The sequence below is a fragment of the Misgurnus anguillicaudatus genome, chromosome 23, assembly GCF_027580225.2.
Source record: "Misgurnus anguillicaudatus chromosome 23, ASM2758022v2, whole genome shotgun sequence".
Taxonomy (NCBI): Eukaryota; Metazoa; Chordata; class Actinopteri; order Cypriniformes; family Cobitidae; genus Misgurnus; species Misgurnus anguillicaudatus.
The window spans coordinates 35,678,067-35,734,769 of NC_073359.2; the positions used below are offsets into that span (position 1 = coordinate 35,678,067).

Consider the following 56,703-nt stretch of genomic DNA (forward strand, 5'->3'; position numbering starts at 1 on the left):
TTCCTGATAACTACTTTAATCTAGTTTGTGACATTTCTCGTTGTAAATAGACCTGTTTGAGTTGTGACTCACTTGGATCTTTCAGCCGGATCTTTAAATTAACTCATGAGTCACGAGTCTCTAGTGTCATTTACCCGGATCAGTTGAGTCCTACTACAATTCAATGTAAAACCATAAACAGCGCCACCACACACACAAACCTCTTTCAACATTATTGATGAGACTTCGCTCGCTCTACAGATCCACTCGTAACCGGCTGATCTGCGCGAGAACTGACCCGGGATTCTCACTCCGAGCTGGAAACATTGCAAACTCGAGAGACCTGCTGATCCACGTGAGCCGCAAATTGACACGAGATTCTCATTCACAGCCGGAAACATTGCGGACTCGAGAGACATGCGAATCTGCAATGTTTCCGGCTCTGACTGGAGAATCTCTCAACTCGCGACCGGCTGATCCGCGACCGGCTGATCCGCGACCGGCTGATCCGCGACCGGCTGATCCGCGACCGGCTGATCCGCGACCGGCTGATCCGCGACCGGCTGATCCGCGACCGGCTGATCCGCGACCGGCTGATCCGCGACCGGCTGATCCGCGACCGGCTGATCCGCGACCGGCTGATCCGCGACCGGCTGATCCGCGACCGGCTGATCCGCGACCGGCTGATCCGCGACCGGCTGATCCGCGCGAACTGTCTCTTGAGTCAGAGCCGGAAACACTGCAGATTCGCAGATCTGCCGGAAACATTGCAGACTCGAGACTCTCCTGCTCTGATCCATAACGTAGTAGGAAGACTCACTATTTCAGATGTGGTATCGAAGTTTATGAAAAATAACCCCCTTTTCAATGTTTTTAAACTTGACTTAAAAAATTCTATAGATTGTATTTCTGGATTAAAGGGTGAATCAGAATCAAAATGTATGCAATACTTAACTGATTGAACTGATAAATAAAAATAAGAAAAATATATATTTCAGATGTGGTATTTTTTAGTCTGCCATGTTGCCAGCATTTTGACAGCAGTTTTCTGCAGTGTTTCATGAGTCCCATGGTCGGCAATGTTTCCGGCTGTTTCCGAGTCGCGCGGATCAGCCAGTTACAAGTGGGTCTGTACTGAGTTTCCTCAAGTGACTCACACAACCTGGATCACTTTAGTGAGTGATTCAGAATAACCCGGATCCTTAAAAGGAATCAAGTTTGCCAGGCCTAGTTGTAAAGAGCTGAACCGTAACTTTTGTTGTGATGAGGCGCACGTCCTCACTACGACACGCCCGTCCTCACTATGACACGCCCATTACGGTATTGCAGTGTTTCCCATACATTGATTTACTCGTGGCGCACCGCTACGGAATCAACACTGGCCGCCACGAATAGATTTTTCATGATTCCCATTTACATTTATATTTTACTGTTTTAAAAATGTCTTAATTAATTGTTGCAAGCGCCCAGTGTGCCCCCTCCCTTTCTCTAATGTTGTGTGCAGCGTGCGCGTCTCTCTCTCACATAACAGTGAAAAGATGGTAGTGTTTTCAATGTCCGTTCCTCCGTGTACTTTCTTTTTTGCATAAACGTCAACAGTCACAGATTTTACTGACAGAGAAGACGGCTGATCGAGTTTATCGTGACTTGACGAAAGGTTAGCAGTAGTGTTTTGCACACACACACACACACACACACACACACACACACACACACACACACACACACACACGTTCTCTCACTCTCTATGATGCGGTATGCCTGCGCACGTGTTTTGTAGTAACTTTGTGTAACAGTACTGTGTAACCTATTGTCTCATATGTCTAAAATTTGCACCGAATTTTCTGTGCTATACGCAGTGCTGGGCAGTAGCTTCACTACAAAGTAGGGGTGTCCATGGTTAACCAATTAACCGTTAAAAATTGTTTAACCGAGTGAAACATTTTGCTCGGTTAAGAGGCATCAATGGCGTGCATTAATTTAGTTGTAATACATTTTTGCACCACCAGAGACTGCCAAAGCGCTCCCAGACATTTGTTATGTCCACAAGTAGTAGCAGTTTTCTAATATGAAGCGGGCAAAGAAAAACACAGCGTGGGAGCACTTTAAATCGAGAATGACAGGGCAAAATGCAAGTATTGCAATGCAGTGCTTATATACTTCATGTACAACCTAGGGTTGCTGCGGTGACAGAATTTTCCCACTGGTTAATGCATGCAGACGTGCGCATTTTACTTTCACTTTTGAATTACGCAATTGTTTAAATGCAGCGCTTGCGTAAGCTGCATTAAATCGCGTATGAATTAGCATGCTTATGAATAAACAGCTGGTTTAATTAAGTGTTTGAGTCAATGTGCGCAGGTAATTCTCGCAGAACTCGTCCAAGCAGTGCAACCGGCTACTCCATAAAGCGCTGCTTGAATGATGGGTTTATTATTTTTCTTGATAAAAAATAAAATAAAACAAAACTATCTCGCTTATATTAAGCATCATATGTGTGCATTATAACAAAAACGAGTAAGCACGCGGCTTCTGCTATCGTCTGGTCATTCAGCTTGTCTCGCAAACTCTGACAGAAATAAATGAAATCTGACACCTGCTGCTCTGTGACGTGACTCGCGTTCACCTCCGCTGTGAATTCATGCAGCAGACACATTCAGTTATTAGGGGTGTCACGATTCTCCAAATCCTCGATTCGATTACATTTTCGATTCTAAGGTCACGATTCGATCCGATTCTCGATTTTTACATATTTTTTATATGGCATATAATTTAGACAAAAATTATATGCCATTATTTATTATTATTATTATAATACTTTAACATTAACATGCACATTGCACAACTCGCATGGGGGTTTGTGGGCTTCACTTAACGCGAGAGCTTGTAGAGAGAGGATTCTTTCTTGCACGCACATGGACTATGCGCGGTTGGCCGTTACATGGATCGGACGGATGACGTGACGAAAAATAATATTTTAATTAAATTCGGGCGGGTGCCGGATCGACTGCTTGTTATTAGCTGTGTCCTTCTAAGCATGCGACATCTGTCTTTCATATAGTGGCAGCCTCAGAAGTTCAAGAAAAGAACTGAAATGAGACGGTCTAGCCTTCTGAGGACCCAAAATTTGCGTCACCTGCTGCACACGCCCCCAGTAGCGCCCACCGCGCCTGTCTGCAGAAAACAGCGGAGACATTTCTGACTTATTAAAATAAATATGTAATCAGAAAAATATTAATTTATTTTAGAACATATGACACATTGATGTAGATTAATCTATTCAACAGCATATCAAATAATCTTCCTAGAAATATACGCAACATAAACAGAATAATATTAACACAAAACATAACTTATAATACTAAAACAGTGACAAGAAAAAGTTTTCTAATAAATACACAATTTTATTTAATAAAGCTTTTAATTGGTTTAATTGTTAAGGATCCATTTGTTCTATCATTAACAGCGCGGAGAAATGAGGACGCATTTTGACACAGCTCTTATCAACGCTGGCGAAGGAGGAACGTGGCAAACTCAAAAAATGAGAATTAAAAACAAAGGAAATAGAATGTCAGAAAGGGTTGCCTGGAATAAGTTTTACAACGTGGTAAATCAGGATGACACCAGTGCAGGCTATGTAATTTGTGCGTTTAATTGAGGCTATTTATTTATTTATTTTTGTCCCTGTGCGCCGATCGAAGACGGAGTTCACTGCTGATATTCAAGAGGTTTCTAGTCTCGCGGCTGTCATCAGCAGCGCCTTGCATCGCCCAGATAGCGGATGGCGGGCGGGTACAGTTTTGAAAACTGGTCAGAAACGTTGGTGCGCATGGATGGTGGACGGATGATGAGTTTTGTTATGCGGTTGCGGATGAAATAATAGTCCATCCGCGCATCTCTAACATGGACTTAATGCACATGGACTTAATGCGCGTGTCTTGGACTCATAGCATCTGAAATAAATCCAGCATAATAAGCAGCTGCGCTTCTCTCTCGCCTCCCTCACTATCGCGCACGTGCAGAGAGCTGCACTCTGTCCAAAGTCAGATCATTGGTAATCCTGTTTATGATATGCATTTCAAGGAGTTGTTGCATCCCTCGTGTTTAATGATCGCGTTCCGCTGGACAGATGTTTTTAAAGGCATCTCTGAGGGTTTTTTCCTCGCTTGGCAAGCCGACCGGACGTGAAATGGGGGCGTGGCAGTATCGACGATCCCATTTTTTAATTCGAAGTTCGAAGCTGTGACTTAATTTCGATCGATTTCGATTTAAAATCGAAATCGTGACACCCTTATCAGTTATAAGTGTTTGCTCTCTCTAACGAAGCTAAATGATTTAATTACAAGAAAATATCAAAACGACGGTGAAAGACTGTGTCGGGTGGGCAAGTGATCTAACCGGTGAGAGGCTGAAGCACCGGCAATCACCGTTTCACCGACTATCGCGACAAACCCAGCCAACACCCGGGCATCATAGAGAGGTGGCCGCGGTGCCTGCGAATACCTTCGCCCAGCCTACCATCCCCGCGAACGCAAAAGTCAGTGACATACTTAAGCTGCTCTATCCTTACCACAGCATTTTATTTCTATAAATTAATTTCGTTTTAAATGTGGTCCAACCAGTTATTAAAGGTGTTAAAAATTAATAACTACCCCTTTCTCGTGTGTCTGTATCTCTGGGTTGCCTTGCGCATAATATGGTTAACCAAGTATTAACCGCTAAGGGTGTCGGTTAACGTTTAAATAAAAACTTGAAAACGTCCATCCCTACTACAAAGAGCTAGTAGTTTAACTAAATTTTTTCAGTAGCTTAGCTATAGCTTTTTAGTAGCTAAGCTCTTTTTTTGACCAAGTATTGAGGTAGTTTCCACACAAGCTGCAATTTTCCAAACATTTCTGAAGTCGTCCTGAATTTGTGAATAAGCGCTTCATTTTGAATCGACACGGGACATTGTTTTCCTGTATTTTCGAGTTGTGCAGCCTTTACTCATGCAAACATTACCACTCGCATCCTGTGAAGACTCGTGCTCTACCTCTGATTGGCTAATGTGACTGCCATCATCAGTTTGATTAGTTGTTTCATACGGTCAGGGTCAGGTCGGGGCCAATCAGGGTGAAAGGGGGGGCGGGTCTCGTTACTGTGTCTGGAGTTGATTTTAAATGATGGTAGAGGTAGCTCCAGATCCGCGTACACCTCTGAAAGTTTCGGAGCTGTGTTAAGGTATGCAGTGTTTTTAAATTAAGGCAGCACACTCATGCATTTTATTCTGGGAGTAGAATGAGACCTGTCTAGGAAACCGCCCCATAATGTGAAGTACCTACATTATGCTTTAATTGCCTATAATTATCAAAATTCTAAATGGAAACTGAATAAATAATTACATAATAAAACTGGTTAAAAATAAAAAAGTAGCTTGGATGTAGTGTTACTGGGTCGTCTTTAGTCACTACTTTATAGTCTACTCATTTTATGTCTGACAACAGAACTGATAATATGCAAAATTTGCATTCAGTTGTGTTAAAATGCAATATAATGTGACCGATCAAAGAGTAGAAGTAAAACATATTTCAGGCACCAACACTATCAAACGCAAACACGTACGTATATGCAAATATAAACATTTACATATATGCTAATTATATGACGTCATCACCGCCACAAGTCTATCAAAATCCTGTGGGAAACACTGCATTGTTTCGGCTTCTTGTTCACACAGAGGGTTTTCCGTGTATCTTCCTAGGTCCTCTTTCCGGCAACGATCTCAGAAGATTTACAGGACGTGTTTGTGTTCACAAAGACACTTGTCTGGCAATTTACAGGTATTTTCTGTGACCAAAGCTCTTTGTGAATGGGGTACAGTTTGCAGACATTTCTCGTCATGAATGTTGATTTGCATGTAAATCCCTCATTTTAAAGAGCTGAACCATAACTTCAGTCTTGCAATGATACACGCAACATGTGAATTAGGTTTTTATGTCACTCCTAATTTTTTTACCAGACATTTTTTAAACAAAGTTTTTACTGGTCTCAGTTTTTGTCATTAATAGTCAAATGCTTGTTTGCAGTATTCTGTCAGCAGCACATTTGAAATGTAAATGAAGTAGATAACATGTCCAACCAAAAAACCATTTATTTGAATGCTGCCTACTCCAGGTTTTTGCTTTCCATTTTGTACAGCTTGCCCTGTGTAAGAGAGATTGTATCTCAACAGGGACTTCCTGGTTACATAAATAAATTAAAAACACACTGAAATGTGACCTACGCAACAATCTAATATAGGGCAGCAGTGGTTCTCAAACTGTGGGTCCCAGTTTAATTACATTTTCTGAAAAATGTTAATCAAAACTTTAGAAAATGAAGGCTACCAAACAACAGAACTACAATTCATAATTTGTTATGTTTTTGTTTAAAATTGAGATGGCTTTATGTCACGACTTTTCTTTGGGGTGGAGCTGCAAAGGGAAAGTCCACGGATAGAAATTTTACCTGTTTTGGGGACAAAAATTGAAGGCTGTTTATTGTAAAACACATGAACAGGAATAATGAAGGGAGTTGGTGTATTCACATAAGGAGGAGTGCTATAGGGAACTCGACAATTCATTGGCTGTCACACACAGAGAGATGGGTTTCTTTTTTGCGGAAACACAACTAAGTTCTCTTTTATCTACTGACGCCAGCTGTCTGTAAGTCATTCTTAGATCCTGCAGAGATCTGGAATAACACCAACTGTTTCACATCAGCATTCAGGGTTTGTTTCTAAAATAAGGACCATAGCAATGTTTATTTTTTTGTGTCTGTGCTTCCTGACTGTAAATGGTAAGTTCATTTTTATAGCCTAATTATTTTATCTTACACTTGATGTAAGACTTTATTTTGAATCAAGTTAATCCAAAACAGTTCAACGATTTTTAGATTAAATTTACGGAGCCTCTAAGGGGACATGGAGCAAAAAAATCTAAAGTTTAGTTCAGGGGTGGGCAACTTTGGTCCTGGAGGGCTGGTGTCCTGCAGAGTTTAGCTCTAACTTGCCTCAGCACACCTGCCTAAAAGTTTCTAGTATGCCTAGTAAGACCTTAATTTGACTGCTTCAGGTGTGTTTAATTATGATTGGAGCTAAACTCTGCAGGACACCGACCCTCCAGGACTGAAGTTGCCCATTCCTGGTTTAGTTTCATGTACTCTTCATGTGCAGGATGTTTTTTTAAGTTTAGTTTCGTGTGAGCAAGTTTGACGTGAGCACATGAAACTAAACTTTAGTTTTTTGCTCCATGTTCCCTTAGGGCCTCCGTACCCCAGAGAAACTTTTTGCTTTTTCTCGCAAAACTTTTGCGTCCCCCTGAGAAACACCCTGGTGTTTTTGCGAGAAACTGCAGCGCTTCACAGTGTCACCTGAGGCAGTTCATTGGGCAATTAGGCGCTGTTAGTAGATATATAACTACTGTTATTAAATAATTATACCATATTCTTTGTGTTTAAGTCCACTTTCAAAATAAAACTATAAACCACTCCATTGTGAATGTATTGAGCTGTCTAAACCATTGCTGACTGGGGATAAAACAGAAGTGTTTGTCTGAACTTAAAAATGTATCCTGTTTCACAATGGAGCGGTTTGAGTTTTATTTTGAACTTGGACTTAAATACAAAGAAATACAATATAATTATTTAATAACAGTAGTTATATATCCACAAACAGCAGACATCATTAATGCCAGTGTTGGGGAAAGTTACTTTTAAAAGTAATGCATTAAAATATTAAGTTACTCCCAAAAAAAGTAACTAATTGTGTTACTTAGTTACTTTTCATAGAAAGTAATGCGTATACATTACTTTTTAGTTACTTTTGTGTTACTTTTTCTTGGCTGAGGCTTGATCTCTTTCAGGACTGGCTGGTGTTTTTATGACCAAAAAGTTCTGCATTCAGAAATTGCATATTTCATCATAAAAATGTCGAGCTCTGGGCTGCCATATCAGTTTCTGACTCAAACTGTTCCCACACAGGAGTGTATGCATAGAGTGCATAATGTGACTACAATTAGTTTAATTAATTACATAAATTATGTACTGAATATAACTAAAAAAAAGTAACTTGCATTACTTTTTTAAAAAAAGTAACTCAAATATTAATGTGTACATTTAAAAAGTAATGTTACTTTACTCGTTACTTTAGAAAAGTAATATTATTATGTAAGGCACGTTACTTGTAATGTGTACTCTCAACACTGAGTAATGCCATATGCTGTACTGCAGGCTATACGCAGCTACCCACTTCTTTGGCATGGGGTAGCATACCCACTTTTAAATTTGAAATTAATTTCATGATGATCTTTATTCTGCGAAGTCAAGCAGCAGAGTGAACTAAGACTAACGAGAGAACACAAAAGTTTTGCAAGAGAACGCAAAAAGTTTATTGGGGGAAGGCAAAGCTGTTAAAAAAAATCCTCTTATCCCAAATATTGTCCACCACAATGTCCTCTGGGGGGCACCATAGAAATGAGTTTTAAACATATTTTCTAGTTTTACTTTATATAAGTAGACTTTATTCTTGCCATGATTATAGCCTTAGAAGCTGGCATGGGGTTTAAAGGGGACAGAGAATAAAAAACCATTTTTACCTTGTCTTTGTTGAATAATGGTAGTCTACACACATTCACAAACATACAAAAAGTGCTAAACATGCTAAACATCTCAGTCTCATAGAAATTCCTCTTTTAGAAATGTCAGCCAGAAAACAGCCCAATCTGAAAAACTGATGCTTAGGACATCACAGGCATCTAAATGCCCCTTCACTTTAAAATAATTGGCTACATTTTTTGAGTGGCAGCAAAGTCAGCCAATCAGTAATGAGATTGCAAGTTAAGCCAGTAGGGGGAGTCAAATAGGTGCAAAACCACTTGTTTAAAATCCCCCACCCTAATAGAGCTATCTGAGAGAGGTTTTTAGGAAGCTTCTAAAGCATTACAGACCCAAACAATTTTTTTTGTCTACATGTCACATCACAGAACAAGGATAAATACTCCGTTCAACCATTCTATGTCACCTTTAAAGAGAAAAGAATGAATATCATTTACCGTAGTCTAAAATCAACATTTTGTTGAAGGCATAAAAAGGGGTCTTTTGTCCTCAAGTAGCACAAACTGTGTTAAAGTGTAAAATGTCAAAGCTCTGATTTCCATCTGATTAAGATGAAAATTAAGCTGTTTTCACATCCACTTACATAAAACGGTTTGGTCGGCAAAAAAAATCTCTGGCCAAAAATATATTTTAAAATATGCTAAATACATTTTCAAAAAATTAAAGCTTTATTAAATATAGTTTTGAATTTGTAAATATATTTATTTGTAACCTTCATATATCAACATATATTTGCCTAATGTCTTTTTGCAATTATAAAGTATATTTTTGAAGTGGAAAATGTATTTAATTTGAACCTTTTTACGGGTTTGTAACACTGATGATCTATATAAATGATTGGATTGCGCATGACGTCACAACTGTGAAGCCAACGCGCCGCCATATTGGTATACCCACACATCCTATTAAATCAATGGACGCGATCAGATTTTAATGATAAAACATCACTTTACTGTCTTTGTTTTTATATCTGAAGTTACCCTGTACATTATTACAACACAAACGTCCTAAGCATGTACATACTTATGTACATAGCAGACAGACAGCAACATATTTAGTATTAATGACAAACGTGCTCATTCTGAAATCGATATAAATAATCATACTTTGTACCGTATGTGCATGCAATAATTTGCTGGTTTTATGTTATCTAAACCAGTGCTTTAAGTGGCCCAAAAGAAGTGCCGGTACTCTATTTTTCTTTTTTTTTTTTTGCTGACTGGACTTCTATATTGAAGGGGTTTTATATTCAGCAGTCAACAGACGAGCTTGTAAAAAATAATAAATCCTTATATAAGTTTGTAGATTTGCTTGAGCTTAAAATAGCTATTGAACATACATAAAATGTGCAAAAGGTAGATAGCCTAAGTAAAATTTTCAGCATGGTCAAATGCTAAAACTAGTTGTTCAGATAGAAAGAGCTTAAAAACAAAAACTTTAACATGACACCAAGACCATGTCTATGGGTTCAAGAATAACAAAATACTGGCAATTTAAAACTAGAAAGTCAGCACTTTATTTTTTCCCATTGTTTTCCATTTTGCGGGTGGTAAAACTACTGTGCACGTCGTTCAAATTCATTGAATTTTCGTTGGGCAGTGTCCCAAACCAAAAAGGGCACCAAAGGGGGTGGTACTATTAGTTAAATTACTAGCATCAACTTAGACAAGTGATTATAATGGGAAATATAATAACAAGAATTAAAGTGTGACAAAAAATATTCAATATGATTTACCTGCTGGCTTGATGGATCTTTGAATCCATGTTTGCAATGTTGAACTGCCTTTAGAAGCAGCCTCCCTTTCCGTTCTCTGTCTTTATTTTGTGAAGGCATTTGTGTTTTTTGTATTTTTGCCTACAAAGTGTGCCAACAACAGCAAATTTAGTGTTTATATTAACTTAGATCTGATCGGGAACATTAAATCCATTAGACAACCGATAAGAATGTGGATATTTTGTTGTTGTTTGCTTGCTAAGTTGTTAGCACTTTTACATTTTACAAATACATAAACAAACTTCCAAAGGAGTAATTCTGCGGTTTAACAGCTGATATAATGTAATAAATCTACCTGTTAATGCAACGAACTTCAGAAACTGTCGTCCAGGCAGAGAGTGCACACAGAGATGCTGCGGGGCGGGCGGGAAAACACGAAGTGGATTAGCGGAATCAGTATCTTTAGCGATCTTTAGGATCTTTTTATAGATCACAACTTTTGCGTGCGAAATTACGGAAGATAAAATACGGGAGATTTAAGGGAAAATACTAATACAGGAGGACGGCGGGAAAGAAGGGTAAAATACGGGACTTTCCCGGCCAAAACGGGATACTTGACGGGTATGAGTCACACTTCTCCACACCACGTTGAGGCTGACGGACAGCAAAGGCGACGCATGCGCTTTTAACTTGTAAACTCAAGGGTGTATGGGTAATGTAGTCTCTGCTCTCGTTGGATGAATTAGGATTAGGAAGTGTACATTGTGAAGAGCGCTCTGAAAAGCGGCAGCGCAGCCAAAGAATTAAAACCTCTTATTTAAACAGATGTGCAAATGAGCGTTCCTGTACGCTAAAAGAACGTTCTGGGCTCAGGGAGAGGTGGTGGTACGCTCAAGAGCTATTTTTAGAAGTGGCGGTACTGAGTACCGGCGCGTTCCGGCCCACTTAAAGCACTGATCTAAACCTACAAGTTACCCAAACTTATTTAGAGAAATAACGCAGACCGTGTAGCTGAATGTCAAAAAAACCTTTATTTATACCCGTGTCAATAACAGAACGCAGCAGACACATTCATCTTAGCGGTTTTTTATAAATCCATTTTCCTGCCCGATTAAAGCATAAACATTGCAAATAACACCAGAATTAACAGTTAATTTACGTACACATATCCTAAAAATAATCTTGCGTGACTGATACGCTGTAAAGCGGGTGAATTTAAAACATGATTTTGAATGGAAGTCAATGACGCCGTCTGCCGGTTGGGTATACCAAGATGGCGGCTCGAACTCTGCGCTGGCTTCACCTCACACTGTTACATTAAGCGTTCTATGCGCAATCCAGTCATTTATATAGATCAGTGGTTTGTAAACAAAGTTTTTCTTCCAGTCCAACGTGAATGTAATTCCTTGGATTGAAATATGTGGAGAGTTAAATATATATTTTTAATGATTAAAATATATAGATTTTTAAAACATGTTTCAAAAATACAAAAATGTCCATTATTTGTGAAAATATATTTTTGTAAACGTATTCTAAAATATATAAATATAGTTTTTTTGCATTTTTGTATATTTTTAAATATTTTATTTTTTATTTTTCGTATGGGGCATGCCTAAAAAGGACACCAATCGTACCTGCCGTGTTGATTGATTGTATCTTAAAAGGGTTTATATCATTTGAATCACATGAATCTTGCTTTCCAAAGTCATGTGACATTTTGTTTTTGAGTTGTTATGTCATGAAGTTTCCGTTGAAGCACGCAATGTTCCTCCCACAGTACACTGGAACTTGTCAAGCAGGTTTATCCGGTGATTCCCAACAGCTTAGTTTTAGGGTGTGCCATGTTGTGTTAAAAATGGTAGTCAAGTATCTCAGCTGAAGTCATTGTATTGACTTATTGTTCTACTAAGAGTTTTTGTTTACTTTTAGCTAGTTAATAAAATTATATTGCCAATAGTATTGCAATTCTTATTATGGATTAATAAATGTTTTGGTAACACAACTAAAAATTCAGAAGTGACATTAACAGTAAAAAATATATATTTTCAATCCAATAACAGGCATCTGAACGATCCCACAAATGAATGTACCAGGAGATTAGTTACTAAAACTAGATATGATGATGGTTGTAATCAAATTTAAGGATTTAAAGGGGACCTATTATGCTAAATGTATGTTTATTAGGTGTTTGAAATTAATGTGTCTGCAATGTATTTGTGTTATTAACAAACAGCCTATGGTAAAAAAAACTCATTCTAACTGGATCAAATGGAATAATTAATGGAACACAGATGGAAATGAATGAACTAATTACCTGAAAAAAAGTAGGACACAAAGGGTAATCTCAAAATATGACGAAAAAACAGACAGATATGTGACACATTGCTTTTTGTTTTTAACGAGTTTTACCTGTTACAAAAACGTGAATTTATAATGTTTATTAGTGGAACTGAAGGTTGGATTAAACATGAAACGCATGTGATCGTTGTCATCAGTAAGGCGACCAAACACGAAGAACTATCATCATCAGATCTCCCTGAAGCCGCTTGGGAGAAGATGCGTCAGCTGTTCTTGAATCACTCTTGTGGTACTTTGATGCTGTCGGCGGCAGCTTAAGTCGGACAAAATTTTTAAGGGCATGCACTGCTTCAAGACAGTCGCCGATCGGTCTGTGCAGTGCCACATGAAGTCGAATACACCTACTGCGTGCTGCGCTGTAAAAGAAAGTTTGTATGCGGGTGAGTCAGTACTTCAGTCTCATTAAGATTGGTGCATTTAAAGGCGGAGTCCACGATGTTTAAAAAACGCTTTGGAAAATGAGACGGGCCGACTACCAAAACACACTTATAGCCAATCAGCAGTAAGGAGCGTGTCTACTAACCGACATCCTTGCCGGGTTGCGTATGTGTGGGGCGGGTTTATCAACAGAAGGTCCAGATTCTATTGGGGTAGAGGCGTGTTTGTTTAGGTGATTTCAAATATCAACATTGGCTTTCAAACATCGTGGACTCCGCCTTTAAGCTGTTATTTCTGCGTAAGTGTCAAAGTTTCAAAGCACTTGCGGTTTAAGTCGATGAACTGTCTTTGATATGACCTGGAGAAATAATAAAGGATGTAGCTGTCGATGTAGTACAAGAACAAACTGTGCCAGCTGGCCAATAAGAGTAGAACATACTCATGAAAAGAAAAATGTGTTTTCTGCTTCGAATTAACCATTTCGGCATCTTTGAGACATTAGGTGACACATAAATGTTTTTTTAAATAAAAAACACTTTCAACCTGCCAAAACAATATTAGGAAAGTTTAAAATAAATAAATACTAGTACTAGTACAAAAAAGTTGTATGTGTAAAATCATGATACATCTTTAGCCATCGCTAAATTATTTTGTCTAAATTAGACAATAGTGTTGTTTATAATGTTATTTATGTGTATTCATAAATTGTTTCTGTTTGTGTTGTTCAGGTGTGTTTGGTGCTGAAGTGAAGTCAGTGTCAGTGATGGAGGGAGATTCTGTTACACTACACACTGATATTTTCAAACAAAAAGATGATATGGTGGTGTGGTCTTATGGACCTGAAAACACTTTTGTTGGAAGAATCAATGGAAAGGCCAATAAGACCAAGTTTTCAGATGATGAGAAATTCAGAGATCGAGTAAACCTGAATCTTCAGACTGGAGATCTCAACATCCGTGATAGCAAAACTGAACACTCTGGAGTTTATACACTTCAGATCAGAATCAACTATAAAGTCGTAGAATGGAAATTCAATGTCATTGTATATGGTGAGTATTTTAGGTTTAATATACTCTTGTGTTTTAAAAACACTAAACATTCAGTAAGTCCCATCACTTATTTTTTCATTAGTTTGTTGAAAAACGGTGAAATTTCAATGCATATTTTGTATGCATTATACTATTTACAAGTAAAATGTACAACTGCCAAGTAATTAGTTTACTGAAAAGGCAAAGTGATTAGTTTTGGAGGAACTGGTCTTTTAATAACACTGAGAGACAGAAATGTTTAAGTGAAAATGACAACCAACACATACTCAAAATGTGACACCTGCATTTAACTCATCCTTGTGAATAGCACACACAGACGGAGCAGTAGGCAGCTATCACTTAGCGCCCGGGGAGCAATTCGAGTAAGGTGCCTTTAACCACAGTCACAACCCACCAGCTATGAGCTTCAAACTGGTATCACTCAGATTATTACCCCAACTCTCTAACCACTAGGCTACAACTGCCCCTAGTGGTTAGAGGGTTAAAAGCACAATGATGATAAACAGTCATGGATGAACAAAACTATAAAAGCCACCTTTCTTTTTGCCTATTTTCCAGCTCGTCTGCCCATTCCTGTCATCTCCACAAACTCATCACAAAGTAGTAGTTCATCATCATCATCATCAAATTGTTCATTATTGTGTTCAGTGATGAATGTGAGAGATGTGAGTCTGTCCTGGTATAAAGGAAACAGTTTATTGTCGAACATCAGTGTGTCTGATCTCAACATAAGCAACATCTCTCTACCTCTGGAGGTTGAATATCAGGATACAAACACATACAGATGTGTGGTTACTAATTCAACCAGCAATCAGACTCAACATCTCAACATCAATCATCTCTGTCAGACGTGTTCAGGTGAGTCACTTGTGATTTTAGCATTTATTGATTTACTTATCTGAGATATACAGTAATACTGCTATACAAAGCAGTCCTGTCAATAAGTTCAGAGTAATCAGGGGTGTGATTCTTCCGGATAAATCCGGAATTCCGGCTTTTCCGACCTGAAAATGAGGCTTTCGTGAATCATGCAAATCCAATTTTTTGCGTGTGTGTGGGGGGGGGGGTTGCAAGGCACCGTTATAAATAACCGCATATCACTCCGCAATAATCTATTTATTTGCCACAATGGAACTTCATTCAAAGCAGAGTTCACAGAGCCTGCAGTCCGATCTCCGGTGTGTGTTGTTGGCTGCGAATTAAAAAAAATCATGCGTTCGCCTACAAATGGTATGAGAGAAACACGTCTTTCACTCTCAACCAAACTAACAAACTAGCCAATCAGAAGTAGAATAGGGAGGGGTCTTTGAGGTGCGGCTGAGGTCCAGCTCAGCTACAGATGCCGCGCGGCCGCGGTGAAGTCATAAGTTTACGTTGAGTCAGCAGGATGAAGAGTAAGTTTATGAAGCCTAGGTAAGACAACGTAATTGATAAAGGACATAACTCAGTGGCGCTGGGCATGAATAGAAGGAATAGGCAGAGACAAACAGTATTTTAGTAGGAAGAAATTAAGAGAACCAGGTGTTTGATGCTTTGACAAAACTGTCCGTTTCAAATCAGGCTATGCCAGTAATGTAAATAACAGATTTCTCGTCGAGGTGAAATGCGGTCTCGCGATATCAATATAAAGTTGCGTTTTTGTCAAAAAGTTTGCTTGCATTATATTATACTGTAATCACATACGTTAACGCGCGCATATACGCGAATCAGATCCAATGTCATCCTGACGAACACGCATACGTTTGCTCCTCTTAATGGTTTGTAAATCTGGCAGTAACGCTTGCGATTACAGAATAATATAATGACAAGCACAAACATTCATGGATCTGGTGTGTGAAACGCGTAGCTTTGACTGTTAGATGCTTTGCCAAAAGAACTATGCAAAAGACAAATGCACTTGACTGCCTTTCCAGAAAGTCACAACATTTGAATAAAGTAACAAATGATGTAATCAATAATTAATCTGTATTAAATGCCCCCACTAATTATTCTATAAACATTAAACATGTTTTGACCAATGGCGAATCTCATTTATCATATGTTTATGTGGCTTGTGTGCCTTAATATTATTACAATATGCAACCAAAGATTTTACTAAAAGGGCACAAATTTGTTTACAAAAACATAAAAATCCTCATAGATCTATTCACTTATTTTTACTCTTACATGGATGTATTTACCTTTAAATGCACAAAATGATTTTGTTCAGTCTGATGCAGTGGCAAGGCTACATAATGATCAGGGTGGCACCTGCCCACGCAGATTGACGATTGGCCAGATCGATCAATTTTGAGCACAAATTATATTTCAACTGTATTTCATTTTATGTGTGTGTGTGCGTGCGTGCGTGTGTGCGTGTGTGTGCGTATGTGTGTGTGTGTGTGTGTGTGTGTGTGTGTGTGTGTGTGTCGCCACGTCATGGTAGGTGTGCCGTATATTTTCCTGCTTTTTTGTCCTTTGCCAATCACACCTATGAGTAATATAGAATAAATCCAAACCTAACAATTTATTAGCCAGTTAAGGAGATCATAATTCAAAAGCCAATTCACAATTCAAATCAAATGTGATAAGATGATGTAAGCATCACATACCTGGCAAAAGGACAATACACTGTAACAGTGTAGGAGATCTGACTACAGATACCCAAAGTAGACTAACAATACATTCAATTCAATTCAATTTTATTTATATAGCGCTTTTCACAAAAGTCAATTGTTTCAAAGCAGCTTTACGTTAATAGATGCAGTGAAAAGCACAGAAAAACGGCAGATAGTACAACATAATACACGATAGCATAAGCAGTTAAATTTGCTGCGGCTATGACTCAATATTATAAGTGAACGTATTACTAAAGTAACGTCTAGAAGAGGAAGCTAAGTTAAGCCCAAAAAGGCTGCCTCCCCGGGGTAAAAAAACCCCTAGGAGAAAAAAACCCCGGGCTGTTTAGCCGAGGAAGTTAAAAAAAGTCCTAGTAGGGAAAAACCCTTGGGAGATATATACATATACACACACATATAAACGGATAAGGAGATTTAGCAGAGATTAAGCGGGTTGTGCCGGTGATCGTTGGTCAGGCATCAGCTGGGCATCACATTGAAGGACTGCCAGTAGATCAGAGGTGTGCCGACTTTCACATCTACCGGAACTGGGTCTGTTTGTCTTATTGTCCTCGGGGTCGAGTACGAGACAGGTACAGAAAAACAAAATCATATTAGCGTAGGGGCCGTTCACATGTAATGATGTCCAAAGACACACAGCACCATGTGTTCAATCCTAAATATAGAAACTCCCCCTGAAGCCTTTGCAAAATTCCCTTAAATATCCGGAGAAAACAAAGCATTGTAATAATAGAAATTTGGTAGTGATTAGGCGTTGTGGACCCAGTGGGCAGCACCTCATGGGCAGGGCCAGATGGAATCAGCTGACATTTTTTGCCTTTTCTGTGGAATTTTTTTGGAAAAATCTGCAGAATGATTTTAAATGTTTTAAAAAGATATTAGAGATTTTAAGCTGTAAATATTCCAAAACTGCATGTAAAATAATTACTTTTTACAGGCTTACAATTAAATAAATACACCAAACCAATAAGTCCTCTGAATTAAACTGGACCAACATGATCCAGATAATGTGCATGTCAAGATAAAATTATATTTTGTATATAAAATGACATATATTATTGTTTATAGTGATTTATGGCAGAATAAAAAAAATCTTGTGTTAAAACGTTCTCATTATGAATTTTGCACTTATCAGGTTAAAAGGAATACTTCACCAATTTAGCATTAAGCTTTGTATCAGTAGACACCTGGCAGTATTTCTGAATGAACGTGTTTCCCTACCTCATGTCCCCGTGAGAGGAGAGATATCTGTATTGTGGTTGTCCAAAAAATCGTCATTTTGCGTCATCGGAGGAGTTTTTGGCCAGAGGCGAAGACTATAGTCTCAGCCTCAGACGTCACGCCCACAAACTGTTGGCTGAACGTCTGATGTTTTTCGTACACTTTTCTGGAAACCCTGTGAAAATGTTAAAGTCGTCTTTGATTGGTTGGAAAAAAACGGATTTCCAGGAGACGCGAGTGTCGCGATTAGTTTCAGTCCCTGGAAAACAAAGCTCTGACGTTCCATTGAGGAAGAGAATCAGTCGTGTTCACGTGGATAATAATGAGCAGTTATCATGATCAGCTAAACATTGGATTCTCAAAAATATGCATAGTTCGCGGCATCGACTCTCTAAAAGGCGTCCAAGAGTTTTCTTAAGGCAGTTAGTGGAGTTTAAAAGTTTGGTTCTCCTGAATTGCTTGTATGTGTTAAAAAGTGGAGAGATATGCTTCAAACAGACGTTTAACAGGATCGTCTCATTGGTGTGGCTGTTGATGAAGTGCACAACGTTGTTCTATGGTGAGTAATGTTGTTTATTTAGATACTATTTGGTTGCGGCTGGTTATTTCAATAACTGACTTGTTGCCAGCCGGCTCGTTATTGTGGGGAGTCCGAAACGTGACGCTAGATGAAACAAACTGTGATTGGTTGTTTGACATGTCGGTCAAACAGCTCGTGGGCGGACTTTGTCCAGAAAAAGCAACGAAAAACACCAGACCTTCAGTATTGAAGGTCTGGCTACGCGAGACTACGAAGACTACAGCCAGTATTAGGAGCTACTTCCGCATGTTTTCTCCCCGCCCATAGGGGTTGGACTGCAAGTCCATTCTGAAAAGCCCGAATCAAAACGAGAGTCAGCCATCTTTAATCTTCGCTAAGCTAAGCTAGCCTGGTCGTGCTTTGTGGAGAAAGCAGAGCAAACAAACCACAACGGCAGAGTGTAGTTTTGAAAACGGATGGCAGAAGGGGATTTTGATGACCTGTTGCTCGAATCTGATGGTCGTGGTTACCTGTACGAGCTGCAATACAACGAGGAACAGTTACGGATGATCGAGGAACAAGAGGCTGCCACCGCGGCTGCTGTAGCCGAGGTGGGGCCGGTCTGGTGGTGTAGGTGCTCTCGTTGTGCGCCTATGGACACCGAAAGATAGTCATATTGCTGTCGCGAATTTCAGTGATGGAATTTTCTTCTTGAACCCCGCAAGGAGAAACTGAGGCATGGGTATAAAGTGAGTATTTTGTTTTTCACGTCCGTCAGCTGAGCTATGGTTGTTATATTTACACCTATGTTAGCCTATTGTATGTGAAAATAGCTTGCATTGCTAAAGTCGTGCTTACTGTTTTTCCTTACATCCTATTGTCACTTCATGGAATGGGTTTTGCAAGGCGAAAGACTGGGGAAAGGACGTCAACTTGTTTTACCTGCCTGTGTTGTTCAGGACATCAGACGTAGATATCCAGCTCCTTACGGACATTATAGCGGCTATAAAGAAACGGATGAAGCTCTGGATCAGCTATGAGTGGGAGTTGTTTATGTTTTTTAATAAAAAGTTAAAACTCACATTTGTTGTGGTTCGTGTTATAGTCCTTATTGTTGCTACATTAGAGTTTATAAAGAAACAGTGACTGCAATTTGAGGAAAGCATTCTTTTTTTTTAAAGTTTAGGTCTAAATTGTGTAACGCTTTTAGCCCAAATGATTTTGTAAAGTAATGACAGCTAAATCACAGTAACAGTAATTATTGCGCCTCTACAAGTCTATAATGTATAACTTTGGTGTACAAAAGACAGGGTTAGATGAAGAAATGTATTTTTTATTATTCACAGAGGAAAAATATTGTGCCACAAGCGAAAAGAACACATTAAAATAAACAAGGACATAATTTACATCTAAAAATGTCCTGCACAAAATAAAAACAAAGCAAAAAATATATACAAAAACATTGTGTATATATACACACAGTATATAATAATATAAAAATAAAGAGTGGTGGCAGAATCTGATTAGACACAGCAATAGAACTCAGGGAAGAGGTGATTGTTATTATTATTATTATTATTATTATTATTATTAGAAAGTGTCAGTCTCAGAAGCGACTTTTGAAAGAAGTCGTGGCAGCCTCCTTTGATGGTTTAGGCACTGGTGCAATGTTGGGTGGCAGCGCAGGCTGTGGCAGGGCAAGTGAGGAGGTTGGCACGTTAAACACAATGTTTGGATTGAGTCTTGTCAATGGCCTTCTGGATGAGTTCGAAGATTTTCTTCAAGACCCACTGCTTGGATCTCTTGCAGAACATTTGGTTGAACCGTGCTTCTCCTGTAAAGGGTAGGAAATTAGATTAGATTCAACGTTACTGTCATTATGCAGAGTACAAAATTTGTGTCCAACCAGAACTGCAAAAAATATAGTGCAGTGTAGACAGTAGTGCTGTTTGTTTACAGAAGGTGGTTAGAGTAATATAAACAAAATATAAATGTGTGCAGTTTATTAGCTGTTACCTTGTAAGGGCAGAATAAATATGGATATGTAATATGAAGCATGTATGAACAACATGTACAGATATGTGCGATGTAGTAGCAGTAACCTAATAGTAGTACAAATAATATTGATTTATGCAGTGTATAAACAGAATATATTATAAGAAAAACACAATAAATATTCATATTCAGCAAGAACAATATAGATAAGATATGTACAGCTATGGGCAGTGTGGTACCATTGTAGTGCAGGAACCTTAATTGGGGAGGTATTTCAAAAGTGCGCTGTGAAAGACTTCCAGCGGCCCTGTGTGCAATTATATAAAGAGAAAGAAAGAAGGGATATAACAAAATACCGTAAAACTTCAAATAATATGCCGGGCTTTTATTTTCCCAAACCTATCATCACACCAGGCGTCTAAAAGAGACAGGCGTCTATAAGAGACAGGCTTTTAATTTAATTGTTCCAGCATGACAGCAGGAGGTTACCACATATTACGTTTTATTTTTAATTTGAATGTGTTTAACAAATTAGTTCGTGTAATAACAACAGTCTTAAATTATTGGCAGTATAAATAAAGCAAACAATGATATGTTTTTTTATTGGGTGTTGCGTGAAATCTTACCCAGATACAACAGTGCTATTTTCTGATTGGCTGTTGTGTAGCCTCTTTCTTTTTTTTGTATTGGCTCGCTCGACTAGAACTCTAGGGAAGACGGGCTTGATAGAGAGAGAGAGCAGTGCGGCCAGATACATTTTAGGCGCTGCAGCATATTAAATATGATAAATAGTGTTTCCGCGTGAGAAATACAATGTGTGGCGGGAGTGCATGCATGACAAAAGACTGAAAGCCCGGCTATTATCAGCGGCCTCAAAACACTACCGGCCCACCCGGAAAAGTCCCGACTCTCCCGATTGCCACTTCGCTACTGTCATCATCACCTCAATCCTGGCGACTAAGCTTGTTGTGTTGTCATAGTGATGAGTAACGGAACGACTGCGTCTGCCACGTGACATCTACCGGTAAGCAAAAAAAACTTTAGCGTGTTCAATCTGCACCATAGAACTGTCTTAAACAGACTATCTGACGGGTTTTAGAAGATTAAATACAACCCGAAACTAAAAAACAGACCAGGCCTTTATTTGAGACAGACGTTTATTTACCCAAACCTGTCGTCACACCAGGCGTCTAAAAGAGACAGGTGTCTATTTGGGACTCGGCTATTATTTGAAGTTTTACGGTATTTATCATATTTAATATGCTGCAGCGCCTAAAATGTATCTGGCCGCACTGCTCTCTCTCTATCAAGCCCGTCTTCCCTAGAGTTCTAGTCGAGCGAGCCAATACAAAAAAAGAAAGAGGCTACACAACAGCCAATCAGAAAATAGCACTGTTGTATCTGGGTAAGATTTTACGCAACAACCAATAAAAAAACATATTATTGTTTGCTTTATTTATACTGCCAATAATTTAAGACTGTTGTTATTACACGAACTAATTTGTTAAACACATTCAAATTAAAAATAAAACGTAATATGTGGTAACCTCCTGCTGTCATGCTGGAACAATTAAATTAAAAGCCTGTCTCTTATAGACGCCTGTCTCTTTTAGACGCCTGGTGTGATGATAGGTTTGGGAAAATAAAAGCCCGGGGGTATTATTTGAAGTTTTACGGTAAAACATGATCATTAGGATTTGGAAAAACAATCACGTGTACAACGCAACTTCTCACCAGTATGTTTGAACAGGGCCATCTTTTCCATGTCTCTCAGAAGCCTTTTATCAAGGACCAGCGATGACAGGCCTTGAAATGCCACAGTATGTCCTTCGTCATCATCTGTCCACTCATGCTCATTACACACATGGTGTAGAATGGATTTCGACCGGCCTTTCAGTACCAGCACGAAAATATGATTATTATCAATAAGTCTAGAAAAATTGTTTTTCCTAAAAATGAATCAAATTAGAATCAAATGTCTTACCTCAACGTCCCCCTTACTGGTTGCACAGGAAAACCACATATGATTTAGGACAGACCTATAAAAGATAATACAATTAGTAACTTTTAACCTTACAAACCAATGTAAAGTCTCCCACATTACAAACAAACACTGACCTGTCCATGCAAGGAGGATTTCATTGTTCTTTTTCCCCTTCTTCTGCATCTTCTTCTGGAAACCTGTGAGTAAATGCAGAACAATACTTTTGCATTACTTTCACCAAAATAACAGCGGAAGTTTGACTTTGCAGGTAGTTTTTGAATTTATCAACACCGGATCAATAAAGTCTGAATATGAATATGCAAAGTAACTAAAGCTATAAAAATGATATGCAATACAGTAATATGCAATGATAAATTGCATATTACTATATTTTACAGATAAAAGGCAATGGTATTTACTTGTAGCAAGCATAAATATGATTTAATTAATAATGTACATCTCGCAAATGTATCTGCAGTTATCTCGAATAACTTTACAGTAACAGGCTTTTGTGCTTACGCAAATCCAGAAGTAGCTCGGTAGCTAACAGTTGTTTTATTTTGAGAACACCCAACTTATGTGTCATTATCTATCTAGCGTTACTTTGCTAACAACTGTATCACTATGTAAAGGCTACTGTGTGATCAGAAACGAGTATTAGCAAGAGTCTTACCTCAAACGTAGACGAATGCGTTTGATGCCAGATGGCCCCGGCTGTTCGTCGTGTCTGTGAAGGTACATGTAGACGGAATCGCAGTGTCCTTTAGCGTGTTTCGCTTCATTCCGAGTACATTGGGTTCGATATATTCCAGCTTGAAATGGAGACTGCAAACCCTCAGGTTTTTCAATTTTACCGCATCGTTGTCTTCTCTGAACTTTGCGTGGTTGATAGCCCGCAGCCATTGTTTACACCGCTCCAAATCTTTAACCGGCAAATGATGAAAACTTACTGTTTGTCCTTTCCCGGTTTTGGTTGAACATCCCATTACAACGCAACGTATCATCATTTCGATGTTGAAACGGTAGTATTTATAATAATATATCAACTAAATCGTCGCAGACGTGTCTGTAAAAGTTGTATTTAGCCTAGTAGTTGAATCCCCCTCCCTCCTGCCGTCTGTAACTGGTAGGCGTGACTAGTGAGTGGCCTCGTAGAGCAGCGAAGCAATGCATTCTGGGACTTGGTGTTTTTCATACACATAAGCCAAAAAACTAATTTTCTTGCTTTTCTCGGCCTAGAGGGCACCAATTTCTAAAATAACTTCACACTTCTACTACATAGGTGACCCAATTTAATAATATATTCAAATTTAAATTGTCTGAAGAATTCTTTTAATTTTCTTATTTTACAACACAATGTAAACTTTATATTAAACATAACAAAAGCATTTGTCTTTAACATTGAAACCGATCTCAGCAAACAGAATGTGCAGGGTTATGTAGCCTACTCCTTGTCAAAGACAACTCACAAACCCGTGAGATTTTGTATACACTCTTTATTGGAGCTCTGATCAGATAGGACGGGGAGAAGGGAACAGATGTGGAGGTGTGGGTTTTGCAAACCAAATTTAAACTCTGTGGGAAACCCACTGCATTCTAGAAAATGTTCTGGTTCTCACGAAGAAGGGTTTTGGGGACTAAGCCCCTTGCTGTGAACCCTGTAAAGGACTTGCTGTAGTTTAGAGAGTTCTTTTCCCTGTGGAGAGATCTCCCCTTTGCACTCTTTTGGTCAGGGTCTGGCATCAGTCTTATAATATCTGATTATTCTGTTTCTCTTTAATTTTGTAGATTTTCCTCTGTGGTTGGTCATTGTTGGACTTCAAATATTTGTTCTTATGATCCTTGTGATCATCTATGTCTGCAGAAAAGACAGAGGTGAGTGGGTCATAAAGCTTCAGTTTACCTAGCAAACAAAACACTTACTATTTCTATATTTAAATCACTGCTAATGAGAAAGAAACATCAAGTATCATTCTGTTTTTCAGCAGGTTTCATGAAAGCTAAAACAAATGAGACGGATGAAGAGAGCAGCACAAACTCAAGCAGCTCGTTTGAGGATGGAGAAGCTTCAAGGTTTATGAATGGACTGAAAAAAAGTGGCATGCATGAGGGACCTGATTGAAGCTTAAGGAAATACAGGCTGTGTCTCAATCAGCTCCCTCGTTCAATAATCAGGGCACTGATCAAACATTCAGCCATATTAAGGGCTGCAAAAACCATGCAGGGAGTATCGGCGCTCCCTATGGATGCCATAGTCACACTAGACTTTGAGTATGCGAGTATTTGTCGGACATTGCTGTGGGAAGCAGCTCATCAATATGATCTTTGGCTTCGTCTGTGCTTTTCTGTAGAGAGAACGGTCACGCAGTTTGTACTAGTCACAACGCTCCACATGATACGAATGCACAGGTCAGAGTTCACCAGACTTGAACTTTGCTATGCTGCAACCTGCGAAGTGTTGCATGAGCTTGCACTTTTTGGTCTGATGCATTTGCTTGCATATGAAAGGGAGTCAGTGTGACAAAAAGTCTAGTGTTTTAGGCAGCTGACTGGCTAGTCTGTTTGAGAGCTGTGCAGTGAGTAAACCTCACTCCCCGACCTCAAGAGGTGCTGTACAGATGACAGACAGGTCCTGGTCTTAACCTCCTTAATAGGGAGCCCGGCTGCTATGCCAGACCAATCGCCTGTTAAAATTCTGCTTGGTGCGGGGGCGAGTGGGACAGGGTAAACTGTCTTATCAGGCAGTGACTTTGCAGGCAGTGTTTGCACATTTATTTATTTATTTATTTATTTATTTCAAAAGATCCAATTAAGATACAATATCTCTCCTACCATAGAGCACAAGACAAAAATTACAAAAACGATACATCACACAGTGAAAACAAATACAGATATTTAATAAATCAAACCTGAAAGAAGTACAAATACTAAAATCATACAAATTAACATTAAAACAACTGAAATAGTCTCGCTATCAGAAAATAAGTCATCAAGTGTCTTAGTGTTTAGTGAGCCAGTGCCCGAACCCATAAATGATAAACTGATTTGCCACCTAGGGAGCTAGCGAACTGATTGAGACACACCCACAGTCACACTGTCATGGTTCTGCCATCTTGTCCTTTGTTTAATCTAGTCTTGTGGCAGGATCATGACAGACCCATGTTTTGTGTGGGATCACGTGGTCTCAGTATTGATTTTACTAGACCACGTGTTCCCTGTGTCTTGTCACTTTTTCCCCTCTCCCTTGTCATTATTATCTTTATTGTTTAACCCATGTCACCTGTTGTCCTCATTAGTTCTCCCTTACTTAAGGTCCTTGTGTTTGTCACTCTGTGCTTGTTCATTGTGTTTTCCACGTCTGTGAGTATACTGTCAAGTCTGGTCTGGTTTAGTTAAGTCAAGTCATTGTATTCAGTGTTTAGTCTAGTTAATTGTTTACTGTAATCAAGTGTAGTGTTATAGTCTAGTCTTGTGTTTTGTCCCTTTAGTGTTTTGTCCCTTTATGGCGCTTTTCCATTGCATGGTGCCCCACGGTTTGGTTTGGTTTGGGTCGGGTCAGCTTACTTTTGGGAGCTTTTCCATTGGGTGCAGTACGTAGGCTAATACCCGATACTTTTTTTTGTACCACCTCGGTTGGGGTTCCAAGCGACCCGAGCTGATACCAAACGTGACGCGAAAACAGTGTAGGTCACTGATTGGTCTGAGAGAATCGTCACGTCATCGCTATAATATAAAAGATTAGCTTTACCTCAATGCTAGGATGCACTGTCTCGAGCAAACATGTTGTCATCTGCTCTGCTATAAGTTCCCAAACTCCCATTTAGAGATGAAAAACGTCTACAGGATGAGAATCAGTGACACCATAACAGTTTTTTCCAGACTTGCAGTTTGTGGTGTTACATTTGCGACGAGCACGTCAGCATTATATATGCTTAAATGCAACCTAAATGAGGCTCCGCGGAGCGCCGTCGACTCACGCCGCGGGTGTTTGTACAGAAACTGTCATGTGAGACAGAGGTATAAACGCGATGTGCAATATCTGTTTGTGGTAGTCAATTTTAACTTTGTGGCGGACTGAGAAATAAATAACTGTATGGGAAAATACAACGGCGCTCTCACTTGTATGATGTCACAGTAGGCAGCGCAAATATAACAACACGCCTATAATCCCTACCACTGCGAAGTGATACTAAACTCGATGGAAAAGCTAACCACGCCAAAGTGAGGTGAGCTGACCCGACCCAAACTAAACTGTTTCACACAACTACAGATTCTATCACAGATGTAAATTTGCATTAACCAATTCTTTATAAACAGCCCCCATAAGTAAAGGATGAAATAATTTATCTATTCTATATAATATAAAAAATGTTGGGTTTCTGTCAACCGTTGGGTTGGAATTTAACCTTTGCCTGGCGGGTTCAAACCAAAATGCTAGGTTATTTTGTCCCTTTTTTGACCCAATGCTGGGTTGAACATTAGCCAGAATATTTTGTGACTGAAGGGTTACTATTGTGTAATGATGATGTATATAATTTGTGAAAAATTAGTTAAGCAAATTGGCAGATCCTTTTTTTTAGGCAACAGAAAAAGTACATAAATAAGATGTTTATTTACTTGTTAACCGACTTAAATAGCCTTAAAACAATTTGAAGCTATTTGAAATTAGAGGCAACAAGTGTATTTTAAACACAATGATCAAAGCTGCAAAATACTTCAGGTGAGCATCAGGTGAAGTTTTTGTTTTAAATTGGGTTTGTTTGTTTGTTCTGTAATGTAAATATCATAATTGCAATTGTTCTATAATTAACACACACAAGACTTATTTTAAAAATATGATTGCTTCTATAGGAAAATCTGACAAGCAACTTAATTTCTTCTCATGTATGAACACTGTTTTCCTATCCAAGAAATCATTTTACTGTATAGTAAAGAAAATATATAACATGTATTTTATTTGAGAACAGTTTTACCAGTTACATAATAATAATAGTAAAATGACCACATTAGATCAGTTTTACAGTAACACTGTGTGTACATTTGTGTACATATGTTCATTTATATTGGCACTTTTATCCAAAGTGACTAAAAGTACAGTAACTTCAAGTCAAAAAGTAGGTTTATTAAGGGCTGCAAAAACCATGCAGGGAGTATTGGGGCTCCCTATTGTTTGTGTTCAATTTGACCCCAAACATAGTAGGGTTTAAAAAACAACAGTACATTGTAAAAACCCTAACCCTAAAAAAACTACAGAGGAACACCTCCTAGACATTATTTCAGTAAATGAGTGTCAGTATCCTTTATTGTTTTTTTAGCTGGGTACGAGCAGGATTTCCCCTCTTACTGAACCAATGTACAGTTATTTATTAGACTATCGATATATTCATATTATGTATTCCAATACCTTCAGATATTCATACAAGTTAGCTCCCACTGGAAGTTAAACAGGCAAACAACTAAGCAGAATAATTAAATTCAATAAATATGCATCATGTTTTTATGATTTGAAATCTAAAATAAAGTGTAGAGGACTTACAAGATATACAGACAGTTTACTTTAGGTACTTTAACAATTTTTTTTTTTGCTGTTTGACTTTAATTAGAATTTTTTTTTAACTTGACTATTTTGATAGTCAGCTTCCCACATGATATATTGTGTACACGCATTCAAAGTGTCTGAACAGAGTCAGCAGCACCTAAGTTTGATCTGTCCTGAAAGGATGTTTATTTTTACAATGCATTTCAATAATTTCAAAATACCTGCATCATGTGCTGCAATGTCTTTGCATTTCAATTTATTTATAAATCACAATTAAACACAACTACTGTTGACCAATGTGCTGTGCAAAGTAAAAACAACAAAGTCACAGATAAATAACAACAAACATAAAACCAGGACAACTACATCACAAGTTAGTATAGACAGATCTTCGATTTAAAAATGGACAGAGTAGCAGCAGTTCTAATATCAGTGGCACACTGTTCCCAGAGTCTTGGTGCCGCTGTTGAAAATGCTTGTTCTCGTTTGCGAGCTACTGTTGGCAGCATTCTGCACTATCTGAAGGTGGTTTATGGAAGACTGACTAATCCCCAAATAAAAATTGCAATAATCAAGCCTCGTGGGGATAAAACCATATATTATTCTTTTAATTTTTGTAAATGAAAGAAATTACTTCATTTTTACCAGGGTTCACAGCTGATAAAAGCTGGACTTCACAACTTGGTTGTCTATGAAGCTTTAGGGCACTATCCAACACCACACCCAGGTTTTTCACACATGGCTTAACATAAGGTGCCAGAACACCAAGAGTTACATTTCCTATACCATGTACATCAGAGGGGGTAAACACCATAACCTCAGTTTTACCAACCCTTTCCCATGAAATGCATATATAAAGTTGTGCTATGCATACTCCAAATTCCAGTTTTGAGTGCATATGATACGCCAGTTCTTCTCGTTTACTTAACCCTTATAAGTCAAAATAACCCCCAAGCCACTTTTCTTTAGTTAAAAAACATGGTTCCCTCATCTCAGTGGCATAATATTTTGTGACTTTTCTAGATTATCTGTCAATATTCATATAAAAAACTAGACTTAATTCAGTCGTGTATGACCCCAACTGAAAATGAATGGGAAATGCAAAAATCCTTTTTTATTTGTGAAAAAAATCAATGCATCCAGATAAAATCTGAAAATTTCAACACAGAAAAGACAGCCTGGTACTAGAGCACAAATGTAATATAGAAACAACATGCTCAATTACACACACACTGCCATACCTTTGAGAGCATTTTTTTTATCAAATTTGGCAAAAAACAGCCACAGATGTTAAACAAAGATGTGAATTGGTGGGATCTTATGTTGGGTACAAAACAAAAGATTTTATACATCTTATAAGATTTTCAAAATGTGAATATAAGATTTTCTCTGCTGTCCACATCAACTCAAGAGCATGCGCACGTTTGTCCTCGGGGTTTCCCACACACATCAGTATTTCTGATCATAAATATTAAACATGTTTAATATTTACGATTCGTGATCGGGGTGGCTCCGACATTCTTCCGATTAGATTCGGACACTCTTAACACACCTCACACCAAGGCAAAATCTGATAATCAGCCCGATAATCTTTTGGTGTGTACCCAGCATAATGCTCACACACATGCGTGCACACACACAGACACACACACACAAAGACACAGTAAAATTTACACACACATAAAGACAAAGTCGCATGCACGCACACACAAACAGACCATTTTAGTGTGAATGTCCTTTCATGGTTTAGGCTAGACTGGGGGTGCTTGTTAAGAGTTTAATGGTGTACAAAAACAAAACATTTAAATATCAAAATGTCACAAAACAAATAAAATTATGATTAAAGAACAGTGAAAAGTTACTATCATCAGAACATCCGTCATGAGGAATCTCACCAAGAGTTCAATCATCGCCTCATGACTCCTGCATACACCACATTATCAGCTACTGCAGATCTCTGTGTAGATATAAAAGCAGTCACAGGAGATACAAAAGTAAGTTGCATGCTTGTTACAACTTTATACAAATCTTGCAGTAATATATTTTTGATGCCTTATTTATATGCACATAGATGTGTCATTTTAATTATATAATGACAATAATAAGTTTGTTGGCATTTGATGAATGAGAGGCTGTTTACACTTGTCATTAACATGCGTTTTCGTCGATCGGATCACAAGTGGACGAATGCGTTCGAACAGCCACACGCGACCCCTTTCTCTCCGCCCATTTATCTAATCTGAGGTATTAAACACAAGTTTTACGTCTTTTTTGACTTCTGGCGTGAACATTCGGTGAACAGCGCTATTTTTAGCCTTTCATTGATAAAACTAAGCGGCTGATCTCCTTAGTTTCATTTTGCAAGCGTTTGAAAGTTGTGCGATCTTATTTCATCAATTGTGTTAAAATATATGAAAAGCTCTATATACACACGTACAAAACACTGTGCAGCATGTTTACTTACAAGACAAGCAGTGGACTCTGACATAATATTAGTTTGCGTCCATATAAACTCATAATTACTCCCGCTCGGGTTTGAATGACAGCAGAGAGACTCGCCCACCGTCTCACAGACCACCCCCTCATAGTATTCAGCACAGAAGCGGTCGAAAGTGAACAAAAGAGACGGATTTAAATACCAGGTGTAAACGTAATGTGTCTCTCTCGTCCACTTGTGATCTGATAGATGAAAACACATCTTAATACCAAGTGTAAACAGCCCCTTAGTGTGAATTGGCCTTTATCCTGTCACGCCCTCTGGTGGACAAAATATAGAGCAACAGCCATCATCACATTTATAATTTTAACTTTTGCTGTCCAACACCTTAAAAATGATAATAATTGTTTTAATAAATATGAGATAAATAAAGATTTCTGAACTTTAATTCTGTACACTCTAAAAATGGTTGGGTTAAAAACAACCCAATTGGCAACCCAGCGCTGGGTAAATATTGGACAGAACACATGCTGGGTTAAAGTAACCCAACACGTTGGGTAACACATTTTAACCCAGCAGGTTGGGTTGTTAAGAAAACCCAACATGTAGTCATTTTAACCATTTATGGGATTAATATTCTGGGTTTTGGGTTATTCTTGCTGGGTTATTTTTATCATGTGCTTTATTGTAAATCAAGACCATTGTTAACAGCAAATAAATGTTTATTTGACTGCAAAATAACTACAAACTCTTACATTTTTACAGTTGGCAGTTGCAAAATCATTTAAAGGACTGCTTACTGACCCAAGTATAAATATATTTATAAAATATCATAAATTATGCACATTGAAGTAACAATGTAACAGGTTGAATCAATTCGTTTGGATTTAAGACAGAATTTGTAATTTTACAGTATATAAATGAAATACTGAAATGTACATAAACAAAACTACAGCAGTGTAAGAAAAGAAACAATGTTATTGTTAAATTAAAAGTAAAATCATTCATAGATGTGTAAAGTTTTTTTTTTACAGAACAAATGTTTTAAGTTTCACAGAATGGAATGTATTTGACTTAAAATACTTCATTTATTAAAGTTACTCGTCGCGAACAAAGATGTACAAAGGATTTGAACAGGAGAGGATTCATCCATTTAAAAAATGACAGACTACAGGAATTCCCATAGAAGCACATTGCCTGGGGTATTTATTTTCAAGCACTTAAAATGCCTTTAAACCAGAGACTGTAAAAAATATGGAAGTAGTGTCTGTGACGTCACCCATTGGTTTGTGAAGAGCATTTTTGAAGCTTAAAGTAGGCGGTGCGTGCCGTCGCCATCTTGGCCGAATTGCAGTTTAAGTCACTTCCGTATTCAGAGAGACTGATTAAGAAAAAAGATTGAGAGGTCTGCTGCATGTTTCCCATGGCCAGGACGAAAGGAAAGGGTTTGGAGGATTCTGTCCAGTGAAGAAATTCCACCACATTTGTTGCAATCTACAAAAGAGGAAAACACTTTTAGTGGTCTGAACTGAATGATCAGATTGAAGTATTCAGAAAACCATGTGGGCCAAGTGAATTATACATTTTATAAATATTATAAGGCTTTCTTTTGCATCCCTGGCTGCATTACCACCACGTGTGAGATTTTTTTTCCAAAAATGCAATGGCCTTTTGTCAGTTTGCATAAGACTTTGGTGTTACACTCCTTTAACTGTTTTGCCAACAACAAAGGCTGCAAACCACACAGACTGACAAATATGATGATCTGATATGACTATAAAGAATAAAGTACTGCAGAACTAAAATTTAGCAGATAATTAAGACATTCTAAATATATTTTAAATAGGAATTATTAAATGTTATACTTACTGGCTGAAGTTGTTTGAAGGTCTTGCTAGCCTCATCAATGGATGGACGTTAAAACTCTGCACACTCTAAAAAAAGAATTGAAAAACAACATCACATCTGATTTCTGCTAAAAACATAATATCTCTGTTACAGTATGAGCCACAGATCAGAGGGTTGGTCAATATAAATTTAAAATCACAGAAGACAACCCAAAAATATTATGAAATGAATATAAAATAGTAACTAAATACGACTCAATAACACATCTAATTTCATATATACATGTTTGTTAACAGATAGTCACTTCCACGCAGCCTCCGTCTTGGTGACAAATACGTTTATATTTTCAAGTTCATGTACAAACACTTAAATTATTGTTTCATTTTTAAAAAGAGAGGAACAAGCATACATATAAGACACCGGTTCTTGGAAACGCTGTTTCGTTTTCATTTATCGACGCATTACCTGCCGTACCGACGGTGAAGTGAATGTGCTGCTTGTCCTGCCTCAGTGACATAGACGCCGGTGTAGCAGCCGATCCCGTTCCCCTCGGAATGTCTGTTCCCCCTTCCAGTCGATAAAGCGTTTCTGCCGACAGCGCAGGCGCAGGTACCTAAGAATATCTGCGTCTTTTTTATTTATTTAATATTTTTAGTATGGTATAGCATATTTACCGAGTTTGTACAACCTAATACAGCTTACAACAATTAAAACTATAAAATAAATATTCAGAAAAAACAGCTGGGTGTACAAAAGCGACAAGGGGAACAGACATTCCGAGGGGAACAGGATCGGCTGCTACACCGGCTCGAGCCGAGCCTCCGTGATCCTCCGCCGCCGGTTAACATGTGCTCGCGCCTCGCGGTCTGTCTTTACATATCGAATGACAGGAAAGCAACTCGTTTGTCGCTAAATTTTATTTAACAGCGTCGCTATCGCTTGTTAAGCTGGGAAAGGGAAAACTGCGCGTGTGTGACACAAGAAGCCGAAGTAGGGTTGCGGAGGTCGCCTCGGTACCGGTTTTGACTCGCTTTGTTAAAGGCTTACAGAAATTGTCATGAGTTAACGTAATCAACCGTGTGATGGGGATTTTGTAACGTCTATTTTATTAATTTTATTAATATGCCATATCAAACATCTTAGAACGATTATTCGAGTCAATTTGTGTAAATGGCGATCTGAGGTAACAGTCGTCATTCCTCCAAATTACACCCGTCGTCTTAGTCTGTATAAATTAACACGTTGCTGTCTCGCAAAATGTTATAATCTTGTTTATATTCATGAAATGTTCACAAAAGCATATAAACTTACCTTGAAACAACCGCTTCCAGTGACTCTGTCCTTTCACGTGGACCGTTGCTGAGCACATTCAAACATCAAGGGCGCAAAGCACATGAGCCTCTTCAAACAACCCAGCATAATAACCCAGCAGTTTTAACCCAACACCTAGAAAACTGAAACTACCCAAAAAGTGTTTAAAATGTAAAAAAATAACCCAGCAAAACAACCCAACAGACTCAACCCAGCATTTTAGGTTAAAAAATAACCCAGCCATTTTTAGAGTGTACAAACTTCTGTACTTCAATTCTGGATAGGTACATTAGTCACAATCTGTATTGGTTACTCAAAAAAGTAATTAATTACTAGTTAGTAATGACATCTTCAATCATGTTATTAGATTACGGTACAAATGACTCTCCCCATAAAGTATTTAATGACTTATTAATAAGACTTTCTAAATCCTATTTAGTAAATGATCCAAGGATAGGCTTGAAACGGCTCAAATTGTAGGCTACATCAATTATTCTGGTTACACTTTTTAAGGTCCAATTCTCACTATTACAGTAACTAACTATAAACTACTTTTGCCTCAATATACTCCTAATTACTGCTCATTAATACTTAGTAAAGTAGTTGGTAAGTTAATAAATAGCCAATATCTCAGTAATATTAATGCTAATAACCAACCAGTTAATAGAGAGAAACTACTAGCGTGTTACCATTATTCTTATTAACTCAACAAGGTATTTAGAGATGAGAAGGATTAATAAAAAAACATGCATTTTAACCGTAGACTTTAAATTCACTATTGTGTTATATATCATTGATCTACAGTCCATACACAGGATTTACATCAAAGGTTACTGCCATTAAATTACTGAATAATCCCTTACTTTACTTTTGAGAGAAAAGGTAATACAATTACCGTGACTAACTACTTAGTAACTAGTTATACACAACACAATGGTTACAATGGCTAACACTGGACAAATACAAAATTTGTTCTGTTAAACAATTAATTATAAAAATTATTCGGCTAAATTTTTGTCACCAGGGTCTGGGGATGATGCATTGCATGTTTCATGTGAATTATATTTACAGTCTGGGACATTTTGAAAACTTAACTGGATAAAGGTTATGAATACATTTTAAAAGAGATACAGATTTCTTAGTGCTTAACACAGGGTTCTGAAGACACAAACACTATTAAAACTAAACATAAAAATGTAAAATTGCTTATAAAAATTGGTAAAACTACTTGTGTACTTGAGTGCGTTTTAGTACCTCTGAGTGTACCGATTTTCAACTTAAATATGGCAAAATGTATGTATTTTATGTGTGGAAAGTTTTATAGCCTTTGTACAGATTAAATGGCATAAAAGATTTTCTTTGTTGTAAATGCTTCAGGAAATCAATGTAATAAATCAAACATGTTAAGTTATAACAATTCTTATATTTATAAACTGATGCTTTTTATATAACATTATGCATAAAGGATCATACTCACACAAATCATTAAGACACAAAACACAATAATGAATGATCTCACCGGTTTGTGTGCTGCTCTTTTACAAAATGTTGGCTCTGCATAAGTGATCTCCTCTTCAGTGCTCTGAATTGTTTCTATAAGAACAATGTAACATGTGTGTTAAATGTTTCGTTATGTATATAAAACATGATACTATCACACAAAACACTTGCCTTCTTGATGTCTTTGTTTGTGTTTTCTGTAGACACAGAAGATCAGAACTCCAGCCACAATCATCAGACTTACAACACCACAACAGATCCGAATGATCAGACGTGTATCTGTAATGCAGGAGTCAGCACTGTAAAAAGTTTACTTCATTTAAACAGAAAAATAATTGCTAAACTGTAATTTTTCAGAAGAACCGTTGTATGTTTATAAGGTATAAATTGTAAGGTATAAATGACTATATAATTTACAGTTAATATAACAGTATATATGTGGTGAAGCGACCCTGTTGCTATAACTGAATGTGATATGCCACCCCTCAGGGATCGCTTTGAGACGGCGTTAGGTCCCAAAACGTAAGAGTACTTTCATAAAAGCTAAAGTGTAACAAACCAGTGTACTTACATAGATTTAGAGTTTTTTCTTTACTTAAGTGTTTATATAAAAAATTCACGTTAAAAACAATAGCCAGAATTTTATATTGTATATTTCATAAATAGTTATGTTCATCGTCATTTATTTTTTATTTTTTTATTAATAAATTTTACATTTATGTTGTATTACATTTGGAATTGAATTAATGTTTACAGCATTATTATAATGTAATACAATGATGATCAGTTGTGATTTTTTTTATCATCAGACTGTACATTTTGTTCACCTGTCTGTATATTATAAAATATAAACCACATTTCAGAATGTTAGGTTTATATATAACATTGAACTAAAACAAAATCCAAATCTCTCTCTCTCTCTCTGTCTGTCTCTCTCTCTTTCTCTCTCTCGTTGCAACCCTATATCACAGAATTATACCTATAGGCACGTATGGACCAACGTGACAATGTCACGTTTTGCCACGTTTGAGCGTGAGCATGTCACGCTTTTCTGTTTCTGTGTCACTGTCACGTATTGGTTACTCAACTTTTTTGCCCTTTTTTCAAACCATTGTCGCTTTGGTTTAGGGTTAGATTTGGTGCGTGCGTTAGTATGTCACTTTAAGTATTGGTTTATAAAAAAAGATACAAGACTTATTCTTTTATATTTTCTAAACTTTAACCAAGTGTCGCCTGGTGTTGGGGTTAGAATTGGGTTTGGGTAGGGATGTCATTTTATGTAAATCTAACCCTAAACCGAAGCGACAATGGTAAGAAAATAGGACAAAAAAAGGCACGTATGGACGTTGGATACATAATTTTGCCTATATTTACATAATTTTGTGATATTGGGTTGCTCTCTGAGTAAGTGTATGTATATATATATATATATATAGATATTACATTACCTGTTGTACCTGAACACGCCTGACAGAGATTCTTGATGTTGTTGAGATGTTGAGTTTGGTTTGTGTTGGTATTGTTGAGTACACATCTGTATGTGTTTGTATCCTGATATTCAACCTCCAGAGATAGAGAGAGTCTGATGTTGAGATCAGACACACTGATGATGGATAATAAACTGTTTCCTTTATACCAGGACAGACTCACATCTTTCATATTCAACACTGAACACAATAACACACATTTTGATGATGGTGAAGAACACTGTGAAGAAACTCTGCTGATGGCAGGAACGGGCAGATCAACTGAAAAAAAAAAAACATTTAAGAGGCAAAGTAAATAAAATTGGCATCACTTCATTGTGATCTGCGAGTTTATATCCTCACTAACAAAAGAATGTCACACCTTTAATTGACCCATTACATTGCATGATCACCTGGGGGGGGGGGGGGTTGGATGTTTGAAACTTAAGGCTAACCAAGAAATTGTAATCTCACCATAGACAGTAAGACTGAAATGTTTAATGATCACAGTATTTGTGATGATCTCTACTTTATAAAGTCCAGTGTGTTTGTTTGTGATGTTTGTGATGATGAGATCTCCAGTCTGATGATTCAGATATAAATGATTCTTGAATCTTTCATCATTAAATGATGTTGTGTTTGCTTCTCTGTTATATTCAGCTATAATCTCATCTGGACTCTCAACACCAAACATCCACTCGATCAGATCATCTCTCTGTAGTTCAGTAATATCAGTGTGAAGAGTAACAGAATCTCCCTCCATCACTGACACTGACTTCACTTCAGCACCAAACACAACTGAACAACACAAACACAAACATCACTGACATTAGAGAAAGTGTCAAGGGTTTATTAAAACAATAACTTTATAGTTTTCCAAATACCACATAGCCCTTCACTGAAGATAACGTTTTTGTAAGGTTCAGAAAAATACAGATAGACCCAAATTAGTAAAAAAATGCCTACAATATTGAAGTAATCCACCTTAAAATAACAAATTTCATTTAAGTTTATCAGGTAATGTAACTAATGCAAATCATGTGAGTGAAAGCAACTGTGTCTCTACTGCAAGAAATTTAAAAAACAATCACTTACTGTCTAAATGGCAGAAACATAAATTCAGTAAAACTACTAAAGCAATCATATTCTGCAGCAGTGTATGAAGAACTAAACAGTTTGTAATGTGAAAGAAAATATCTGAAAATGTGTTTAACCCCACCTACTGCCACCGCTCACGTGATTGCACACACACATGCACTCACTTCATCTGCTCTGCATGAATCCTGAAAACAAAATGAAACTGTAACACAAGACTTATTTATTAAAGTAAAGAGTTTGATGTTAAATCATACAACAGAAATAAAACATTTATTGCCATAAAGAGAGCTATTCTGCTCTATAAAGCCAAAGCGCAGTAACTATGCATTTGGTCTTCTGAAGCTTTAAAGTAGACACATGAAGTGATGAACACTCATATCTTTCTCAGTAACCTGTTTTTGATCAGTCCTCAGCTTTAAACACTCACTCTTATTATAATCTTATCTAGTTCAGGAGTTTAATGCACTACATTGAACACGGAAACTATTTATGGATTTTTATAATTAAGACATATCCATTAACATAACTGATGGGTGAGAATTTGTTTAAATTTCTAACCTGTGGAACTTCATTTATTGTTTTAAAATGTGTTAAAACATCAGGGGTGGTTTCTCAGACAGGGATTAGTTTAAACCAGGACTAGACCTTAGTTTAATTATGAAATATAACTAGTTTTAACAAACATGCTTTACTAAAACTTTACTTGTGTGCAATTTGAGGCAAAATAAAGGGCACTTATGTATTTTAAGATATGTCAGTGCAAGTTGTTTTCAGTTTGAACAGCTCTTACATTTATTTTAGTCTAGGACTAGTCTAACCCCTGTCCAGGAAACCACCCCTCAGTGTTTAATTTCTTAGTAAATGTGTTTTTAGTAAAGTGCATATAAAGATGATGTGTGGAACAGAACAAACACACAAACTCACCACAAACACACTTTAATAGATGAACTATTTGTCCATTTGACATATCAGACCACATATGTGATGAGACCACAACAAGTTTCACTTTGTCTCAGTGAGGTGTGACCTTTGTCTCATTAATTCTTCATCAATTGATCTCAACCATTTGGACTTCAAGCCCACATTATACACAACAACATTTAAAGATTTCTACCCAATACAATATTTTAGGGCTTGGCATAACTAGATAGATGTATATTTGTTGTAACACTTATTTATAATATCTTCATTGTAGTTGTTTTAGATATTACTGTATAATATTTTTTAATGATCTTGTGGCCCCTTGAAAGTTTGATGAGTCCTCTGAGTGGAGATAGCCCCAATGCTTGAGGCAAGAAATTGGCTTTAGATATATTAGGACATTAAAGTTGTTTTTAAAAACCTACCTTACAAAAGCAATACTGGTGTTCATCTTACAAAATAATGGCACTGATCATTAAGATATGTGATTGCAAGTTTTAATCAATTAAGACATATTAAACATGCATTTTACTATGGGACTTAAACCCTTTCTGGGAAACCTTTCCAATGGGGATTGAAAACCCTGGAGAAAGCTTTTAAAACACGTAGATATTTAATAAAGACATCAAATTTGAACAAAGATAACATTTTAAAATGCTTTACAAATAAGAAGATTGGTTCTGATGTCATAAACCAGAACAACAACAGCAGCCACGCCCACCAGAGCAGAGACGACCAATCGGATCACAGCTTCAGTAAAACCACAACAGCAGTAGACATCAGCTGAAAGAAATTAATGAAAAAATATTTTGTGTTAAAGTAAAATTTTACAGTAACTGTAAGCACATAAACAGTATCATACCTGAACACATCTGACAGAGATTCTTGATGTTGAGATGTTGAGTTTGGTTTGTGTTGGTATTGTTGAGTACACATCTGTATGTGTTTGTATCCTGATATTCAACCTCCAGAGATAGAGAGAGTCTGATGTTGAGATCAGACACACTGATGATGGACAATAAACTGTTTCCTTTATACCAGGACAGACTCACATCTCTCACATTCATCACTGAACACAACAATGAACAGTTTGTTGATGATGATGATGATGATGACAAAGAACATTGTAGAGAAACTCTGCTGATAACAGGAACAGGAAGATGAGCTGGAAAACATTTGAGAGTCAAGGTTAAATAAAAATTTGCTGGCATTCATTTTCTTATTAAAATCCAATACTAATGTTTATTGTGATCTCTGTGTTTTTCTCAACACTTAAAAGACAATGTCACACCTTTTCTTTACTCATTATATGATATGTGACCCAGTCTGTGAAATCCTTGTTACGGTCATTTTTTGTGATTGACTGTTTTCAACATAAACTACTCCTACACAATTGTCAAGCTCATTCTGTGAAAATATAATCTTGATATATTTAATATTGACATTAAGATCATGACAAAGATTGAAATCAGTGAGTGACATTAAACTGTGTACTGTGATGCTCCAAATCTATTTGTAAATCATAACTCACCATAGACGGTAACACTGAAATGTTTAATGATCACATTATTTGTGATGATCTCTACTTGATAAAGTCCAGTGTGTTTGTTTGTGATGATGAGATCTCCAGTCTGATGATTCAGATATAAATGATTCTTAAATCTCTCATCACTAAATGATGTTGTGTTTGCTTCCTTGTTATATTCAGCTATTCAATTCAATTCAATTTTATTTATATAGCGCTTTTCATAATACTTAATTGTTTCAAAGCAGCTTTACATTAATAGAAGCAGTAAAAGCACAGAAAAACGACAGATAGCATAACATAATACACGATAGCATAAGCAGTCAAATTTGCTGCGGCTATGACTCGACATTATGAGCGAGCGTATTACTAATGTAACGTCTAGGAGAAGAAGCTAAGTAAAGCCCAAGCAGGCTACCTCCCCGGGGTAAAAAAACCCCTAGGAGAAAAAAAACAAAAACCCCGGGTTGTTTAGCCGAGGAAATAAAAAAAAAGAGTCCTAGGAGGGAAAACCCTTGGGGGATATATATGTATATACACACATATAAACGGATAAGGAGATTAAGTGGAGATTAAGCAGGTCCTGCCGGTGATTGTTGGTCAGGCATCAGCTGGGCATCACGTTGAAGGACGACCAGTAGATCAGAGGTGTGCCGACTTTCACATCTACCGGAACTGGATCTGTTTGTCCCATTGTCCTCGGGGTCGAGGACAAGACAGGTAGAGAAAAACAAAATCATATTAGCGTAGGGGCCGTTCACATGTAATGCAAGTGTCACACAGTGATGTGGTTTAATCAGCTTAGTTTCAGACAGACTAACTATTGAGGCATAATTATATTATCCACAGTTGAGGATTTTGCAAATTGGGGGCCCACTGCGACGGTATATATGGTAACTAAGGGTCACCTTCCGGTCTTTAAGAGAAAATGAAACCTGTCGACCCGCTTGACTAAGGCCTGTAACCCCACTGTCGTCGTTAATGCAGGTTCAGTGGCAAACGGGTCTATATTGCATACTATTTACTAGTGCTGCCTCGCGATTAGTCGCGACTAATCGTTTGCAGAATAAAAGTTTTTGTTTACATAATAAATGTGTGTGTACTGTGTATAATAATTATGTTTATATAAACACACACACATAAATGTAAATTTTAAGTACATTTTTTTTCCTTGCTCTAAAAAAATAATCTGTAAACACGAAACCACTGAAACCGACTGAAAGCGGTGTAGTATATATGCCGGACCAGTATGGGACGCTGTAATTCTGCCACGGATATACACTATACACGGAGAAGAAGACTTTGAGCATGCGCATAACCAACGTATGGTGTTGTCCATTATCGCTTGTTGCTCACCACAATTGCATAGAAGCAATAGATTTTGCTATAATAAAGCTAGTAGGCTTTAGGAGCTTCTGTAGCACAAACACAATCACGTAGTCCGCCGTTATTGTTGTTGCTGTTACGTGTGACGCTTCCGACATGTGATGTCATGACGTTTTCGCTTCACAAAATATACGGATTGGCTGTACAGACGAAACCGCAAGGGTGTCGGTTTCAGATTTATCCACTTTAGGACCCGGTTTCAAAAAATAGCGGATTCAGTCTCCCAAAACGCCCGATCCGTGTGGATGAAATGTCACACCCCGGGGGCGGACCCGGATATGCTAAAGGGTCACACCCCTCTTAACTCTTCCACCTCGAGGAGTTTCCCAAGACCACCCCAATGACCAGACAGACGAGTATACTATAATTAAAACAAGCTTTATTAAATATTTAAAAAGGGGAAAGGGGGAAGGGGAAAAGGGAACTTTAAAACTAATGTGGCTCTTCTTTGCCTCCAGGGCCACTTGGGGAAAAGAACTGGGGGCCGGGGCTCTGGCCCAGCAACCCGTGGCGCGCTCCGCTTCTCCTGGAGGCAGAATCGAGCACAGTCAGACCAGGGCAAACACTCCACTGATGCTCGCAGCACCGGGGATCCTCGTTCCCACACGGAGCTTCACTAGTTCAGGTAGGTAGTTGCTACAAGCACAGGACAGGTTATTCCACAGGTTGCGTTACTCACAGTGCCGGGGGATCCTCGTTCCCACACGGAGCTCCACTGGTTCAGGTAGGTTGTTGCTATAAGTACAGAACAGGTTATTCCACAGGTTGCGTTACTCACAGTGCCAGGGGATCCTCGTTCCCACACGGAGCTCCACTGGTTCAGGTAGGTTGTTGCTATAAGTACAGAACAGGTTATTCCACAGGTTGCGTTACTCACAGTGCCAGGGGATCCTCGTTCCCACACGGAGCTCCACTGGTTCAGGTAGGTTGTTGCTATAAGCACAGAACAGGTTATTTCACAGGTTGCGTTACTCACAGTGCCGGGGGATCCTCGTTCCCACACGGAGCTCCACTGGTTCAGGTAGGTTGTTGCTATAAGCACAGAACAGGTTATTTCGCAGGCTGCGTTACTCACAGTGCCGGGGGATCCTCGTTCCCACACAGAGCCCCACTGATCCAGGTAAGTAGTAGACGAAGCACTGCCCGCCAGTAAGCCAGTGGCCCTGTGGGAAAGAGGAAGTGCCGGTGAGCCAGGGGAGTGATAACCGACACGCCGGGCCTGTGAATACCATACATCTCTCCCTCCTTTGTGATCCAGTTGTTGCCCAACTAATCTCTCGAGGTCGTCGTGGTCAGGTGGCAAGGACGATCTAAAATTCACGTGACGTGGTATAAGAGTGCTGTGGGTGAGTTTCACTGATTGATGGTGTTTACGCGTGACTTGCTGTGCGTATGCTGTGCTTGTAGCGTTCGAACTGCCCAGCCTCCGACGAGACACGAGATGGTGACATCTGTTGCGGCCTGAATCCTGTAGGGAGGGAGAGAAAATCAAGCCTTGTGCCCGGGGTGTGACAACGAGAGCTTCGTCTATGCACCACTTACCTGAACCAGCGAAGCTCTGTGTGGGAACAAGGATCCCCCAGCACTGTGAGTAACGCAACCTGTGGAATAATCTGTTCTGTGCTTATAGCAGCTACCTACCTGAACCAGTGGAGCTCTGTGTGGGAACAAGGATCCCCCAGCACTGTGAGTAACGCAACCTGTGGAATAATCTGTTCTGTGCTTGTAGCAACTACCTACCTGAACCCGTGAAGCTCCGTGTGGGAACAAGGATCCCCCAGCACTGTGAGTAACGCAACCTGTGGAATAATCTGTTTTGTGCTTATAGCAGCTACCTACCTGAACCAGTGAAGCTTGTGTGGGAACGAGGATCCCCCGGCACTGTGAGTAACGCAACCTGGAAATAACCTGTTCTGTGCTTATAGCAGCTACCTACCTGAACCGGCGAAGCTTGTGTGGGAACGAGGATCCCCCAGTATTGCGAGCATCAGCGAAGGATTTACCTTGGTCGGACCGTGTTCGATTCTGCCTCCAGGTGAGGCGGGGCGCACCACGGATTGCTGGGCCAGAGCCCCGGTCCCCAGTCTTTTCCCCAAGTGGCCCTGGAGGCAAGGGAGAGCCACATTAGTTTTAAATTGCCCTTTCCCCTTTCCCCCTTTTCTTTTAAATATTTAATAAAGTTTATTTTAATTACAGTACACTGGTCTGTCTGGTCATTGGGGTGGTCTTGGGAACCTCCTCGAGGTGGAAGAACTGAGAGGGGTGTGGCCTTTAGTATATTCGGGTCCGCCCCCGGCCGTGACAGAAACGCCAATACGATAACAAATTTATGCGTATACAGTGATACGCGTCTCCGTGTGGACAGCCCCTAAGCTCTCCCTGATCAAGCTGTGTTTTTTTAATCAGCGGTTTAATTACTGCTAGTTTGAAAGCTGTTGGAACGTATCCTATTTCTAGCGATGAGTTAAAGATATTTAGAACCGGGGTTGACACTATAGGGAATACCTCTTTAAGCAGTTTTGTGGGAACGGGGTCTAATATACAGGATGATGATTTGGATGATGTAACTAGTCTAGAGAGCTCATCTATTGTAGTAGGTTTAAATGAATCAAGATGTTCGTATGGTAGTCTAGTGTTAAGTGAACTAACGGGTAGAGTGGTGGCTGCCTGGGTAGCTACGATGTTTTCCCTAATAGCCATAATTTTGTTAGAAAAGAAGTTCATGAAGTCGTTACTATTGTGTTGAAGTTTACTATTGGTTTCTGTTTGTTCTTTGTTTCTAGTCAGTTTTGCAACTGTGCTAAAGAGGAAACGAGGGTTGTTATGATTCTCATTTATAAGCTTGCTAAGATAGGTAGATCTGGCGGTTTTAATAGCCTGTCTGTAGTGTTTAACACTCTCTTTCCATGCTGCACGCCATACCTCTAACTTTGTGCTTCTATAATTTCTTTCCATTTTCCTAGCTGCCTTTTTGAGGGCTGCGGTGTGATGGTCATACCAAGGAGCTGGCGGTTTTTCTTTGATTCTCTTTTTTCGAATGGGAGCAACGGCATCCAATGTGTTAGAACAGACATTGTTTAGGTTTTCTATTACAATATCTAGATCGTCACAGTTATCTGCTACATGTTTAATTTGGGACAGGTCTGGAAGAGTGCTAATAAAGCTATCTTTAGTGGTGGAAATTATTGTTCTGGCTAATCTGTAGCATGTTGTGTTTGTGGTTACGATCAGTTATTTCCATATTTAACAACATTAGTTCAAATGATTTAAATTTTAGTTCAGATTTTTGGTTTACTTTAAAAATTTTGTTGTATATTGTAGCTACACCACCCCCTCTCCCCTTTAACCGAGGTTCATGTTTATAATAATAGTCTTGTGGGGTGGATTCGTTTAAACTAATGTATTCGTCTGCTTTAAGCCAGGTTTCTGTTAAACAGAGTGCATCTAAGTTTTGGTCTGTAATTATTTCATTGACAATGGGTTCTTTATTGGTAAGCAATCTAATGTTAAGAAGGCCGAATTTTAACATTTGAGGTTCATCTGTTAATGTATTGTTTTCTAATTTTATATTAATCAGATTTGTACCAGATGTGGCAAGCGGTGCTCTGTATTTATTTGTTCGGGGAACAGATACAATTGAAATGTGTTGATATTCTGGTAAGATTGACTCGAAGTGCTGGGATATAAGTGATCTTGACATATCACGGCAGCTAACAGATGGACGGTTAAGCCGATCCGTCTGTTGTCTGACTTGTACCCTGGATAGTCAGACTGTATTAGAAGTAAGACTATTGGTCAGATTTATAGAGAGAATCGCCCTTCCTTCCTGAGACGGATGGAGGCCATCTCTCTTTAGCAGGTCAGGTCTCCCCCGGAAATGCTTCCAATTGTCTATAAACCCTACGTTATGCTGAGGGCACCATTTTGACATCCAGTCATGAAGAGACAATAATCTACTGTAAGTTTCATCCCCCCGGTAGGCGGGGAGGGGACCAGAGCATATTACATTGTCTGACATTGTTTTAGCAATTTCACATATCTCTTTAATATTATCTTTGGTGATCTCCGACTGGCGGAGTCTGGTGTCATTCGTGCCGGCGTGAATAACAATTTTAGAAAACTTACGCTTAGCATTAGCCAGCACTTTAAGTTTTGATCTAATGTCTGAAGACCTGGCTCCCGGTATACAATTGACTATGGTGGCTGGTGCCTCAATGTTCGCGTTCCTAAGTATCGAATCACCAATAACCAAGGCACTTTTAACAGAGGTCTCAGTCGGTGTATTGCTTAGAATATCGAATCTGTTAGAAGTGACCAGGGGGGTCTTGGGTGGGCACCGGATACGACTGTGCCGCCTGACAGTCACCCAGTTAGTAGGCCGACTTGACTCAGATGCCGGAACCGAGCTATGTGTATTACGTTTAACACTAGGCGCACCCGAAACAGTGTTTGTAGCATTAGCGGTATTAGCATTTGTAGCATTAGCGGTATTAGCGTTTGTAGCATTAGCGGTATTAGCGTTTGTAGCATTAGCGGTATTGCTGTCATCAACTAGCGTTTGGATGCGCGCTTCTAGTTCTGCAATCTTCTCCGTCAGCCTTACTACTTCAATACACTTAGCACAAGTAAACCTCTCTATGCTGATGGAAGAAGCTAAACTGTACATGTGGCAAGTAATGCAGGTTACAATAACAAGCGGAGTCTTACCGCTTTCATGTTGGGTGATGGCGTCTTCGGTCACCTGGACGCGGTCCGTGAAGCTACATCACGAGGGAAGCTCGCTCGCAGCACGCCCTGATCGCCTGCGGACGTCTGTAGCCAGGGTGATGTGAGGCACGCTGAATCTGCGAAGGCCGGGCAGCAGCTCCTCCACGGCTTCCCGATCGCTTTCATTCTGGGCGATGGTGTCTCCGTTCCCTCGAGCGTGGTCCGTGAAGCTGCACCGCGTAGGGTGTTCGCTTTTTGCACGCCTCGGTCGCTTGTGGACGTCTGGAGCCTGGGTGAACTGGGCGCTGTACGTCGCGTAGGATCTGCGATAACCGGGTATCAACTGCTCCACAGCTTCCCGCTCAGGTGAGGACAGTTCTGAATAGCATACATCGGATGAGTCCGCCATTAGATCGGCAAATGGTAACTAAAGCCGGCACCTGTTTGTTGATGCTAGCGGGCTATATGCTAACACTGGGTGTTTATTAGTGATAAATCGTTTCACGTGGTAGTACTGCTCAATAGTCGTCACGGTAAAGTATTCTTGAGATAAACTAATATGTTATATTATATAAATAGGAACAAGGTAGTCAGAAAATAGGATTCGGATGATGAACTCAACGGAGCTCTGATGCACAATGCTCAAGGTGTGTTTGACTCCAACCGGAAGTACGTCAGTAGTATCTGTGTCTATGATCTCAACACCAAATCTCCACTGTATCAGATCATCTGTCTGTAGTTCAGTAATATTAGTGTGTAGAGTAACAGAATCTCCCTCCATCACTGACACTGACTTCACTTCAGCACCAAACACACCTGAACACACAAACACAAACATTACTGACATTACAGAAAGTGTCACCTGAAGAACCTGAAATATATGCAACTTTAAAATATTAAAGAGATCCATGTGTGTTTGTATTTTGTAAATAAAGTAATATAGTAGTCAATGCAAATTTAAGCAGCAACCACAAGAACTGAATGCTTATAAAAACAACAAAAACTAAAACATCACTTACCGTTACAATGCCATGAATATAAATAGACTAAAACTATTACAGCAATCATATTCTGCAGGAGTGTGTGAGAGAAACTAAACATCATCTGTAAAGTTAAAATCGGTAAAGTCCTCCCCAACACTACAGTCGATCATTTGAATGCACACAGATGCATGTGCTTCATCACTTTCTGTTTGACGTGAGTTAAAGTGATAGGTCACCCAAAAATAAAAATAATGTAACTTATAAATAAACTCCTATGTCGTTCCAAACTCGTAAGACCTCCGTTCATCTTTGGAAACACAGTTTAAGGTGTTTTATATTTAGTCCTAAAGCTTGTTGACCCTTTATTGAAAACTACGTACAGTATTCTGTCCATGTCCAGAAAGGTAATAAATACATCATCAGAGTAGTCCATGTGACATCAGTGGGTCAGTAAGAATGTGTTGAAGCATCAAAAACACATTTTGGTCCAAAAAAACAAAAATTACGACTTTATTCAGCATTGTCTTCCCCTCTGCGTCTGTTGCGAAGCGCATGCACGAGACTAAAGTCACGTGACTGCAGTGATGCGAATAACGTGTTATCCTCAGACATGTTTGCAATTTGTTTTTTTCAAACTTACAGTGTGCATCTTCCTCAGAAGCTCGGGCGCACAAAAAAATAGCTGGGGGGCACCAGATAACACGTCAGCCGAGTCACTGCAGTCACGTGACTTTAATCTCGCGCATGCACTTACCAATCGAGAAGACCATGCTGAATAAAGTCGTAATTTTTTTTGGACCAAAATGTATTTTCAATGCCTCAACACACTCCAACTGACCCACCGATGTCACATGGACTACTTTGATGATGTTTTTATTACCTTTCTGGACATGGACAGTATACCGTACATAGATTTTCAATAAAGGCTCAACAAGGTCTCTGACTAAATATAAAACAACTGTGTTCTGAAGATAAACGGAGGTCTTACAAGTTTGGAACTACATCAGGGTGAGTCATTAATGACATTATTTTCATTTTGGGTGAACTGTCCCTTTAAGAGACGGCACAAAATATTTAACATCAACAGATTTAGCACCCACTGACTTCAGAAGAAATGAACACACATAAATGACAAAGAGAGTCATAGATGAAAATCATGTTGATAGCTTTGATCACTGACACTAATATAACATCACAGTCAATATATAGTTCAGGAATATAGTTTCACGAGCAAGGACCACAACTGAGTGCAGCAGAAATATTTATGGTATAGCATGTAGGGATGAATTAGGGAAAGGATTAAAGAGATGGAGTTGGAGACCTGATGAGATGAGGGCATCATATCAGTTAGATGTAGGCTGAGTGATTAAGGGTGTTTGAGGAGAAGGGTGAATGATGAGAAGGGGGTAAGGTGGGGATAAAAGGATGGTTTCAAGACAACAAGATTAACTGTTCCTGATATACTGTATGTAAGGTTGATGTATGATTGGTTGAGGAGTGGCCCTGATACTGAACCTTAGTTAGGGTTAGGTGAACAGTTAAAGGGGTCATATGATGAAAATGCCAGCATTGCCACCCCGTAGGTGTGAGCAAAAATAGGTCATTGAAATTTGGCTTTCATTATGATGTCATAAGGATATCTTATTAGAATAATACCGCCTCCTTAATCTGAACTCTCCAACCACCGCACCGCCGCCCAGTGCAGAGAGAAAGAGAGAGAAAAGAAGGACTTGACAGCACAATTGAGTTTGAATTACAACAAACCACCATCATTGTGATCAGTGTTTGCACTTTATCCGCTCATTTGCATTTTAAAAAACACACCCAAAATGACACATTTTTGGACTTGACAGCACAATAGAGTTTCAATTACAACAAACCACCATCATTGTGATCAGTGTTTGCACTTCATCCGCTCATTTGCATCCCAAAAAACACACCCAAAACGACACATTTTTGCTCAAACCTACAAAGTGGCAATGCTAACATTTTCATCATATGACCCCTTTAATTCACATTACATTTTTCTTAAATACTTTTTTCTCTTGACCTCTCCATTATAATAAAATCAAACTATACTGTATTCTATAATTATATGTGAGATCTCATTTAACCTTTGACCTCCCTGCTGAAATAAACAATAAAACCATTACAGAAAATTCTAATGGTTTCCATTAAAATACCAATAGGAACCATTAGCGTTTACCACTAAAACCACTACACTGTAGTGTGTTTGTGCCATATTCCATTTGAACCAATAAAATTCCCAATAAAACCAATAAAACCATTAGAATTTTATGGTTTTCTAATGGTTTTATTGTTTTTTTTTTCAGCAGGGCTGTGACACTTCTGTTATTTTTTTAAACACCAGTATTAATAGATTCACAGTTTTATGAGTGGAACAGAATGATCTTTACACCTGAAATGTTTGTCCACTGCACAGATCAAACCACATGTGTGATCAGACCACAATGAGTTTCACTTTGACTCAGAAAACACATTCAGTCTTCATGATAAAAAACACATCAGGGCTTTTGTTGGTCTGATTCAACAATCTGTTTAAATATGAACTGGATCAAGATTTACAATCATATAAATTTTTTATGCTTATGTAGGCTACTTGTGTATTTCTTCAGCAAATGTATTTTAATAGTTCCCTTAAGAGGGAACTCGCGCTGCATCCCCATAAAGACGTTTTGGGAACGTCTTCAGGTGTGAGTGCGTCTGAATGTATATTAAATCCAACCAGTGGTGGGGCATGACGTCATTGGCGGGGTGACGCAGGAGCCAGGAAGCATAAAAGGCAATTATCTATATGAAATATTGCTGAAGGCGGCTTACAGCTACACAGGAAGTTTGGCAAGATAGACACAATGTCTTATTCCCTTCTCAGGGAACAAGGTTTACATACGTAACATGAGACGTTATTATAATATCTACTAAACATTTACCAGTCTCACTGAAGCATTTAATTCCTGTGATAATGAACACATATATGCATGAGTCCTAAAAACCTGAACTGTGAAGTTGTTACAAATAAACACAATATTAATTATAACTTTTATAATAATATTTTTTGTTTATATTTTAAAATAATAGTAAACTCATCAAAACCATAGATTTAATAATTTTCAGTGTACACTCTCAGATACAGATGTAGAAAAGTCATCACTGTGTCATGACTGCTGGGTGATCGATGGCTGTGTGTGGGGTATGTGTGTGTGTGTTTGTTTACCTGTGGTGCCGGTTCCTCGTGTGTTCACTAACTCCGCCCTCTTGTTTCGGTAATTGTTCACTGGTGGTGTCTCGTTTACCTTTTCCTTTATATTGCACGTAGTCCTGTCTTTCGTTGCGCGCTCATTTGTTTTATCACAGTCTTGCTGCTCTGCCTTGTCTTGTCGGACGCTTCCTTGTTTTCTTCTCTAGTTACCCCAGGTTTGGATTACAGCATCCGGAAGCTCGTTTTCGCCCGGGACCGCTCGCTTGTGGATTACTGGAACTGATTGACTTTGTTTATCTCTCGGAACAGCTGGTTCGCTTCGCTATTAGGCGGTACACCAGCTGTCTCTGCTTTCCATCGGCTTGCACCATCACCCGTGAGTGGATTATACTATTTCACCATTGTGGATTACATTGACTCTATTGACTGTTTGTCTCTCGGAACAGCTGGTTCGCTTCATTATTAGGTGATACACCAGTTACTTCCGGGTTGCTTCATCTACATCAGGATTCCACAGTGGATTACTCCGTCTGAGAACGTTGGATTTTCCACCTTCCATCTCCGTCCGTCATCCGCCTTCAGGGCGGCGTGTTTCATCCCTCTGTCGCGTGTGGTGACTGTGTTGGTGTTCTCGACGGAGAGCGTGGGTGGCTCTCTCTCTCTTCAGATCATTATTGGACTATCTGTAGCGCCGACTCACTCTCTCCTACTGTTGGACGTGCTTCATGCCAACAGTAGTGATTCCATCCAGAGTGAGTCGAGGGTGTATGCCGTGTGTGGATATTACCAGTGACTTTGCACTCCAACTCTCCAATTCTCTATTTTTCTAATAAACTCTGTTAAACTTGCATTTGACTCCGAAGTTTTTCCTGACAGATGAGCGTGCCAAATATGGAGTCAGCAAGTTTGGAGACCGCCCTTCACCAGCAGGGGGCGGTCATTGAACAACACTCTTCATTATTGACTGCTGCGGCCAGGGACTTCAACATTCTGTCTGAGCAACTTAAGGAGCTTAGTAATCGGTTGGACCAAGTGGTTCCTCACAGTGAACCTCCAGCTACATCTGCGAAGAAATCGTTTCGACTGAACGAAGCCAAACACGGCAACACCTCCTACCTACAACGGCGACCCCAACACCTGCCGATCCTTTTTGCAACAGTGCTCTCTCGTCTTTGCGCTCCAACCCCGTCGCTTTTCTTCATCCACTTCCAAGGTGGCTTTTGTTCTGACGTTACTCACGGGAAGAGCCAGAGACTGGGGTATGGCTGCCTGGGGGGCTAAGGCTCCATTTACGTTATCATTCGAGGCTTTAGAGGAGGAAATGTTGAGATTATTTGATCGTTCACTCAAGGGAGACATGGCAGCGGCTGAATTGGTGAGATTACGGCAACGTAATGATTCTGTTACTGACTTTGCCATCAGATTTAAGACTCTCTCTATTTGCTGCAACTGGAACAACGCGGCTTTAAGAGCTCAATTTCTCGAGGGTCTCACAACGGCGATTCAAGACGATATTGCACTGAGGGAGCCACCCACGTCACTGGAGGCTGCCATCGATCTGGCCTTGAGGGTTGAGTCTCGCCATCGGCAGAGAGATCTGCGTCGTTCATTTCGTCATCTGATGTCGGAACCAGGGGAGACCGCTTCAGAGATGCCCACCGAGGAGCCTATGCAGCTGGGCAAGTTTCGTATCTCTGCTAGTGAGAGAGGTCGTCGTCTATCTAATGGTCTCTGCTTGTATTGTGGCAAGCCAGGGCACTTGGCAGCTACATGTCCAGTAAAAGCTCATGCCCGCCGATGAACTTGGGAGTCTCGGTGGGCGCATCGTCATTTAAATTTCCCATAAGCAGTACTACCCTTCCCGTTATTATTAACTCTTCCCATTCACAGGCGTTGCTGGATTCCGGTGCGGAGGCGTGTCTTTTGGATGCTGGGTTGGCCAAGTCCTGGGGTATTCCTTTCATCCCTCTTTCCTCTCCTTTGTCTGCTTGGACATTGAAGGGTCAGCATATGGCTGTGATCACGCACCGCACACCCCCTGTGAGTTTGTTTGTTTCTGGCAATCATCGTGAGGAGATTGAATTTTACATCTTAGAGGATTCACAATCACCAATCATTTTAGGTCATGACTGGTTATCCAAACATAATCCTCACGTTGATTGGCAGAACAATGTTGTGTTATCGTGGAAGTCTTCGTGTTATGTTTCTTGTCTTGGTCCTGCTCCTTCTCTTGTCTCTTGTTCTGTTTCGCAGGTTCCAGCTGTCGATATCTCAGGGGTCCCGGCGGAGTATTCGGATCTGCATCAGGTTTTCAGTAAATCCCGGGCCACCTCTCTGCCTCCTCATCGGTCGTATGATTGCGAAATCAAACTTCTTCCCAACACTTCTCCGCCTAAGGGTCGTATATTTTCCCTATCTAAACCAGAAAGAGAGGCTATGGACAAATATATTAATGACACTCTTAAAGCCGGTCTCATTCGCCACTCCTCGTCTCCAGCCGGTGCTGGATTTTTCTTTGTTAAGAAGAAAGACGGGTCTCTTCGTCCGTGCATTGATTATCGAGGGCTGAATGACATTACTGTTAAGAATAAGTACCCCTTGCCATTAATGTCATCAGCATTCGAGTTGTTACAGGGAGCGCGCGTTTTTACCAAGCTAGATCTGCGCAACGCTTATCACTTGGTACGTATTAAAGAGGGCGATGAGTGGAATACAGCCTTTAATACACCCTCGGGACACTGGGAATATTCCGTTCTGCCGTTCGGTCTTTGTAATGCTCCGGCTGTCTTTCAGACCATGGTTAATGAAGTGCTGGGTGACATGATTAACAGATTTGTCTTTGTGTATCTCGATGACATTCTCATCTTTTCTCCCTCCATGCAGATACACACTCAGCACGTTGGCATGGTTTTACAACGGCTTTTAGAGAATCAACTGTTCGTTAAGGCGGAGAAGTGCGAGTTCCACAGGAAGTCGGTTTCGTTTCTGGGTTTTGTTATTGCCGAGGGAGAGATTCGTCCCGATCCCGCTAAAAATAAGACGGTTGCTGATTGGCCAGTACCCGACACTCGGAAAGAGCTTCAGCGATTTCTGGGGTTCGCAAATTTTTATCTGCGTTTCATCAGAAATTTTGGTCAGATCGCTAAACCTCTTACCGCTCTCACTTCACCTAACGTATGTTTCCGCTGGAATAGAGAGGCTCAGGAGGCCTTTGATGCGTTAAAGTCCCGGTTCATCTCTGCGCCTGTCCTCTCTATTCCCGATCTGGCTAAACAATTTATAGTGGAAGTGGATGCATCTGATGTCGGGGTAGGCGCCGTGTTATCTCAGCGATCGTCTATTGATGGGAAAGTACATCCGTGTGCTTTTTTCTCACCGGTTAAACCCAGCAGAACGTAATTACGACATAGGGAATCGGGAGCTGTTGGCGGTTAGACTCGCTTTGGGTGAATGCCGTCACTGGTTGGAGGGAACCTCGGAGCCCTTTCTGGTCTGGATGGATCATAAGAATCTTGAGTACATCCGTTCGGCCAGAAGACTAACATCTAGGCAGGCTCGTTGGGCACTCTTCTTTGATCGTTTAAACTTCACTCTCTCGTACCGGCCTGGCTCGAAGAATACAAAACCTGATGCTCTCTCCCGTCTGTTCGAGAAGTCTGATTCAGAGCGGACTGAGACCATTCTCCCAGAGGGGAGAGTGGTCGGCGCCCTCGTATGGGGAATCGAACAGCGGGTGAGAGAGGCCGGTCGGGAGGGGGAAGTTCCGGAGGGGTGCCCAGCGGGTCGCCTATGGGTTCCTGAGCGGTTACGTTCCGATGTCATCTGGTGGGGTCACGAGTCCAAGTTTGTCGGCCATCCAGGTATTCGGAGAACGTTGGCTGCCATCCGTCAGCGCTTTTGGTGGCCTTCTATGTCCACAGACGTCAGACAGTTTGTATTAGCCTGTTCAGTTTGTGCTCGTAATAAAGCATCTAATTTACCACCCGCTGGTCTGCATAAATCTTTGCCCGTGCCCTCCCACCCCTGGTCTCATATAGCCCTTGATTTTGTCACCGGCTTACCGGCATCTAATGGTAACATTGTTATTCTAACTGTGGTGGATCGCTTTTCGAAGGCGGTTCATTTTATTCCCCTGCCCAAACTTCCTTCTGCTAAAGAGATGGCTCAGGTTTTGATTAGTCACGTCTTTCGGTTACATGGTATTCCGACTGATGTAGTGTCAGATAGGGGTCCTCAGTTCATCTCTCGTTTTTGGCAGGAGTTTTGTAGACAAATTGGTGCTACGGCCAGCTTGTCTTCTGGTTATCACCCGCAGACCAATGGGCAATGCGAACGGGCTAATCAGGATCTCCGCTGTCTGTCGTCACAATATCCGAATTCCTGGTGCGATCAGCTTCCGTGGGTTGAGTATTCTCATAATTCTCTTCCCGTTACATCTACCAATTTGTCCCCGTTTGAGCTTTCTAACAGTTATCAACCTCCCCTGTTTCCATCACAGGAGCCCGAGGCAGCGGTTCCGTCTGCGTTAGCTTTCGTGCGCAGGTGCAGACACACTTGGAGGAGAGCTAAGACACTGCTATTATCTGATTCCAGATTAACCAAAACTGCGGCTGACCGTCATCGGCGACCTCCACCCCGTTACGTTTGTGGTCAAAGGATTTGGCTTTCTACCAAGGATCTGTCTCTCTGTGAGCCTTCTCGTAAGCTGGCTCCGCGATTCATTGGGCCATACAGCATTTCTAAGGTCATTAATCCGGTGACGGTAAAGCTTAAGTTACCTCTTTCTCTTGGTCGGGTTCACCCTGTTTTTCATGTATCCAAGGTTAAACCTGTGATGTTTGTTCGCTATAACCCTCCTGTCTCTGCCCCTAATCCCCCCGCCCCTCGTCTAGTGGATGGTGCCCCTGTCTATACTGTTAAGAGGTTACTAGATTCTCGTCGCAGGGGCAGAGGATTTCAGTATTTAGTGGATTGGGAAGGATACGGTCCGGATGAGAAGAGCTGGGTTCCGGCTCGGGATATACTGGATCCTGGGTTGATCGAGGACCTCCGTCGGCGACAGGGTGAGTCTCCCGGTCCGTCTGGTGCTGGTTGTGGAGGGGGGGCTACTGTCATAACTGCTGGGTGATCGATGGCTGTGTGTGGGGTATGTGTGTGTGTGTTTGTTTACCTGTGGTGCCGGTTCCTCGTGTGTTCACTAACTCCACCCTCTTGTTTCGGTAATTGTTCACCGGTGGTGTCTCGTTTACCTTTTCCTTTATATTGCACGTAGTCCTGTCTTTCGTTGCGCGCTCATTTGTTTTATCACAGTCTTGCTGCTCTGCCTTGTCTTGTCGGACGCTTCCTTGTTTTCTTCTCTAGTTACCCCAGGTTTGGATTACGGCATCCGGAGGCTCGTTTTCGCCCGGACCGCTCCCTTGTGGATTACTGGAACTTTGTTTATCTCTCGGAACAGCTGGTTCGCTTCGCTATTAGGCGGTAAACCAGCTGTCTCTGCTTTCCATCGGCTTGCACCATCACCCGTGAGTGGATTATACTATTTCACCATTGTGGATTACATTGACTCTATTGACTGTTTGTCTCTCGGAACAGCTGGTTCGCTTCGTTATTAGGTGATACACCAGTTACTTCCGGGTTGCTTCATCTACATCAAGATTCCACAGTGGATTACTCCGTCTGAAAACGTTGGATTTTCCACCTTCCATCTCCGGCTGTCATCCGCCTTCAGGGCGGCGTGTATCATCCCTCTGTCGCGTGTGGTGACGGTGCTGGTGTTCTCAACGGAGAGCGTGGGTGGCTCTCTCTCTCTTCAGATCAGTATTGGACTATCTTGTAGCGCCGACTCACTCTCTCCTACTGTTGGACGTGCTTCATGCCAACAGTAGTGATTCCATCCAGAGTGAGTTGAGGGTGTATGCCGTGTGTGGATATTACCAGTGACTTTGCACTCCAACTCTCTAATTCTCTATTTTTCTAAATAAACTCTGTTTAACTTGCATTTGACTCCGAAGTATTTCCTGACACACTGGGGTAGTGCTCTTTAAAAAAATCACACATACCTAAAAAGTTCATATTAGTAGGTACATACTGTATTTGGTACCATATGTATACATATCTGTACCTAAACAGTACATATTAGTGCCATTTTAAAGTACCAGTGAATGCTTTTGTACCATTTTTATTACTCGATTACTTAAGGTCCTCCTGGAGATGATTTAAACAATATTAAAGGAGTTAACATCTAATGTAGGCTTAGTTTGACTGTTTTGATTGGCTGCAATTTAAAAATGTTTAGGGAATTAAAACGTATATGGA

At 39.7% G+C, this 56,703-nt stretch overlaps 1 protein-coding gene and 2 long non-coding RNA genes across 3 annotated transcripts; 1 reads left to right on the plus strand and 2 right to left on the minus strand.

The window, feature by feature from the left end:
* Positions 1 to 12,248: 12,248 nt before the first annotated feature.
* On the plus strand, positions 12,249 to 18,866 carry LOC129453194 (uncharacterized). The gene is made up of 4 exons (XM_073861814.1): positions 12,249 to 13,062; positions 13,789 to 14,109; positions 14,668 to 14,967; positions 18,796 to 18,866. Exons 1-4 carry the CDS (start codon positions 12,963 to 12,965, stop codon positions 18,864 to 18,866), a joined length of 792 nt encoding a protein of 263 aa, XP_073717915.1. The 5' UTR covers positions 12,249 to 12,962.
* A 1,371-nt stretch (positions 18,867 to 20,237) lies between these two features.
* Positions 20,238 to 23,349, minus strand: LOC141359651 (uncharacterized). The gene is made up of 3 exons (XR_012366133.1): positions 22,198 to 23,349; positions 20,703 to 20,770; positions 20,238 to 20,302 (listed from the first exon to the last, which is right to left on the minus strand). It is a non-coding gene; the product is annotated as an uncharacterized lncRNA (long non-coding RNA).
* Positions 23,350 to 31,229: 7,880 nt separating this feature from the next.
* Positions 31,230 to 33,842, minus strand: LOC141359650 (uncharacterized). The gene is made up of 3 exons (XR_012366132.1): positions 33,583 to 33,842; positions 32,293 to 32,357; positions 31,230 to 31,917 (listed from the first exon to the last, which is right to left on the minus strand). It is a non-coding gene; the product is annotated as an uncharacterized lncRNA (long non-coding RNA).
* Between the last annotated feature and the right edge of the window lie 22,861 nt (positions 33,843 to 56,703).

Bases quoted from the DNA above. Each gene is read 5' to 3' on its own strand.
- LOC129453194 (XM_073861814.1), top strand. From the start codon at position 12,963: ATGCACTGCTTCAAGACAGTCGCCGATCGGTCTGTGCAGTGCCACATG. The intron at 13,063-13,788 runs GTGAGTCAGTAC...TGTGTTGTTCAG, and splicing joins AAAAGAAAGTTTGTATGCGG to GTGTGTTTGGTGCTGAAGTG. The intron at 14,968-18,795 runs GTGAGTCACTTG...CCCCGCCCATAG, and splicing joins TCTCTGTCAGACGTGTTCAG to GGGTTGGACTGCAAGTCCAT.